The 72,089-nt window shown below is 54.1% G+C and overlaps 1 protein-coding gene across 1 annotated transcript; it reads right to left on the bottom strand.

Moving 5' to 3' along the window:
* Positions 1–50,487: 50,487 nt before the first annotated feature.
* Positions 50,488–51,426, bottom strand: GPR35 (G protein-coupled receptor 35). The gene has a single exon (XM_063087019.1). The coding sequence runs from the start codon at positions 51,424–51,426 to the stop codon at positions 50,488–50,490; it is 939 nt and encodes a 312-aa protein (XP_062943089.1).
* Positions 51,427–72,089: the final 20,663 nt, after the last annotated feature.

Here is a 72,089-nt window from a genome sequence, read left to right as displayed (position 1 = left end):
TCTAGAAAGGATGCAGTTGGTCCCATGTGAACAACACTTGTCCCCAACCCTAATCTAGAAAGGTTGCACTTGGTCCCATGTGAACGACACTTGTCCCCAACCCTAACCTAGAAAGGTTGCACTTGGTCCCATGTGAACAACACTTGTCCCCAACCCTAATCTAGAAAGGTTGCACTTGGTCCCATGTGAACGACACTTGTCCCCAACCCTAATCTAGAAAGGTTGCACTTGGTCCCATGTGAACAACACTTGTCCCCAACCCTAATCTAGAAAGGCTGCTCTTGGTCCCATGTGAACGACACTTGTCCCCAACCCTAATCTAGAAAGGCTGCACTTGGTCCCATGTGAACGACACTTGTCCCCAACCCTAATCTAGAAAGGTTGCACTTGGCCCCATGTGAACCACTTACTTGTCCCCAACCCTAATCTAGAAAGGTTGCACTTGGTCCCATGTGAACAACACTGGTCCCCAACCCTAATCTAGAAAGGCTGCTCTCGGCCCCATGTGAACAACACTTGTCCCCAACCCTAATCTAGAAAGGCTGCACTCGGCCCCATGTGAACGACACTTGTCCCCAACCCTAATCTAGAAAGGCTGATCTCGGCCCCATGTGAACAACACTTGTCCCCAACCCTAATCTAGAAAGGTTGCACTTGATCCCATGTGAACAACACTTGTCCCCAACCCTGATCTAAAAGGTTGCACTTGGCCCCATGTGAACGACACTTGTCCCCAACCCTAATCTAGAAAGGTTGCACTTGGTCCCATGTGAACAACACTTGTCCCCAACCCTAATCTAGAAAGGTTGCACTTGGTCCCATGTGAACGACACTTGTCCCCAACCCTAATCTAGAAAGGCTGCTCTCGGCACCATGTGAACGACACTTGTCCCCAACCCTAATCTAGAAAGGTTGCACTTGGTCCCATGTGAACAACACTTGTCCCCAACCCTAATCTAGAAAGGTTGCACTTGGCCCCATGTGAACGACATTTGTCCCCAACCCTAATCTAGAAAGGCTGCACTTGGTCCCATGTGAACGACACTTGTCCCCAACCCTAATCTAGAAAGGTTGCACTTGGTCCCACGTGAACAACACTTGTCCCCAACCCTAATCTAGAAAGGTTGCACTTGGTCCCACGTGAACAACACTTGTCCCCAACCCTAATCTAGAAAGGCTGCTCTCGGCCCCATGTGAACCACACACTTGTCCCCAACCCTAATCAAGAAAGGTTGCACTTGGTCCCATGTGAACAACACTTGTCCCCAACCCTAATCTAGAAAGGTTGCACTTGGTCCCACGTGAACAACACTTGTCCCCAACCCTAATCTAGAAAGGCTGCACTTGGTCCCATGTGAAGAACACTTGTCCCCAACCCTAATCTAGAAAGGTTGCACTTGGCCCCATGTGAACGACACTTGTCCCCAACCCTAATCTAGAAAGGTTGCACTTGGTCCCATGTGAACGACACTTGTCCCCAACCCTAATCTAGAAAGGTTGCACTTGGTCCCACGTGAACGACACTTGTCCCCAACCCTAATCTAGAAAGGTTGCACTTGGTCCCAGGTGAACGACACTTGTCCCCAACCCTAATCTAGAAAGGTTGCACTTGGCCCCAGGTGAACGACACTTGTCCCCAACCCTAATCTAGAAAGGTTGCACTTGGCCCCATGTGAACGACACTTGTCCCCAACCCTAATCTATAAAGGCTGCACTTGGTCCCATGTGAACGACACTTGTCCCCAACCCTAATCTAGAAAGGTTGCACTTGGCCCCATGTGAACCACTTACTTGTCCCCAACCCTAATCTAGAAAGGTTGCACTTGGTCCCATGTGAACAACACTGGTCCCCAACCCTAATCTAGAAAGGCTGCTCTCGGCCCCATGTGAACAACACTTGTCCCCCACCCTAATCTAGAAAGGTTGCACTTGGTCCCATGTGAACGACACTTGCCCCCAACGCTAATCTAGAAAGGCTGCACTTGGTCCCATGTGAACGACACTTGTCAGCAACCCTAATCTAGAAAGGTTGCACTTGGTCCCATGTGAACGACACTTGTCCCCAACCCTAATCTAGAAAGGTTGCACTTGGTCCCATGTGAACAACACTTGTCCCCAACCCTAATCTAGAAAGGTTGCACTTGGTCCCATGTGAACGACACTTGTCCCCAACCCTAATCTAGAAAGGTTGCACTTGGTCCCATGTGAACAACACTTGTCCCCAACCCTAATCTAGAAAGGCTGCTCTTGGTCCCATGTGAACAACACTTGTCCCCAACCCTAATCTAGAAAGGCTGCTCTCGGCCCCATGTGAACAACACTTGTCCCCAACCCTAATCTAGAAAGGCTGCACTCGGCCCCATGTGAACGACACTTGTCCCCAACCCTAATCTAGAAAGCCTGCGCTCGGCCCCATGTGAACAACACTTGTCCCCAACCCTAATCTAGAAAGGTTGCACTTGGTCCCATGTGAACAACACTTGTCCCCAACCCTAATCTAGAAAGGTTGCACTTGGTCCCATGTGAACAACACTTGTCCACAACCCTAATCTAGAAAGGTTGCACTTGGCCCCATGTGAACAACACTTGTCCCCAACCCTAATCTAGAAAGGTTGCACTTGGTCCCATGTGAACGACACTTGTCCCCAACCCTAATCTAGAAAGGCTGCTCTCGGCCCCATGTGAACGACACTTGTCCCCAACCCTAATCTAGAAAGGTTGCACTTGGTCCCATTTGAACAACACTTGTCCCCAACCCTAATCTAGAAAGGTTGCACTTGGTCCCATGTGAACAACACTTGTCCCCAACCCTAATCTAGAAAGGCTGCACTTGGTCCCATGTGAAGGACACTTGTCCCCAACCCTAATCTAGAAAGGTTGCACTTGGTCCCATGTGAACAACACTTGCCCCCAACCCTAATCTAGAAAGGTTGCACTTGGTCCCATGTGAACAACACTTGTCCCCAACCCTAATCTAGAAAGGTTGCACTTGGTCCCATGTGAACAACACTTGTCCCCAACCCTAATCTAGAAAGGCTGCACTTGGTCCCATGTGAACGACACTTGTCCCCAACCCTAATCTAGAAAGGTTGCACTTGGTCCCATGTGAACAACACTTGTCCCCAACCCTAATCTAGAAAGGTTGCACTTGGTCCCATGTGAACAACACTTGTCCCCAACCCTAATCTAGAAAGGCTGCACTTGGTCCCATGTGAACGACACTTGTCCCCAACCCTAATCTAGAAAGGTTGCACTCGGCCCCATGTGAACCACATACTTGCCCCCAACCCTAATCTAGAAAGGTTGCACTTGGTCCCATGTGAACAACACTTGTCCCCAACCCTAATCGAGAAAGGTTGCACTTGTCCCCATGTGAACCACATACTTGTCCCCAACCCTAATCTAGAAAGGTTGCACTTGGTCCCATGTGAACGACACTTGTCCCCAACCCTAATCTAGAAAGGTTGCACTTGGCCCCATGTGAATGACACTTGTCCCCAACCCTAATCTAGAAAGGCTGCACTTGGTCCCTTGTGAACAACACTTGTCCCCAACCCTAATCTAGAAAGGTTGCACTTGGTCCCATGTGAACGACACTTGTCCCCAACCCTAATCTAGAAAGGCTGCACTTGGTCCCATGTGAACGACATACTTGTCCCCAACCCTAATCTAGAAAGGCTGCACTTGGTCCCATGTGAACGACACTTGTCCCCAACCCTAATCTAGAAAGGCTGCTCTTGGCCCCATGTGAACAACACTTGTCCCCAACCCTAATCTAGAAAGGTTGCACTTGGTCCCATGTGAACAACACTTGTCCCCAACCCTAATCTAGAAAGGTTGCACTTGGTCCCATGTGAACAACACTTGTCCCCAACCGTAATCTAGAAAGGCTGCTCTCGGCCCCATGTGAACCACATACTTGTCCCCAACCCTAATCTAGAAAGGCTGCAGTTGGTCCCATGTGAACAACACTTGTCCCCAACCCTAATCTAGAAAGGTTGCACTTGGTCCCATGTGAACGACACTTGTCCCCAACCCTAACCTAGAAAGGTTGCACTTGGTCCCATGTGAACAACACTTTTCCCCAACCCTAATCTAGAAAGGTTGCACTTGGTCCCATGTGAACGACACTTGTCCCCAACCCTAATCTAGAAAGGCTGCTCTTGGTCCCATGTGAACGACACTTGTCCCCAACCCTAATCTAGAAAGGTTGCACTTGGTCCCATGTGAACGACACTTGCCCCCAACGCTAATCTAGAAAGGCTGCACTTGGTCCCATGTGAACGACACTTGTCCCCAACCCTAATCTAGAAAGGTTGCACTTGGTCCCATGTGAACGACACTTGTCCCCAACCCTAATCTAGAAAGGTTGCACTTGGTCCCATGTGAACGACACTTGTCCCCAACCCTAATCTAGAAAGGTTGCACTTGGTCCCATGTGAACGACACTTGCCCCCAACGCTAATCTAGAAAGGCTGCACTTGGTCCCATGTGAACGACACTTGTCACCAACCCTAATCTAGAAAGGTTGCACTTGGTCCCATGTGAACGACACTTGTCCCCAACCTTAATCTAGAAAGGTTGCACTTGGTCCATGTGAACAACACTTGTCCCCAACCCTAATCTAGAAAGGTTGCACTTGGTCCCATGTGAACGACACTTGTCCCCAACCCTAATCTAGAAAGGTTGCACTTGTTCCCATGTGAACAACACTTGTCCCCAACCCTAATCTAGAAAGGCTGCTCTTGGTCCCATGCGAACAACACTTGTCCCCAACCCTAATCTAGAAAGGCTGCTCTCGGCCCCATGTGAACAACACTTGTCCCCAACCCTAATCTAGAAAGGCTGCACTCGGCCCCATGTGAACGACACTTGTCCCCAACCCTAATGTAGAAAGCCTGCTCTCGGCCCCATGTGAACAACACTTGTCCCCAACCCTAATCTAGAAATGTTGCACTTGGTCCCATGTGAACAACACTTGTCCCCAACCCTAATCTAGAAAGGTTGCACTTGGCCCCACAGGAACGACACTTGTCCCCAACCCTAATCTAGAAAGGTTGCACTTGGTCCCATGTGAACAACACTTGTCCCCAACCCTAATCTAGAAAGGTTGCACTTGGTCCCATGTGAACGACACTTGTCCCCAACCCTAATCTAGAAAGGCTGCTCTCGGCCCCATGTGAACGACACTTGTCCCCAACCCTAATCTAGAAAGGTTGCACTTGGTCCCATGTGAACAACACTTGTCCCCAACCCTAATCTAGAAAGGTTGCACTTAGTCCCATGTGAACAACACTTGTCCCCAACCCTAATCTAGAAAGGCTGCACTTGGTCCCATGTGAAGGACACGTGTCCCCAACCCTAATCTAGAAAGGTTGCACCCGGCCCCATGTGAACCACATACTTGTCCCCAACCCTAATCTAGAAAGGCTGCAGTTGGTCCCATGTGAACAACACTTGTCCCCAACCCTAATCTAGAAAGGTTGCACTTGGTCCCATGTGAACGACACTTGTCCCCAACCCTAACCTAGAAAGGTTGCACTTGGTCCCATGTGAACAACACTTGTCCGCAACCCTAATCTAGAAAGGTTGCACTTGGTCCCATGTGAACGACACTTGTCCCCAACCCTAATCTAGAAAGGCTGCACTTGGTCCCATGTGAACGACACTTGTCCCCAACCCTAATCTAGAAAGGTTGCACTCGGCCCCATGTGAACCACATACTTGCCCCCAACCCTAATCTAGAAAGGTTGCACTTGGTCCCATGTGAACAACACTTGTCCCCAACCCTAATCGAGAAAGGTTGCACTTGTCCCCATGTGAACCACATACTTGTCCCCAACCCTAATCTAGAAAGGTTGCACTTGGTCCCATGTGAACGACACTTGTCCCCAACCCTAATCTAAAAAGGTTGCACTTGGCCCCATGTGAATGACACTTGTCCCCAACCCTAATCTAGAAAGGCTGCACTTGGTCCCTTGTGAACAACACTTGTCCCCAACCCTAATCTAGAAAGGTTGCACTTGGTCCCATGTGAACGACACTTGTCCCCAACCCTAATCTAGAAAGGCTGCACTTGGTCCCATGTGAACGACATACTTGTCCCCAACCCTAATCTAGAAAGGCTGCACTTGGTCCCATGTGAACGACACTTGTCCCCAACCCTAATCTAGAAAGGCTGCTCTTGGCCCCATGTGAACAACACTTGTCCCCAACCCTAATCTAGAAAGGTTGCACTTGGTCCCATGTGAACAACACTTGTCCCCAACCCTAATCTAGAAAGGTTGCACTTGGTCCCATGTGAACAACACTTGTCCCCAACCGTAATCTAGAAAGGCTGCTCTCGGCCCCATGTGAACCACATACTTGTCCCCAACCCTAATCTAGAAAGGCTGCAGTTGGTCCCATGTGAACAACACTTGTCCCCAACCCTAATCTAGAAAGGTTGCACTTGGTCCCATGTGAACGACACTTGTCCCCAACCCTAACCTAGAAAGGTTGCACTTGGTCCCATGTGAACAACACTTTTCCCCAACCCTAATCTAGAAAGGTTGCACTTGGTCCCATGTGAACGACACTTGTCCCCAACCCTAATCTAGAAAGGCTGCTCTTGGTCCCATGTGAACGACACTTGTCCCCAACCCTAATCTAGAAAGGTTGCACTTGGTCCCATGTGAACGACACTTGCCCCCAACGCTAATCTAGAAAGGCTGCACTTGGTCCCATGTGAACGACACTTGTCCCCAACCCTAATCTAGAAAGGTTGCACTTGGTCCCATGTGAACGACACTTGTCCCCAACCCTAATCTAGAAAGGTTGCACTTGGTCCCATGTGAACGACACTTGTCCCCAACCCTAATCTAGAAAGGTTGCACTTGGTCCCATGTGAACGACACTTGCCCCCAACGCTAATCTAGAAAGGCTGCACTTGGTCCCATGTGAACGACACTTGTCACCAACCCTAATCTAGAAAGGTTGCACTTGGTCCCATGTGAACGACACTTGTCCCCAACCTTAATCTAGAAAGGTTGCACTTGGTCCATGTGAACAACACTTGTCCCCAACCCTAATCTAGAAAGGTTGCACTTGGTCCCATGTGAACGACACTTGTCCCCAACCCTAATCTAGAAAGGTTGCACTTGTTCCCATGTGAACAACACTTGTCCCCAACCCTAATCTAGAAAGGCTGCTCTTGGTCCCATGCGAACAACACTTGTCCCCAACCCTAATCTAGAAAGGCTGCTCTCGGCCCCATGTGAACAACACTTGTCCCCAACCCTAATCTAGAAAGGCTGCACTCGGCCCCATGTGAACGACACTTGTCCCCAACCCTAATGTAGAAAGCCTGCTCTCGGCCCCATGTGAACAACACTTGTCCCCAACCCTAATCTAGAAATGTTGCACTTGGTCCCATGTGAACAACACTTGTCCCCAACCCTAATCTAGAAAGGTTGCACTTGGCCCCACAGGAACGACACTTGTCCCCAACCCTAATCTAGAAAGGTTGCACTTGGTCCCATGTGAACAACACTTGTCCCCAACCCTAATCTAGAAAGGTTGCACTTGGTCCCATGTGAACGACACTTGTCCCCAACCCTAATCTAGAAAGGCTGCTCTCGGCCCCATGTGAACGACACTTGTCCCCAACCCTAATCTAGAAAGGTTGCACTTGGTCCCATGTGAACAACACTTGTCCCCAACCCTAATCTAGAAAGGTTGCACTTAGTCCCATGTGAACAACACTTGTCCCCAACCCTAATCTAGAAAGGCTGCACTTGGTCCCATGTGAAGGACACGTGTCCCCAACCCTAATCTAGAAAGGTTGCACCCGGCCCCATGTGAACCACATACTTGTCCCCAACCCTAATCTAGAAAGGCTGCAGTTGGTCCCATGTGAACAACACTTGTCCCCAACCCTAATCTAGAAAGGTTGCACTTGGTCCCATGTGAACGACACTTGTCCCCAACCCTAACCTAGAAAGGTTGCACTTGGTCCCATGTGAACAACACTTGTCCGCAACCCTAATCTAGAAAGGTTGCACTTGGTCCCATGTGAACGACACTTGTCCCCAACCCTAATCTAGAAAGGTTGCACTTGGTCCCATGTGAACAACACTTGTCCCCAACCCTAATCTAGAAAGGCTGCTCTTGGTCCCATGTGAACGACACTTGTCCCCAACCCTAATCTAGAAAGGCTGCACTTGGTCCCATGTGAACGACACTTGTCCCCAACCCTAATCTAGAAAGGTTGCACTTGGCCCCATGTGAACCACTTACTTGTCCCCAACCCTAATCTAGAAAGGTTGCACTTGGTCCCATGTGAACAACACTGGTCCCCAACCCTAATCTAGAAAGGCTGCTCTCGGCCCCATGTGAACAACACTTGTCCCCCACCCTAATCTAGAAAGGTTGCACTTGGTCCCATGTGAACGACACTTGCCCCCAACGCTAATCTAGAAAGGCTGCACTTGGTCCCATGTGAACGACACTTGTCAGCAACCCTAATCTAGAAAGGTTGCACTTGGTCCCATGTGAACGACACTTGTCCCCAACCCTAATCTAGAAAGGTTGCACTTGGTCCCATGTGAACAACACTTGTCCCCAACCCTAATCTAGAAAGGTTGCACTTGGTCCCATGTGAACGACACTTGTCCCCAACCCTAATCTAGAAAGGTTGCACTTGGTCCCATGTGAACAACACTTGTCCCCAACCCTAATCTAGAAAGGCTGCTCTTGGTCCCATGTGAACAACACTTGTCCCCAACCCTAATCTAGAAAGGCTGCTCTCGGCCCCATGTGAACAACACTTGTCCCCAACCCTAATCTAGAAAGGCTGCACTCGGCCCCATGTGAACGACACTTGTCCCCAACCCTAATCTAGAAAGCCTGCGCTCGGCCCCATGTGAACAACACTTGTCCCCAACCCTAATCTAGAAAGGTTGCACTTGGTCCCATGTGAACAACACTTGTCCCCAACCCTAATCTAGAAAGGTTGCACTTGGTCCCATGTGAACAACACTTGTCCCCAACCCTAATCTAGAAAGGTTGCACTTGGCCCCATGTGAACAACACTTGTCCCCAACCCTAATCTAGAAAGGTTGCACTTGGTCCCATGTGAACGACACTTGTCCCCAACCCTAATCTAGAAAGGCTGCTCTCGGCCCCATGTGAACGACACTTGTCCCCAACCCTAATCTAGAAAGGTTGCACTTGGTCCCATTTGAACAACACTTGTCCCCAACCCTAATCTAGAAAGGTTGCACTTGGTCCCATGTGAACAACACTTGTCCCCAACCCTAATCTAGAAAGGCTGCACTTGGTCCCATGTGAAGGACACTTGTCCCCAACCCTAATCTAGAAAGGTTGCACTTGGTCCCATGTGAACAACACTTGCCCCCAACCCTAATCTAGAAAGGTTGCACTTGGTCCCATGTGAACAACACTTGTCCCCAACCCTAATCTAGAAAGGTTGCACTTGGTCCCATGTGAACAACACTTGTCCCCAACCCTAATCTAGAAAGGCTGCACTTGGTCCCATGTGAACGACACTTGTCCCCAACCCTAATCTAGAAAGGTTGCACTTGGTCCCATGTGAACAACACTTGTCCCCAACCCTAATCTAGAAAGGTTGCACTTGGTCCCATGTGAACAACACTTGTCCCCAACCCTAATCTAGAAAGGCTGCACTTGGTCCCATGTGAACGACACTTGTCCCCAACCCTAATCTAGAAAGGTTGCACTCGGCCCCATGTGAACCACATACTTGCCCCCAACCCTAATCTAGAAAGGTTGCACTTGATCCCATGTGAACAACACTTGTCCCCAACCCTAATCGAGAAAGGTTGCACTTGTCCCCATGTGAACCACATACTTGTCCCCAACCCTAATCTAGAAAGGTTGCACTTGGTCCCATGTGAACGACACTTGTCCCCAACCCTAATCTAGAAAGGTTGCACTTGGCCCCATGTGAATGACACTTGTCCCCAACCCTAATCTAGAAAGGCTGCACTTGGTCCCATGTGAACAACACTTGTCCCCAACCCTAATCTAGAAAGGCTGCACTTGGTCCCATGTGAACAACACTTGTCCCCAACCCTAATCTGGAAAGGTTGCACTTGGTCCCATGTGAATGACACTTGTCCCCAACCCTAATCTAGAAAGGCTGCACTTGGTCCCATGTGAACGACATACTTGTCCCCAACCCTAATCTAGAAAGGCTGCACTTGGTCCCATGTGAACGACACTTGTCCCCAACCCTAATCTAGAAAGGCTGCACTTGGTCCCATGTGAACAACACTTGTCCCCAACCCTAATCTAGAAAGGTTGCACTTGGCCCCATGTGAATGACACTTGTCCCCAACCCTAATCTAGAAAGGCTGCACTTGGTCCGATGTGAACAACACTTGTCCCCAACCCTAATCTAGAAAGGTTGCACTTGGTCCCATGTGAACAACACTTGTCCCCAACCCTAATCTAGAAAGGCTGCACTTGGTCCCTTGTGAACAACACTTGTCCCCAACCCTAATCTAGAAAGGTTGCACTTGGTCCCATGTGAACGACACTTGTCCCCAACCCTAATCTAGAAAGGCTGCACTTGGTCCCATGTGAACGACATACTTGTCCCCAACCCTAATCTAGAAAGGCTGCACTTGGTCCCATGTGAACGACACTTGTCCCCAACCCTAATCTAGAAAGGCTGCTCTTGGCCCCATGTGAACAACACTTGTCCCCAACCCTAATCTAGAAAGGTTGCACTTGGTCCCATGTGAACAACACTTGTCCCCAACCCTAATCTAGAAAGGTTGCACTTGGTCCCATGTGAACAACACTTGTCCCCAACCCTAATCTAGAAAGGCTGCTCTCGGCCCCATGTGAACCACATACTTGTCCCCAACCCTAATCTAGAAAGGCTGCAGTTGGTCCCATGTGAACAACACTTGTCCCCAACCCTAATCTAGAAAGGTTGCACTTGGTCCCATGTGAACGACACTTGTCCCCAACCCTAACCTAGAAAGGTTGCACTTGGTCCCATGTGAACAACACTTTTCCCCAACCCTAATCTAGAAAGGTTGCACTTGGTCCCATGTGAACGACACTTGTCCCCAACCCTAATCTGGAAAGGTTGCACTTGGTCCCATGTGAACAACACTTGTCCCCAACCCTAATCTAGAAAGGCTGCTCTTGGTCCCATGTGAACGACACTTGTCCCCAACCCTAATCTAGAAAGGTTGCACTTGGTCCCATGTGAACGACACTTGCCCCCAACGCTAATCTAGAAAGGCTGCACTTGGTCCCATGTGAACGACACTTGTCCCCAACGCTAATCTAGAAAGGTTGCACTTGGTCCCATGTGAACGACACTTGTCCCCAACCCTAATCTAGAAAGGTTGCACTTGGTCCCATGTGAACGACACTTGTCCCCAACCCTAATCTAGAAAGGTTGCACTTGGTCCCATGTGAACGACACTTGCCCCCAACGCTAATCTAGAAAGGCTGCACTTGGTCCCATGTGAACGACACTTGTCACCAACCCTAATCTAGAAAGGTTGCACTTGGTCCCATGTGAACGACACTTGTCCCCAACCCTAATCTAGAAAGGTTGCACTTGGTCCCATGTGAACAACACTTGTCCCCAACCCTAATCTAGAAAGGTTGCACTTGGTCCCATGTGAACGACACTTGTCCCCAACCCTAATCTAGAAAGGTTGCACTTGTTCCCATGTGAACAACACTTGTCCCCAACCCTAATCTAGAAAGGCTGCTCTTGGTCCCATGCGAACAACACTTGTCCCCAACCCTAATCTAGAAAGGCTGCTCTCGGCCCCATGTGAACAACACTTGTCCCCAACCCTAATCTAGAAAGGCTGCACTCGGCCCCATGTGAACGACACTTGTCCCCAACCCTAATGTAGAAAGCCTGCTCTCGGCCCCATGTGAACAACACTTGTCCCCAACCCTAATCTAGAAATGTTGCACTTGGTCCCATGTGAACAACACTTGTCCCCAACCCTAATCTAGAAAGGTTGCACTTGGCCCCACAGGAACGACACTTGTCCCCAACCCTAATCTAGAAAGGTTGCACTTGGTCCCATGTGAACAACACTTGTCCCCAACCCTAATCTAGAAAGGTTGCACTTGGTCCCATGTGAACGACACTTGTCCCCAACCCTAATCTAGAAAGGCTGCTCTCGGCCCCATGTGAACGACACTTGTCCCCAACCCTAATCTAGAAAGGTTGCACTTGGTCCCATGTGAACAACACTTGTCCCCAACCCTAATCTAGAAAGGTTGCACTTAGTCCCATGTGAACAACACTTGTCCCCAACCCTAATCTAGAAAGGCTGCACTTGGTCCCATGTGAAGGACACGTGTCCCCAACCCTAATCTAGAAAGGTTGCACCCGGCCCCATGTGAACCACATACTTGCCCCCAACCCTAATCTAGAAAGGTTGCACTTGGTACCATGTGAACAACACTTGTCCCCAACCCTAATCGAGAAAGGTTACACTTGGCCCCATGTGAACCACATACTTGTCCCCAACCCTAATCTAGAAAGGTTGCACTTGGTCCCATGTGAACGACACTTGTCCCCAACCCAAATCTAGAAAGGTTGCACTTGGTCCCATGTGAACGACACTTGTCCCCAACCCAAATCTAGAAAGGTTGCACTTGGCCCCATGTGAATGACACTTGTCCCCAACCCTAATCTAGAAAGGCTGCACTTGGTCCCATGTGAACAACACTTGTCCCCAACCCTAATCTAGAAGGTTGCACTTGGTCCCATGTGAACAACACTTGTCCCCAACCCTAATCTAGAAAGGCTGCACTTGGTCCCATGTGAACAACACTTGTCCCCAACCCTAATCTAGAAAGGTTGCACTTGGTCCCATGTGAATGACACTTGTCCCCAACCCTAATCTAGAAAGGCTGCACTTGGTCCCATGTGAACGACATACTTGTCCCCAACCCTAATCTAGAAAGGCTACACTTGGTCCCATGTGAACGACACTTGTCCCCAACCCTAATCTAGAAAGGCTGCTCTTGGTCCCATGTGAACAACACTTGTCCCCAACCCTAATCTAGAAAGGTTGCACTTGGCCCCATGGGAATGACACTTGTCCCCAACCCTAATCTAGAAAGGCTGCACTTGGTCCGATGTGAACAACACTTGTCCCCAACCCTAATCTAGAAAGGTTGCACTTGGTCCCATGTGAACAACACATGTCCCCAACCCTAATCTAGAAAGGCTGCACTTGGTCCCTTGTGAACAACACTTGTCCCCAACCCTAATCTAGAAAGGTTGCACTTGGTCCCATGTGAACGACACTTGTCCCCAACCCTAATCTAGAAAGGCTGCACTTGGTCCCATGTGAAAGACATACTTGTCCCCAACCCTAATCTAGAAAGGCTGCACTTGGTCCCATGTGAACGACACTTGTCCCCAACCCTAATCTAGAAAGGCTGCTCTTGGCCCCATGTGAACAACACTTGTCCCCAACCCTAATCTAGAAAGGTTGCACTTGGTCCAATGTGAACAACACTTGTCCCCAACCCTAATCTAGAAAGGTTGCACTTGGTCCCATGTGAACAACACTTGTCCCCAACCCTAATCTAGAAAGGCTGCTCTCGGCCCCATGTGAACCACATACTTGTCCCCAACCCTAATCTAGAAAGGATGCAGTTGGTCCCATGTGAACAACACTTGTCCCCAACCCTAATCTAGAAAGGTTGCACTTGGTCCCATGTGAACGACACTTGTCCCCAACCCTAACCTAGAAAGGTTGCACTTGGTCCCATGTGAACAACACTTGTCCCCAACCCTAATCTAGAAAGGTTGCACTTGGTCCCATGTGAACGACACTTGTCCCCAACCCTAATCTAGAAAGGTTGCACTTGGTCCCATGTGAACAACACTTGTCCCCAACCCTAATCTAGAAAGGCTGCTCTTGGTCCCATGTGAACGACACTTGTCCCCAACCCTAATCTAGAAAGGCTGCACTTGGTCCCATGTGAACGACACTTGTCCCCAACCCTAATCTAGAAAGGTTGCACTTGGCCCCATGTGAACCACTTACTTGTCCCCAACCCTAATCTAGAAAGGTTGCACTTGGTCCCATGTGAACAACACTGGTCCCCAACCCTAATCTAGAAAGGCTGCTCTCGGCCCCATGTGAACAACACTTGTCCCCAACCCTAATCTAGAAAGGCTGCACTCGGCCCCATGTGAACGACACTTGTCCCCAACCCTAATCTAGAAAGGCTGATCTCGGCCCCATGTGAACAACACTTGTCCCCAACCCTAATCTAGAAAGGTTGCACTTGATCCCATGTGAACAACACTTGTCCCCAACCCTAATCTAAAAGGTTGCACTTGGCCCCATGTGAACGACACTTGTCCCCAACCCTAATCTAGAAAGGTTGCACTTGGTCCCATGTGAACAACACTTGTCCCCAACCCTAATCTAGAAAGGTTGCACTTGGTCCCATGTGAACGACACTTGTCCCCAACCCTAATCTAGAAAGGCTGCTCTCGGCACCATGTGAACGACACTTGTCCCCAACCCTAATCTAGAAAGGTTGCACTTGGTCCCATGTGAACAACACTTGTCCCCAACCCTAATCTAGAAAGGTTGCACTTGGCCCCATGTGAACGACATTTGTCCCCAACCCTAATCTAGAAAGGCTGCACTTGGTCCCATGTGAACGACACTTGTCCCCAACCCTAATCTAGAAAGGTTGCACTTGGTCCCACGTGAACAACACTTGTCCCCAACCCTAATCTAGAAAGGTTGCACTTGGTCCCACGTGAACAACACTTGTCCCCAACCCTAATCTAGAAAGGCTGCTCTCGGCCCCATGTGAACCACACACTTGTCCCCAACCCTAATCAAGAAAGGTTGCACTTGGTCCCATGTGAACAACACTTGTCCCCAACCCTAATCTAGAAAGGTTGCACTTGGTCCCACGTGAACAACACTTGTCCCCAACCCTAATCTAGAAAGGCTGCACTTGGTCCCATGTGAAGAACACTTGTCCCCAACCCTAATCTAGAAAGGTTGCACTTGGCCCCATGTGAACGACACTTGTCCCCAACCCTAATCTAGAAAGGTTGCACTTGGTCCCATGTGAACGACACTTGTCCCCAACCCTAATCTAGAAAGGTTGCACTTGGTCCCACGTGAACGACACTTGTCCCCAACCCTAATCTAGAAAGGTTGCACTTGGTCCCAGGTGAACGACACTTGTCCCCAACCCTAATCTAGAAAGGTTGCACTTGGCCCCAGGTGAACGACACTTGTCCCCAACCCTAATCTAGAAAGGTTGCACTTGGCCCCATGTGAACGACACTTGTCCCCAACCCTAATCTATAAAGGCTGCACTTGGTCCCAGGTGAACGACACTTGTCCCCAACCCTAATCTAGAAAGGTTGCACTTGGTCCCATGTGAACGACACTTGCCCCCAAAGCTAATCTAGAAAGGCTGCACTTGGTCCCATGTGAACGACACTTGTCCCGAACCCTAATCTAGAATGGTTGCACTTGGTCCCATGTGAACGACACTTGTCCCCAACCCTAATCTAGAAAGGTTGCACTTGGTCCCATGTGAACGACACTTGTCCCCAACCCTAATCTAGAAAGGTTGCACTTGGTCCCATGGGAACGACACTTGTCCCCAACCCTAATCTAGAAAGGTTGCACTTGGTCCCATGTGAACGACACTTGTCCCCAACCCTAATCTAGAAAGGCTGCACTTGGTCCCACGTGAACGACACTTGTCCCCAACCCTAATCTAGAAAGGTTGCACTTGGTCCCACGTGAACGACACTTGTCCGCAACCCTAATCTAGAAAGGTTGCACTTGGTCCCATGTGAACGACACTTGTCCCCAACCCTAATCTAGAAAGGCTGCACTTGGTCCCATGTGAACAACACTTGTCCCCAACCCTAATCTAGAAAGGCTGCACTTGGTCCCATGTGAAGGACACGTGTCCCCAACCCTAATCTAGAAAGGTTGCACCCGGCCCCATGTGAACCACATACTTGCCCCCAACCCTAATCTAGAAAGGTTGCACTTGGTACCATGTGAACAACACTTGTCCCCAACCCTAATCGAGAAAGGTTACACTTGGCCCCATGTGAACCACATACTTGTCCCCAACCCTAATCTAGAAAGGTTGCACTTGGTCCCATGTGAACGACACTTGTCCCCAACCCAAATCTAGAAACGTTGCACTTGGTCCCATGTGAACGACACTTGTCCCCAACCCAAATCTAGAAAGGTTGCACTTGGCCCCATGTGAATGACACTTGTCCCCAACCCTAATCTAGAAAGGCTGCACTTGGTCCCATGTGAACAACACTTGTCCCCAACCCTAATCTAGAAGGTTGCACTTGGTCCCATGTGAACAACACTTGTCCCCAACCCTAATCTAGAAAGGCTGCACTTGGTCCCATGTGAACAACACTTGTCCCCAACCCTAATCTAGAAAGGTTGCACTTGGTCCCATGTGAATGACACTTGTCCCCAACCCTAATCTAGAAAGGCTGCACTTGGTCCCATGTGAACGACATACTTGTCCCCAACCCTAATCTAGAAAGGCTACACTTGGTCCCATGTGAACGACACTTGTCCCCAACCCTAATCTAGAAAGGCTGCTCTTGGTCCCATGTGAACAACACTTGTCCCCAACCCTAATCTAGAAAGGTTGCACTTGGCCCCATGGGAATGACACTTGTCCCCAACCCTAATCTAGAAAGGCTGCACTTGGTCCGATGTGAACAACACTTGTCCCCAACCCTAATCTAGAAAGGTTGCACTTGGTCCCATGTGAACAACACATGTCCCCAACCCTAATCTAGAAAGGCTGCACTTGGTCCCTTGTGAACAACACTTGTCCCCAACCCTAATCTAGAAAGGTTGCACTTGGTCCCATGTGAACGACACTTGTCCCCAACCCTAATCTAGAAAGGCTGCACTTGGTCCCATGTGAAAGACATACTTGTCCCCAACCCTAATCTAGAAAGGCTGCACTTGGTCCCATGTGAACGACACTTGTCCCCAACCCTAATCTAGAAAGGCTGCTCTTGGCCCCATGTGAACAACACTTGTCCCCAACCCTAATCTAGAAAGGTTGCACTTGGTCCAATGTGAACAACACTTGTCCCCAACCCTAATCTAGAAAGGTTGCACTTGGTCCCATGTGAACAACACTTGTCCCCAACCCTAATCTAGAAAGGCTGCTCTCGGCCCCATGTGAACCACATACTTGTCCCCAACCCTAATCTAGAAAGGATGCAGTTGGTCCCATGTGAACAACACTTGTCCCCAACCCTAATCTAGAAAGGTTGCACTTGGTCCCATGTGAACGACACTTGTCCCCAACCCTAACCTAGAAAGGTTGCACTTGGTCCCATGTGAACAACACTTGTCCCCAACCCTAATCTAGAAAGGTTGCACTTGGTCCCATGTGAACGACACTTGTCCCCAACCCTAATCTAGAAAGGTTGCACTTGGTCCCATGTGAACAACACTTGTCCCCAACCCTAATCTAGAAAGGCTGCTCTTGGTCCCATGTGAACGACACTTGTCCCCAACCCTAATCTAGAAAGGCTGCACTTGGTCCCATGTGAACGACACTTGTCCCCAACCCTAATCTAGAAAGGTTGCACTTGGCCCCATGTGAACCACTTACTTGTCCCCAACCCTAATCTAGAAAGGTTGCACTTGGTCCCATGTGAACAACACTGGTCCCCAACCCTAATCTAGAAAGGCTGCTCTCGGCCCCATGTGAACAACACTTGTCCCCAACCCTAATCTAGAAAGGCTGCACTCGGCCCCATGTGAACGACACTTGTCCCCAACCCTAATCTAGAAAGGCTGATCTCGGCCCCATGTGAACAACACTTGTCCCCAACCCTAATCTAGAAAGGTTGCACTTGATCCCATGTGAACAACACTTGTCCCCAACCCTAATCTAAAAGGTTGCACTTGGCCCCATGTGAACGACACTTGTCCCCAACCCTAATCTAGAAAGGTTGCACTTGGTCCCATGTGAACAACACTTGTCCCCAACCCTAATCTAGAAAGGTTGCACTTGGTCCCATGTGAACGACACTTGTCCCCAACCCTAATCTAGAAAGGCTGCTCTCGGCACCATGTGAACGACACTTGTCCCCAACCCTAATCTAGAAAGGTTGCACTTGGTCCCATGTGAACAACACTTGTCCCCAACCCTAATCTAGAAAGGTTGCACTTGGCCCCATGTGAACGACATTTGTCCCCAACCCTAATCTAGAAAGGCTGCACTTGGTCCCATGTGAACGACACTTGTCCCCAACCCTAATCTAGAAAGGTTGCACTTGGTCCCACGTGAACAACACTTGTCCCCAACCCTAATCTAGAAAGGTTGCACTTGGTCCCACGTGAACAACACTTGTCCCCAACCCTAATCTAGAAAGGCTGCTCTCGGCCCCATGTGAACCACACACTTGTCCCCAACCCTAATCAAGAAAGGTTGCACTTGGTCCCATGTGAACAACACTTGTCCCCAACCCTAATCTAGAAAGGTTGCACTTGGTCCCACGTGAACAACACTTGTCCCCAACCCTAATCTAGAAAGGCTGCACTTGGTCCCATGTGAAGAACACTTGTCCCCAACCCTAATCTAGAAAGGTTGCACTTGGCCCCATGTGAACGACACTTGTCCCCAACCCTAATCTAGAAAGGTTGCACTTGGTCCCATGTGAACGACACTTGTCCCCAACCCTAATCTAGAAAGGTTGCACTTGGTCCCACGTGAACGACACTTGTCCCCAACCCTAATCTAGAAAGGTTGCACTTGGTCCCAGGTGAACGACACTTGTCCCCAACCCTAATCTAGAAAGGTTGCACTTGGCCCCAGGTGAACGACACTTGTCCCCAACCCTAATCTAGAAAGGTTGCACTTGGCCCCATGTGAACGACACTTGTCCCCAACCCTAATCTATAAAGGCTGCACTTGGTCCCAGGTGAACGACACTTGTCCCCAACCCTAATCTAGAAAGGTTGCACTTGGTCCCATGTGAACGACACTTGCCCCCAAAGCTAATCTAGAAAGGCTGCACTTGGTCCCATGTGAACGACACTTGTCCCCAACCCTAATCTAGAATGGTTGCACTTGGTCCCATGTGAACGACACTTGTCCCCAACCCTAATCTAGAAAGGTTGCACTTGGTCCCATGTGAACGACACTTGTCCCCAACCCTAATCTAGAAAGGTTGCACTTGGTCCCATGGGAACGACACTTGTCCCCAACCCTAATCTAGAAAGGTTGCACTTGGTCCCATGTGAACGACACTTGTCCCCAACCCTAATCTAGAAAGGCTGCACTTGGTCCCACGTGAACGACACTTGTCCCCAACCCTAATCTAGAAAGGTTGCACTTGGTCCCACGTGAACGACACTTGTCCGCAACCCTAATCTAGAAAGGTTGCACTTGGTCCCATGTGAACGACACTTGTCCCCAACCCTAATCTAGAAAGGCTGCTCTCGGCCCCATGTGAACGACACTTGTCCCCAACCCTAATCTAGAAAGGTTGCACTTGGCCCCATGTGAACAACACTTGTCCCCAACCCTAATCTAGAAAGGCTGCTCTTGGTCCCATGTGAACGACACTTGTCCCCAACCCTAATCTAGAAAGGCTGCACTTGGTCCCATGTGAACGACACTTGTCCCCAACCCTAATCTAGAAAGGTTGCATTTGCCCCATGTAAACCACATACTTGTCCCCAACCCTAATCTGGAAAGGTTGCACTTGGTCCGATGTGAACAACACTGGTCCCCAACCCTAATCTAGAAAGGCTTCTCTCGGCCCCATGTGAACAACACTTGTCCCCAACCCTAATCTAGAAAGGCTGCACTCGGCCCCACGTGAACGACACTTGTCCCCAACCCTAATCTAGAAAGGCTGCTCTCGGCCCCATGTGAACAACACTTGTCCCCAACCCTAATCTAGAAAATTTGCACTTGGTCCCATGTGAACAACACTTGTCCCCAACCCTAATCTAGAAAGGTTGCACTTGGCCCCATGTGAACGACACTTGTCCCCAACCCTAATCTAGAAAGGTTGCACTTGGTCCCATGTGAACAACACTTGTCCCCAACCCTAATCTAGAAAGGTTGCACTTGGTCCCATGTGAACGACACTTGTCCCCAACCCTAATCTAGAAAGGCTGCTCTCGGCCCCATGTGAACGACACTTGTCCCCAACCCTAATCTAGAAAGGTTGCACTTGGTCCCATGTGAACAACACTTGTCCCCAACCCTAATCTAGAAAGGTTGCACTTGGCCCCATGTGAACGACACTTGTCCCCAACCATAATCTAGAAAGGCTGCACTTGGTCCCATGTGAACGACACTTGTCCCCAACCCTAATCTAGAAAGGTTGCACTTGGTCCCACGTGAACAACACTTGTCCCCAACCCTAATCTAGAAAGGTTGCACTTGGTCCCATGTGAACAACACTTGTCCCCAACCCTAATCTAGAAAGGCTGCTCTCGGCCCCATGTGAACCACACACTTGTCCCCAACCCTAATCTAGAAAGGTTGCACTTGGTCCAATGTGAACAACACTTGTCCCCAACCGTAATCTAGAAAGGCTGCACTTGGTCCCATGTGAACGACACTTGTCCCCAACCCTAATCTAGAAAGGTTGCACTTGGTCCCACGTGAACAACACTTGTCCCCAACCCTAATCTAGAAAGGTTGCACTTGGTCCCATGTGAACGACACTTGTCCCCAACCCTAATCTAGAAAGGTTGCACTTGGCCCCATGTGAACGACACTTGTCCCCAACCCTAATCTAGAAAGGCTGCACTTGGTCCCATGTGAACGACACTTGTCCCCAACCCTAATCTAGAAAGGCTGCTCTCGGCCCCATGTGAACGACACTTGTCCCCAACCCTAATCTAGAAAGGCTGCACTCGGCCCCATTGGAACGACACTTGTCCCCAACCCTAATCTAGAAAGGTTGCACTTGGTCCCATGTGAACGACACCTGTCCCCAACCCTAATCTAGAAAGGTTGCACTTGGCCCCATGTGAACAACACTTGTCCCCAACCCTAATCTAGAAAGGTTGCACTTGGCCCCACATGAACGACACTTGTCCCCAACCCTAATCTAGAAAGGTTGCACTTGGTCCCATGTGAACAACACTTGTCCCCAACCCTAATCTAGAAAGGTTGCACTTGGTCCCATGTGAACGACACTTGTCCCCAACCCTAATCTAGAAAGGCTGCTCTCGGCCCCATGTGAACGACACTTGTCCCCAACCCTAATCTAGAACTGTTGCACTTGGTCCCATGTGAACAACACTTGTCCCCAACCCTAATCTAGAAAGGTTGCACTTGGCCCCATGTGAACGACACTTGTCCCCAACCCTAATCTAGAAAGGCTGCACTTGGTCCCATGTGAACGACACTTGTCCCCAACCCTAATCTAGAAAGGTTGCACTTGGTCCCACGTGAACAACACTTGTCCCCAACCCTAATCTAGAAAGGTTGCACTTGGTCCCATGTGAACAACACTTGTCCCCAACCCTAATCTAGAAAGGCTGCTCTCGGCCCCATGTGAACCACACACTTGTCCCCAACCCTAATCTAGAAAGGTTGCACTTGGTCCCATGTGAACAACACTTGTCCCCAACCCTAATCTAGAAAGGTTGCACTTGGCCCCATGTGAACGACACTTGTCCCCAACCCTAATCTGGAAAGGCTCTACTTGGTCCCATGTGAACGACACTTGTCCCCAACCCTAATCTAGAAAGGTTGCACTTGGCCCCATGTGAACGACACTTGTCCCCAACCCTAATCTAGAAAGGTTGCACTTGGTCCCATGTGAACAACACTTGTCCCCAACCCTAATCTAGAAAGGCTGCTCTCGGCCCCATGTGAACCACACTTGTCCCCAACCCTAATCTAGAAAGGCTGCTCTCGGCCCCATGTAAACCACACTTGTCCCCAACCCTAATCTAGAAAGGCTGCTCTCGGCCCCATGTGAACCACACTTGTCCCCAACCCTAATCTAGAAAGGCTGCTCTCGGCCCCATGTGAACCACACTTGTCCCCAACCCTAATCTAGAAAGGTTGCACTTGGCCCCATGTGAACGACACTTGTCCCCAACCCTAATCTAGAAAGGTTGCACTTGGTCCCATGTGAACAACACTTGTCCCCAACCCTAATCTAGAAAGGCTGCTCTCGGCCCCATGTGAACCACACTTGTCCCCAACCCTAATCTAGAAAGGTTGCACTTGGTCCCATGTGAACAACACTTGTCCCCAACCCTAATCTAGAAAGGCTGCTCTCGGCCCCATGTGAACCACACTTGTCCCCAACCCTAATCTAGAAAGGTTGCTCTTGGCCCCATGTGAACAACACTTGTCCCCAACCCTAATCTAGAAAGGCTGCTCTCGGCCCCATGCGAACGACACTTGTCCCCAACCCTAATCTAGAAAGGCTGCTCTCGGCCCCATGTGAACAACACTTGTCTCCAACCCTAATCTAGAAAGGCTGCTCTTGGTCCCATGTGAACGACACTTGTCCCCAACCCTAATGTAGAAAGGTTGCTCTTGGCCCCATGTGAACGACACTTCTCCCCAACCCTAATCTAGAAAGGCTGCTCTCGGCCCCATGTGAACGACACTTGTCCCCAACCCTAATCTAGAAAGGCTGCTCTCGGCCCCATGTGAACGACACTTGTCCCCAACCCTAATCTAGAAAGGTTGCACTTGGTCCCATGTGAACGACACTTGTCCCCAACCCTAATCTAGAAAGGCTGTACTTGGTCCCATGTGAACGACACTTGTCCCCAACCCTAATCTAGAAAGGTTGCATTTGGTCCCATGTGAACCACATACTTGTCCCCAACCCTAATCTAGAAAGGTTGCACTTGGTCCCATGTGAACAACACTTCTCCCCAACCCTAATCTAGAAAGGCTGCACTTGGTCCCATGTGAACGACACTTGTCCCCAACCCTAATCTAGAAAGGTTGCACTTGGTCCCATGTGAACGACACTTGTCCCCAACCCTAATCTAGAAAGGTTGCACTTGGTCCCATGTGAACGACACTTGTCCCCAACCCTAATATAGAAAGGCTGCACTTGGTCCCATGTGAACGACATACTTGTCCCCAACCCTAATCTAGAAAGGCTGCACTTGGTCCCATGTGAACGACACTTGTCCCCAACCCTAATTTAGAAAGGCTGCACTTGGTCCCATGTGAACGACACTTGTCCCCAACCCTAATCTAGAAAGGTTGCACTCGGCCCCATGTGAACCACATACTTGCCCCCAACCCTAATCTAGAAAGGTTGCACTTGGTCCCATGTGAACAACACTTGTCCCCAACCCTAATCGAGAAAGGTTGCACTTGGCCCCATGTGAACCACATACTTGTCCCCAACCCTAATCTAGAAAGTTTGCACTTGGTCCCATGTGAACGACACTTGTCCCCAACCCTAATCTAGAAAGGTTGCACTTGGCCCCATGTGAATGACACTTGTCCCCAACCCTAATCTAGAAAGGCTGCACTTGGTCCCATGTGAACAACACTTGTCCCCAACCCTAATCTAGAAAGGCTGCACTTGGTCCCATGTGAACAACACTTGTCCCCAACCCTAATCTAGAAGGTTGCACTTGGTCCCATGTGAACAACACTTGTCCCCAACCCTAATCTAGAAAGGCTGCACTTGGTCCCATGTGAACAACACTTGTCCCCAACCCTAATCTAGAAAGGTTGCACTTGGTCCCATGTGAATGACACTTGTCCCCAACCCTAATCTAGAAAGGCTGCACTTGGTCCCATGTGAACGACATACTTGTCCCCAACCCTAATCTAGAAAGGCTACACTTGGTCCCATGTGAACGACACTTGTCCCCAACCCTAATCTAGAAAGGCTGCTCTTGGTCCCATGTGAACAACACTTGTCCCCAACCCTAATCTAGAAAGGTTGCACTTGGCCCCATGGGAATGACACTTGTCCCCAACCCTAATCTAGAAAGGCTGCACTTGGTCCGATGTGAACAACACTTGTCCCCAACCCTAATCTAGAAAGGTTGCACTTGGTCCCATGTGAACAACACATGTCCCCAACCCTAATCTAGAAAGGCTGCACTTGGTCCCTTGTGAACAACACTTGTCCCCAACCCTAATCTAGAAAGGTTGCACTTGGTCCCATGTGAACGACACTTGTCCCCAACCCTAATCTAGAAAGGCTGCACTTGGTCCCATGTGAAAGACATACTTGTCCCCAACCCTAATCTAGAAAGGCTGCACTTGGTCCCATGTGAACGACACTTGTCCCCAACCCTAATCTAGAAAGGCTGCTCTTGGCCCCATGTGAACAACACTTGTCCCCAACCCTAATCTAGAAAGGTTGCACTTGGTCCAATGTGAACAACACTTGTCCCCAACCCTAATCTAGAAAGGTTGCACTTGGTCCCATGTGAACAACACTTGTCCCCAACCCTAATCTAGAAAGGCTGCTCTCGGCCCCATGTGAACCACATACTTGTCCCCAACCCTAATCTAGAAAGGATGCAGTTGGTCCCATGTGAACAACACTTGTCCCCAACCCTAATCTAGAAAGGTTGCACTTGGTCCCATGTGAACGACACTTGTCCCCAACCCTAACCTAGAAAGGTTGCACTTGGTCCCATGTGAACAACACTTGTCCCCAACCCCAATCTAGAAAGGTTGCACTTGGTCCCATGTGAACGACACTTGTCCCCAACCCTAATCTAGAAAGGTTGCACTTGGTCCCATGTGAACAACACTTGTCCCCAACCCTAATCTAGAAAGGCTGCTCTTGGTCCCATGTGAACGACACTTGTCCCCAACCCTAATCTAGAAAGGCTGCACTTGGTCCCATGTGAACGACACTTGTCCCCAACCCTAATCTAGAAAGGTTGCACTTGGCCCCATGTGAACCACTTACTTGTCCCCAACCCTAATCTAGAAAGGTTGCACTTGGTCCCATGTGAACAACACTGGTCCCCAACCCTAATCTAGAAAGGCTGCTCTCGGCCCCATGTGAACAACACTTGTCCCCAACCCTAATCTAGAAAGGCTGCACTCGGCCCCATGTGAACGACACTTGTCCCCAACCCTAATCTAGAAAGGCTGATCTCGGCCCCATGTGAACAACACTTGTCCCCAACCCTAATCTAGAAAGGTTGCACTTGATCCCATGTGAACAACACTTGTCCCCAACCCTAATCTAAAAGGTTGCACTTGGCCCCATGTGAACGACACTTGTCCCCAACCCTAATCTAGAAAGGTTGCACTTGGTCCCATGTGAACAACACTTGTCCCCAACCCTAATCTAGAAAGGTTGCACTTGGTCCCATGTGAACGACACTTGTCCCCAACCCTAATCTAGAAAGGCTGCTCTCGGCACCATGTGAACGACACTTGTCCCCAACCCTAATCTAGAAAGGTTGCACTTGGTCCCATGTGAACAACACTTGTCCCCAACCCTAATCTAGAAAGGTTGCACTTGGCCCCATGTGAACGACATTTGTCCCCAACCCTAATCTAGAAAGGCTGCACTTGGTCCCATGTGAACGACACTTGTCCCCAACCCTAATCTAGAAAGGTTGCACTTGGTCCCACGTGAACAACACTTGTCCCCAACCCTAATCTAGAAAGGTTGCACTTGGTCCCACGTGAACAACACTTGTCCCCAACCCTAATCTAGAAAGGCTGCTCTCGGCCCCATGTGAACCACACACTTGTCCCCAACCCTAATCAAGAAAGGTTGCACTTGGTCCCATGTGAACAACACTTGTCCCCAACCCTAATCTAGAAAGGTTGCACTTGGTCCCACGTGAACAACACTTGTCCCCAACCCTAATCTAGAAAGGCTGCACTTGGTCCCATGTGAAGAACACTTGTCCCCAACCCTAATCTAGAAAGGTTGCACTTGGCCCCATGTGAACGACACTTGTCCCCAACCCTAATCTAGAAAGGTTGCACTTGGTCCCATGTGAACGACACTTGTCCCCAACCCTAATCTAGAAAGGTTGCACTTGGTCCCACGTGAACGACACTTGTCCCCAACCCTAATCTAGAAAGGTTGCACTTGGTCCCAGGTGAACGACACTTGTCCCCAACCCTAATCTAGAAAGGTTGCACTTGGCCCCAGGTGAACGACACTTGTCCCCAACCCTAATCTAGAAAGGTTGCACTTGGCCCCATGTGAACGACACTTGTCCCCAACCCTAATCTATAAAGGCTGCACTTGGTCCCAGGTGAACGACACTTGTCCCCAACCCTAATCTAGAAAGGTTGCACTTGGTCCCATGTGAACGACACTTGCCCCCAAAGCTAATCTAGAAAGGCTGCACTTGGTCCCATGTGAACGACACTTGTCCCCAACCCTAATCTAGAATGGTTGCACTTGGTCCCATGTGAACGACACTTGTCCCCAACCCTAATCTAGAAAGGTTGCACTTGGTCCCATGTGAACGACACTTGTCCCCAACCCTAATCTAGAAAGGTTGCACTTGGTCCCATGGGAACGACACTTGTCCCCAACCCTAATCTAGAAAGGTTGCACTTGGTCCCATGTGAACGACACTTGTCCCCAACCCTAATCTAGAAAGGCTGCACTTGGTCCCACGTGAACGACACTTGTCCCCAACCCTAATCTAGAAAGGTTGCACTTGGTCCCACGTGAACGACACTTGTCCGCAACCCTAATCTAGAAAGGTTGCACTTGGTCCCATGTGAACGACACTTGTCCCCAACCCTAATCTAGAAAGGCTGCTCTCGGCCCCATGTGAACGACACTTGTCCCCAACCCTAATCTAGAAAGGTTGCACTTGGCCCCATGTGAACAACACTTGTCCCCAACCCTAATCTAGAAAGGCTGCTCTTGGTCCCATGTGAACGACACTTGTCCCCAACCCTAATCTAGAAAGGCTGCACTTGGTCCCATGTGAACGACACTTGTCCCCAACCCTAATCTAGAAAGGTTGCATTTGCCCCATGTAAACCACATACTTGTCCCCAACCCTAATCTGGAAAGGTTGCACTTGGTCCGATGTGAACAACACTGGTCCCCAACCCTAATCTAGAAAGGCTTCTCTCGGCCCCATGTGAACAACACTTGTCCCCAACCCTAATCTAGAAAGGCTGCACTCGGCCCCACGTGAACGACACTTGTCCCCAACCCTAATCTAGAAAGGCTGCTCTCGGCCCCATGTGAACAACACTTGTCCCCAACCCTAATCTAGAAAATTTGCACTTGGTCCCATGTGAACAACACTTGTCCCCAACCCTAATCTAGAAAGGTTGCACTTGGCCCCATGTGAACGACACTTGTCCCCAACCCTAATCTAGAAAGGTTGCACTTGGTCCCATGTGAACAACACTTGTCCCCAACCCTAATCTAGAAAGGTTGCACTTGGTCCCATGTGAACGACACTTGTCCCCAACCCTAATCTAGAAAGGCTGCTCTCGGCCCCATGTGAACGACACTTGTCCCCAACCCTAATCTAGAAAGGTTGCACTTGGTCCCATGTGAACAACACTTGTCCCCAACCCTAATCTAGAAAGGTTGCACTTGGCCCCATGTGAACGACACTTGTCCCCAACCATAATCTAGAAAGGCTGCACTTGGTCCCATGTGAACGACACTTGTCCCCAACCCTAATCTAGAAAGGTTGCACTTGGTCCCACGTGAACAACACTTGTCCCCAACCCTAATCTAGAAAGGTTGCACTTGGTCCCATGTGAACAACACTTGTCCCCAACCCTAATCTAGAAAGGCTGCTCTCGGCCCCATGTGAACCACACACTTGTCCCCAACCCTAATCTAGAAAGGTTGCACTTGGTCCAATGTGAACAACACTTGTCCCCAACCGTAATCTAGAAAGGCTGCACTTGGTCCCATGTGAACGACACTTGTCCCCAACCCTAATCTAGAAAGGTTGCACTTGGTCCCACGTGAACAACACTTGTCCCCAACCCTAATCTAGAAAGGTTGCACTTGGTCCCATGTGAACGACACTTGTCCCCAACCCTAATCTAGAAAGGTTGCACTTGGCCCCATGTGAACGACACTTGTCCCCAACCCTAATCTAGAAAGGCTGCACTTGGTCCCATGTGAACGACACTTGTCCCCAACCCTAATCTAGAAAGGCTGCTCTCGGCCCCATGTGAACGACACTTGTCCCCAACCCTAATCTAGAAAGGCTGCACTCGGCCCCATTGGAACGACACTTGTCCCCAACCCTAATCTAGAAAGGTTGCACTTGGTCCCATGTGAACGACACCTGTCCCCAACCCTAATCTAGAAAGGTTGCACTTGGCCCCATGTGAACAACACTTGTCCCCAACCCTAATCTAGAAAGGTTGCACTTGGCCCCACATGAACGACACTTGTCCCCAACCCTAATCTAGAAAGGTTGCACTTGGTCCCATGTGAACAACACTTGTCCCCAACCCTAATCTAGAAAGGTTGCACTTGGTCCCATGTGAACGACACTTGTCCCCAACCCTAATCTAGAAAGGCTGCTCTCGGCCCCATGTGAACGACACTTGTCCCCAACCCTAATCTAGAACTGTTGCACTTGGTCCCATGTGAACAACACTTGTCCCCAACCCTAATCTAGAAAGGTTGCACTTGGCCCCATGTGAACGACACTTGTCCCCAACCCTAATCTAGAAAGGCTGCACTTGGTCCCATGTGAACGACACTTGTCCCCAACCCTAATCTAGAAAGGTTGCACTTGGTCCCACGTGAACAACACTTGTCCCCAACCCTAATCTAGAAAGGTTGCACTTGGTCCCATGTGAACAACACTTGTCCCCAACCCTAATCTAGAAAGGCTGCTCTCGGCCCCATGTGAACCACACACTTGTCCCCAACCCTAATCTAGAAAGGTTGCACTTGGTCCCATGTGAACAACACTTGTCCCCAACCCTAATCTAGAAAGGTTGCACTTGGCCCCATGTGAACGACACTTGTCCCCAACCCTAATCTGGAAAGGCTCTACTTGGTCCCATGTGAACGACACTTGTCCCCAACCCTAATCTAGAAAGGTTGCACTTGGCCCCATGTGAACGACACTTGTCCCCAACCCTAATCTAGAAAGGTTGCACTTGGTCCCATGTGAACAACACTTGTCCCCAACCCTAATCTAGAAAGGCTGCTCTCGGCCCCATGTGAACCACACTTGTCCCCAACCCTAATCTAGAAAGGCTGCTCTCGGCCCCATGTGAACCACACTTGTCCCCAACCCTAATCTAGAAAGGCTGCTCTCGGCCCCATGTGAACCACACTTGTCCCCAACCCTAATCTAGAAAGGCTGCTCTCGGCCCCATGTGAACCACACTTGTCCCCAACCCTAATCTAGAAAGGTTGCACTTGGCCCCATGTGAACGACACTTGTCCCCAACCCTAATCTAGAAAGGTTGCACTTGGTCCCATGTGAACAACACTTGTCCCCAACCCTAATCTAGAAAGGCTGCTCTCGGCCCCATGTGAACCACACTTGTCCCCAACCCTAATCTAGAAAGGTTGCACTTGGTCCCATGTGAACAACACTTGTCCCCAACCCTAATCTAGAAAGGCTGCTCTCGGCCCCATGTGAACCACACTTGTCCCCAACCCTAATCTAGAAAGGTTGCTCTTGGCCCCATGTGAACAACACTTGTCCCCAACCCTAATCTAGAAAGGCTGCTCTCGGCCCCATGCGAACGACACTTGTCCCCAACCCTAATCTAGAAAGGCTGCTCTCGGCCCCATGTGAACAACACTTGTCTCCAACCCTAATCTAGAAAGGCTGCTCTTGGTCCCATGTGAACGACACTTGTCCCCAACCCTAATGTAGAAAGGTTGCTCTTGGCCCCATGTGAACGACACTTCTCCCCAACCCTAATCTAGAAAGGCTGCTCTCGGCCCCATGTGAACGACACTTGTCCCCAACCCTAATCTAGAAAGGCTGCTCTCGGCCCCATGTGAACGACACTTGTCCCCAACCCTAATCTAGAAAGGTTGCACTTGGTCCCATGTGAACGACACTTGTCCCCAACCCTAATCTAGAAAGGCTGTACTTGGTCCCATGTGAACGACACTTGTCCCCAACCCTAATCTAGAAAGGTTGCATTTGGTCCCATGTGAACCACATACTTGTCCCCAACCCTAATCTAGAAAGGTTGCACTTGGTCCCATGTGAACAACACTTCTCCCCAACCCTAATCTAGAAAGGCTGCACTTGGTCCCATGTGAACGACACTTGTCCCCAACCCTAATCTAGAAAGGTTGCACTTGGTCCCATGTGAACGACACTTGTCCCCAACCCTAATCTAGAAAGGTTGCACTTGGTCCCATGTGAACGACACTTGTCCCCAACCCTAATATAGAAAGGCTGCACTTGGTCCCATGTGAACGACATACTTGTCCCCAACCCTAATCTAGAAAGGCTGCACTTGGTCCCATGTGAACGACACTTGTCCCCAACCCTAATTTAGAAAGGCTGCACTTGGTCCCATGTGAACGACACTTGTCCCCAACCCTAATCTAGAAAGGTTGCACTCGGCCCCATGTGAACCACATACTTGCCCCCAACCCTAATCTAGAAAGGTTGCACTTGGTCCCATGTGAACAACACTTGTCCCCAACCCTAATCGAGAAAGGTTGCACTTGGCCCCATGTGAACCACATACTTGTCCCCAACCCTAATCTAGAAAGTTTGCACTTGGTCCCATGTGAACGACACTTGTCCCCAACCCTAATCTAGAAAGGTTGCACTTGGCCCCATGTGAATGACACTTGTCCCCAACCCTAATCTAGAAAGGCTGCACTTGGTCCCATGTGAACAACACTTGTCCCCAACCCTAATCTAGAAAGGCTGCACTTGGTCCCATGTGAACAACACTTGTCCCCAACCCTAATCTAGAAAGGTTGCACTTGGTCCCATGTGAATGACACTTGTCCCCAACCCTAATCTAGAAAGGCTGCACTTGGTCCCATGTGAACGACATACTTGTCCCCAACCCTAATCTAGAAAGGCTGCACTTGGTCCCATGTGAACGACACTTGTCCCCAACCCTAATCTAGAAAGGCTGCACTTGGTCCCATGTGAACAACACTTGTCCCCAACCCTAATCTAGAAAGGTTGCACTTGGCCCCATGTGAATGACACTTGTCCCCAACCCTAATCTAGAAAGGCTGCACTTGGTCCGATGTGAACAACACTTGTCCCCAACCCTAATCTAGAAAGGTTGCACTTGGTCCCATGTGAACAACACTTGTCCCCAACCCTAATCTAGAAAGGCTGCACTTGGTCCCTTGTGAACAACACTTGTCCCCAACCCTAATCTAGAAAGGTTGCACTTGGTCCCATGTGAACGACACTTGTCCCCAACCCTAATCTAGAAAGGCTGCACTTGGTCCCATGTGAACGACATACTTGTCCCCAACCCTAATCTAGAAAGGCTGCACTTGGTCCCATGTGAACGACACTTGTCCCCAACCCTAATCTAGAAAGGCTGCTCTTGGCCCCATGTGAACAACACTTGTCCCCAACCCTAATCTAGAAAGGTTGCACTTGGTCCCATGTGAACAACACTTGTCCCCAACCCTAATCTAGAAAGGTTGCACTTGGTCCCATGTGAACAACACTTGTCCCCAACCCTAATCTAGAAAGGCTGCTCTCGGCCCCATGTGAACCACATACTTGTCCCCAACCCTAATCTAGAAAGGCTGCAGTTGGTCCCATGTGAACAACACTTGTCCCCAACCCTAATCTAGAAAGGTTGCACTTGGTCCCATGTGAACGACACTTGTCCCCAACCCTAACCTAGAAAGGTTGCACTTGGTCCCATGTGAACAACACTTTTCCCCAACCCTAATCTAGAAAGGTTGCACTTGGTCCCATGTGAACGACACTTGTCCCCAACCCTAATCTGGAAAGGTTGCACTTGGTCCCATGTGAACAACACTTGTCCCCAACCCTAATCTAGAAAGGCTGCTCTCGGCCCCATGTGAACCACACACTTGTCCCCAACCCTAATCTAGAAAGGTTGCACTTGGTCCCATGTGAACGACACTTGTCCCGAACCATAATCTAGAAAGGCTGCACTTGGTCCCATGTGAACGACACTTGTCCCCAACCCTAATCTAGAAAGGTTGCACTTGGTCCCATGTGAACGACACTTGTCCCCAACCCTAATCAAGAAAGGTTGCACTTGGTCCCATGTGAACGACACTTGTCCCCAACCCTAATCTAGAAAGGTTGCACTTGGTCCCATGTGAACGACACTTGCCCCCAACGCTAATCTAGAAAGGCTGCACTTGGTCCCATGTGAACGACACTTGTCACCAACCCTAATCTAGAAAGGTTGCACTTGGTCCCATGTGAACGACACTTGTCCCCAACCCTAATCTAGAAAGGTTGCACTTGGTCCCATGTGAACAACACTTGTCCCCAACCCTAATCTAGAAAGGTTGCACTTGGTCCCATGTGAACGACACTTGTCCCCAACCCTAATCTAGAAAGGTTGCACTTGTTCCCATGTGAACAACACTTGTCCCCAACCCTAATCTAGAAAGGCTGCTCTTGGTCCCATGCGAACAACACTTGTCCCCAACCCTAATCTAGAAAGGCTGCTCTCGGCCCCATGTGAACAACACTTGTCCCCAACCCTAATCTAGAAAGGCTGCACTCGGCCCCATGTGAACGACACTTGTCCCCAACCCTAATGTAGAAAGCCTGCTCTGGGCCCCATGTGAACAACACTTGTCCCCAACCCTAATCTAGAAATGTTGTACTTGGTCCCATGTGAACAACACTTGTCCCCAACCCTAATCTAGAAAGGTTGCACTTGGCCTCACAGGAACGACACTTGTCCCCAACCCTAATCTAGAAAGGTTGCACTTGGTCCCATGTGAACGACACTTGCCCCCAACGCTAATCTAGAAAGGCTGCACTTGGTCCCATGTGAACGACACTTGTCACCAACCCTAATCTAGAAAGGTTGCACTTGGTCCCATGTGAACGACACTTGTCCCCAACCCTAATCTAGAAAGGTTGCACTTGGTCCCATGTGAACAACACTTGTCCCCAACCCTAATCTAGAAAGGTTGCACTTGGTCCCATGTGAACGACACTTGTCCCCAACCCTAATCTAGAAAGGTTGCACTTGTTCCCATGTGAACAACACTTGTCCCCAACCCTAATCTAGAAAGGCTGCTCTTGGTCCCATGCGAACAACACTTGTCCCCAACCCTAATCTAGAAAGGCTGCTCTCGGCCCCATGTGAACAACACTTGTCCCCAACCCTAATCTAGAAAGGCTGCACTCGGCCCCATGTGAACGACACTTGTCCCCAACCCTAATGTAGAAAGCCTGCTCTCGGCCCCATGTGAACAACACTTGTCCCCAACCCTAATCTAGAAATGTTGTACTTGGTCCCATGTGAACAACACTTGTCCCCAACCCTAATCTAGAAAGGTTGCACTTGGCCCCACAGGAACGACACTTGTCCCCAACCCTAATCTAGAAAGGTTGCACTTGGTCCCATGTGAACAACACTTGTCCCCAACCCTAATCTAGAAAGGTTGCACTTGGTCCCATGTGAACGACACTTGTCCCCAACCCTAATCTAGAAAGGCTGCTCTCGGCCCCATGTGAACGACACTTGTCCCCAACCCTAATCTAGAAAGGTTGCACTTGGTCCCATGTGAACAACACTTGTCCCCAACCCTAATCTAGAAAGGTTGCACTTAGTCCCATGTGAACAACACTTGTCCCCAACCCTAATCTAGAAAGGCTGCACTTGGTCCCATGTGAAGGACACGTGTCCCCAACCCTAATCTAGAAAGGTTGCACCCGGCCCCATGTGAACCACATACTTGCCCCCAACCCTAATCTAGAAAGGTTGCACTTGGTCCCATGTGAACAACACTTGCCCCCAACCCTAATCTAGAAAGGTTGCACTTGGTCCCATGTGAAGAACACTTGTCCCCAACCCTAATCTAGAAAGGTTGCACTTGGTCCCATGTGAACAACACTTGTCCCCAACCCTAATCTAGAAAGGCTGCACTTGGTCCCATGTGAACGACACTTGTCCCCAACCCTAATCTAGAAAGTTTGCACTCGGCCCCATGTGAACCACATACTTGCCCCCAACCCTAATCTAGAAAGGTTGCACTTGGTACCATGTGAACAACACTTGCCCCCAACCCTAATCTAGAAAGGTTGCACTTGGTCCCATGTGAACAACACTTGTCCCCAACCCTAATCGAGAAAGGTTACACTTGGCCCCATGTGAACCACATACATGTCCCCAACCCTAATCTAGAAAGGTTGCACTTGGTCCCATGTGAACGACACTTGTCCCCAACCCTAATCTAGAAAGGTTGCACTTGGCCCCATGTGAATGACACTTGTCCCCAACCCTAATCTAGAAAGGCTGCACTTGGTCCCATGTGAACAACACTTGTCCCCAACCCTAATCTAGAAGGTTGCACTTGGTCCCATGTGAACAACACTTGTCCCCAACCCTAATCTAGAAAGGCTGCACTTGGTCCCATGTGAACAACACTTGTCCCCAACCCTAATCTAGAAAGGTTGCACTTGGTCCCATGTGAATGACACTTGTCCCCAACCCTAATCTAGAAAGGCTGCACTTGGTCCCATGTGAACAACACTTGTCCCCAACCCTAATCTAGAAAGGCTGCTCTCGGCCCCATGTGAACCACACTTGTCCCCAACCCTAATCTAGAAAGGCTGCTCTCGGCCCCATGTGAACCACACTTGTCCCCAACCCTAATCTAGAAAGGCTGCTCTCGGCCCCATGTGAACCACACTTGTCCCCAACCCTAATCTAGAAAGGCTGCTCTCGGCCCCATGTGAACCACACTTGTCCCCAACCCTAATCTAGAAAGGCTGCTCTCGGCCCCATGTGAACCACACTTGTCCCCAACCCTAATCTAGAAAGGTTGCACTTGGTCCCATGTGAACAACACTTGTCCCCAACCCTAATCTAGAAAGGCTGCTCTCGGCCCCATGTGAACCACACTTGTCCCCAACCCTAATCTAGAAAGGTTGCTCTTGGTCCCATGTGAACAACACTTGTCCCCAACCCTAATCTAGAAAGGCTGCTCTCGGCCCCATGTGAACCACACTTGTCCCCAACCCTAATCTAGAAAGGTTGCTCTTGGCCCCATGTGAACAACACTTGTCCCCAACCCTAATCTAGAAAGGCTGCTCTCGGCCCCATGCGAACGACACTTGTCCCCAACCCTAATCTAGAAAGGCTGCTCTCGGCCCCATGTGAACAACACTTGTCTCCAACCCTAATCTAGAAAGGCTGCTCTTGGTCCCATGTGAACGACACTTGTCCCCAACCCTAATGTAGAAAGGTTGCTCTTGGCCCCATGTGAACGACACTTGTCCCCAACCCTAATCTAGAAAGGCTGCTCTCGGCCCCATGTGAACGACACTTGTCCCCAACCCTAATCTAGAAAGGCTGCTCTCGGCCCCATGTGAACGACACTTGTCCCCAACCCTAATCTAGAAAGGTTGCACTTGGTCCCATGTGAACGACACTTGTCCCCAACCCTAATCTAGAAAGGCTGTACTTGGTCCCATGTGAACGACACTTGTCCCCAACCCTAATCTAGAAAGGTTGCATTTGGTCCCATGTGAACCACATACTTGTCCCCAACCCTAATCTAGAAAGGTTGCACTTGGTCCCATGTGAACAACACTTCTCCCCAACCCTAATCTAGAAAGGCTGCACTTGGTCCCATGTGAACGACACTTGTCCCCAACCCTAATCTAGAAAGGTTGCACTTGGTCCCATGTGAACGACACTTGTCCCCAACCCTAATCTAGAAAGGTTGCACTTGGTCCCATGTGAACAACACTTGTCCCCAACCCTAATCTAGAAAGGCTGCACTTGGTCCCATGTGAACAACTCTTGTCCCCAACCCTAATCTAGAAAGGTTGCACTTGGTCCCATGTGAACGACACTTGTCCCCAACCCTAATCTAGAAAGGTTGCACTTGGTCCCATGTGAACGACACTTGTCCCCAACCCTAATCTAGAAAGGTTGCACTTGGTCCCATGTGAACAACACTTGTCCCCAACCCTAATCTAGAAAGGCTGCTCTCGGCCCCATGTGAACCACACACTTGTCCCCAACCCTAATCTAGAAAGGTTGCACTTGGTCCCATGTGAACGACACTTGTCCCGAACCATAATCTAGAAAGGCTGCACTTGGTCCCATGTGAACGACACTTGTCCCCAACCCTAATCTAGAAAGGTTGCACTTGGTCCCACGTGAACGACACTTGTCCCCAACCCTAATCTAGAAAGGTTGCACTTGGTCCCATGTGAACAACACTTGTCCCCAACCCTAATCTAGAAAGGTTGCACTTGGCCCCATGTGAACGACACTTGTCCCCAACCCTAATCTAGAAAGGTTGCACTTGGTCCCATGTGAACGACACTTGTCCCCAACCCTAATCTAGAAAGGTTGCACTTGGCCCCATGTGAACAACACTTGTCCCCAACCCTAATCTAGAAAGGCTGCTCTTGGTCCCATGTGAACGACACTTGTCCCCAACCCTAATCTAGAAAGGCTGCACTTGGTCCCATGTGAACGACACTTGTCCCCAACCCTAATCTAGAAAGGTTGCACTTTGCCCCATGTAAACCACATACTTGTCCCCAACCCTAATCTGGAAAGGTTGCACTTGGTCCCATGTGAACAACACTGGTCCCCAACCCTAATCTAGAAAGGCTTCTCTCGGCCCCATGTGAACAACACTTGTCCCCAACCCTAATCTAGAAAGGCTGCACTCGGCCCCATGTGAACGACACTTGTCCCCAACCCTAATCTAGAAAGGCTGCTCTCGGCCCCATGTGAACAACACTTGTCCCCAACCCTAATCTAGAAAGGTTGCACTTGGTCCCATGTGAACAACACTTGTCCCCAACCCTAATCTAGAAAGGTTGCACTTGGCCCCATGTGAACGACACTTGTCCCCAACCCTAATCTAGAAAGGTTGCACTTGGTCCCATGTGAACAACACTTGTCCCCAACCCTAATCTAGAAAGGTTGCACTTGGTCCCATGTGAACGACACTTGTCCCCAACCCTAATCTAGAAAGGCTGCTCTCGGCCCCATGTGAACGACACTTGTCCCCAACCCTAATCTAGAAAGGTTGCACTTGGTCCCATGTGAACAACACTTGTCCCCAACCCTAATCTAGAAAGGTTGCACTTGGCCCCATGTGAACGACACTTGTCCCCAACCCTAATCTAGAAAGGCTGCACTTGGTCCCATGTGAACGACACTTGTCCCCAACCCTAATCTAGAAAGGTTGCACTTGGTCCCACGTGAACAACACTTGTCCCCAACCCTAATCTAGAAAGGTTGCACTTGGTCCCATGTGAACAACACTTGTCCCCAACCCTAATCTAGAAAGGCTGCTCTCGGCCCCATGTGAACCACACACTTGTCCCCAACCCTAATCTAGAAAGGTTGCACTTGGTCCAATGTGAACAACACTTGTCCCCAACCGTAATCTAGAAAGGCTGCACTTGGTCCCATGTGAACGACACTTGTCCCCAACCCTAATCTAGAAAGGTTGCACTTGGTCCCACGTGAACGACACTTGTCCCCAACCCTAATCTAGAAAGGTTGCACTTGGTCCCAGGTGAACGACACTTGTCCCCAACCCTAATCTAGAAAGGTTGCACTTGGCCCCAGGTGAACGACACTTGTCCCCAACCCTAATCTAGAAAGGTTGCACTTGGCCCCAGGTGAACGACACTTGTCCCCAACCCTAATCTAGAAAGGCTGCACTTGGTCCCACGTGAACGACACTTGTCCCCAACCCTAATCTAGAAAGGTTGCACTTGGTCCCAGGTGAACGACACTTGTCCCCAACCCTAATCTAGAAAGGTTGCACTTGGTCCCATGTGAACGACACTTGTCCCCAACCCTAATCTAGAAAGGTTGCACTTGGTCCCATGTGAACGACACTTGTCCCCAACCCTAATCTAGAAAGGTTGCACTTGGTCCCATGTGAACGACACTTGTCCCCAACCCTAATCTAGAAAGGCTGCACTTGGTCCCACGTGAACGACACTTGTCCCCAACCCTAATCTAGAAAGGTTGCACTTGGTCCCAGGTGAACGACACTTGTCCCCAACCCTAATCTAGAAAGGTTGCACTTGGTCCCAGGTGAACGACACTTGTCCCCAACCCTAATCTAGAAAGGTTGCACTTGGCCCCAGGTGAACGACACTTGTCCCCAACCCTAATCTAGAAAGGATGCACTTGGTCCCAGGTGAACGACACTTGTCCCCAACCCTAATCTAGAAAGGTTGCACTTGGTCCCAGGTGAACGACACTTGTCCCCAACCCTAATCTAGAAAGGTTGCACTTGGTCCCATGTGAACGACACTTGCCCCCAACGCTAATCTAGAAAGGCTGCACTTGGTCCCATGTGAACGACACTTGTCCCCAACCCTAATCTAGAAAGGTTGCACTTGGTCCCATGTGAACGACACTTGTCCCCAACCCTAATCTAGAAAGGTTGCACTTGGCCCCATGTGAACCACATACTTGTCCCCAACCCTAATCTAGAAAGGTTGCACTTGGTCCCATGTGAACAACACTTGTCCCCAACCCTAATCTAGAAAGGCTGCTCTCGGCCCCATGTGAACAACACTTGTCCCCAACCCTAATCTAGAAAGGCTGCACTCGGCCCCATGTGAACGACACTTGTCCCCAACCCTAATCTAGAAAGGCTGCTCTCGGCCCCATGTGAACAACACTTGTCCCCAACCCTAATCTAGAAAGGCTGCACTCGGCCCCATTGGAACGACACTTGTCCCCAACCCTAATCTAGAAAGGTTGCACTTGGTCCCATGTGAACCACATACTTGTCCCCAACCCTAATCTAGAAAGGCTCCACTTGGTCCCATGTGAACAACACTTGTCCCCAACCCTAATCTAGAAAGGTTGCACTTGGCCCCATGTGAACGACACTTGTCCCCAACCCTAATCTAGAAAGGTTGCACTTGGTCCCATGTGAACAACACTTGTCCCCAACCCTAATCTAGAAAGGCTGCTCTCGGCCCCATGTGAACCACACTTGTCCCCAACCCTAATCTAGAAAGGCTGCTCTCGGCCCCATGTGAACCACACTTGTCCCCAACCCTAATCTAGAAAGGCTGCTCTCGGCCCCATGTGAACCACACTTGTCCCCAACCCTAATCTAGAAAGGCTGCTCTCGGCCCCATGTGAACCACACTTGTCCCCAACCCTAATCTCGAAAGGTTGCACTTGGCCCCATGTGAACGACACTTGTCCCCAACCCTAATCTAGAAAGGTTGCACTTGGTCCCATGTGAACAACACTTGTCCCCAACCCTAATCTAGAAAGGCTGCTCTCGGCCCCATGTGAACCACACTTGTCCCCAACCCTAATCTAGAAAGGTTGCACTTGGTCCCATGTGAACAACACTTGTCCCCAACCCTAATCTAGAAAGGCTGCTCTCGGCCCCATGTGAACCACACTTGTCCCCAACCCTAATCTAGAAAGGTTGCTCTTGGCCCCATGTGAACAACACTTGTCCCCAACCCTAATCTAGAAAGGCTGCTCTCGGCCCCATGCGAACGACACTTGTCCCCAACCCTAATCTAGAAAGGCTGCTCTCGGCCCCATGTGAACAACACTTGTCTCCAACCCTAATCTAGAAAGGCTGCTCTTGGTCCCATGTGAACGACACTTGTCCCCAACCCTAATGTAGAAAGGTTGCTCTTGGCCCCATGTGAACGACACTTGTCCCCAACCCTAATCTAGAAAGGCTGCTCTCGGCCCCATGTGAACGACACTTGTCCCCAACCCTAATCTAGAAAGGCTGCTCTCGGCCCCATGTGAACGACACTTGTCCCCAACCCTAATCTAGAAAGGTTGCACTTGGTCCCATGTGAACGACACTTGTCCCCAACCCTAATCTAGAAAGGCTGTACTTGGTCCCATGTGAACGACACTTGTCCCCAACCCTAATCTAGAAAGGTTGCACTTGGTCCCATGTGAACCACATACTTGTCCCCAACCCTAATCTAGAAAGGTTGCACTTGGTCCCATGTGAACAACACTTGTCCCCAACCCTAATCTAGAAAGGCTGCACTTGGTCCCATGTGAACGACACTTGTCCCCAACCCTAATCTAGAAAGGTTGCACTTGGTCCCATGTGAACGACACTTGTCCCCAACCCTAATCTAGAAAGGTTGCACTTGGTCCCATGTGAACAACACTTGTCCCCAACCCTAATCTAGAAAGGCTGCACTTGGTCCCATGTGAACAACACTTGTCCCCAACCCTAATCTAGAAAGGTTGCACTTGGTCCCATGTGAACGACACTTGTCCCCAACCCTAATCTAGAAAGGTTGCACTTGGTCCCATGTGAACCACATACTTGTCCTGAGGGGCTTCAGCAAAACCACGGTCACCAGGTGTGCATGTCATCAAGTGGGCTCCGCGCTGCCAGGGTCAGTGTGCTCTGTTCAGAGCAGAGCTGGCTGAGGGTGTCGCCGTGAGCTGAGCACAGGGGCTGTCACCTCCCCTCATGGAATGTGCTGCCTCGGTGACCGGGCCACTTGCTGCTCAGATGACTGGCGCTCACTCCCAAAGGCCTCGGTGCCCCCGCGGGTCCGCCTCTTCAGGGGCTGCTGCTCCTGCACTGGAAGCCCCACAGCCTCACTCAGTTCCCTGTCCCGGGTGTCCTGACACACGCAGGCTCTGGCCTTGCCAAGGGGGAGTTTTTCTACTGCAAAAAATGCACTTCCATAAAGGCTGCAGCTCGAGTAGAAGAGTCCACGCACAGGCTGGAAGAAAAGAGCCAGTAGGGCCTCCAAGACAGACCCTCCTGGTTTGGACGAGCCCACCAGGGTCCCCCAGCTACGGCCACGTGCAGCCCCTGCCTCTGTGCAAATGGAGGCTGTCAGGGCTCAGCCGTGTCCGTCTGTCCAGACTCTCTGTGCTGCTCTCACGCCTCAGTGGCAGCTGGACTAGCGGCAAAGGGGACTGAAAATATTTACCATCTGCCCTTTATAGAAAATGCTTGCTGACCACTGACCTAGACCCTGGCCCCACAGCCTGCTGCCTACAGGGACTGACCGTCACTTTGTTTCTGTCACTGCCTGTCCCAGAGACTCTGGTTAAGTGACTCCACAGCTCACCCCTGACAAGAGGAGCAGAATGCACCAGCTCTAGTCCAACTGCGGCAACTTTCTGCAGACGCCCTTGAGAAAAAGCAGAATCCCAACAAGGCAACTCTGATGTCACAGACGTGTCCCTGTCTGCCTAAAACTGCCCTTAGCAGAAGGGCAGTGAGAGAGAAAGCAGCTTTCACCTCACGGAGGGCCCCGGTGCATGGCCTGGCTCCACCACCTAGGCTGGGGTGTCCCCTGTGAGCCACGAGCACTTTCACAGAATGTCTGTAGCAGAGGAGGGTCTCTGCCTGTGGAAAAGCAAGGCAGCAGACAATATCATGCACCTGCTTATGGGGCCCTCCTGGCCCAGGTGACAGGCTGTGCCTCGTCACCCAGTGACAGCTCTCGCTGGGCTGCATCCCACCCCTGCAGGCCACAGGTGACGAGCACCATCCTCTAACTGCCCCCCTTCTGACACAGCCAATCCATGCCTGCTCCTCTGGGCCCCTCCCTAGATCCCCTACACAAGCCCAAACCTTGCAGTGAGTCCCCCCGACTCCTGTCTGTGCAGAGCAGCCCTTACTCCGCCGGTGACGACCCAGGCGCTGGCCGTTCATCACAGGAGCCTTCCCAGCAGTCACTGGCTGGTGGGCATTAATATCTTACATGGCACGGGTGGCCGTTTTTCCTGTCCCCTCAATACTTTTCTCACTTCCGGGTCCTGAAGCCAACGCCACCTGATTCAGATATCTGTTTAAGCAGCAGGGCATTCCCGGGACCCTGCAGACCCTTATCGCCCTCAACTGAAATGCGAGGCAGAGCTGCCACAACACCTTGGCAGTGAAATAGTGGCCAGTTGGGACAATATTGGTCCAATATTTGGGCTGACAGCGTCACAAAGACAGAAGGACGAAGGCCGTGGTTCCTGTGTTCCCACAAAGCTGAGACTGGAGAAGCGTTTAAAGCTGTTCTCAGATCACTCAGGGGGGCCCAGGCAGACCAGTCCCCCCCCCCCCTCAGCTCAAATTGGTTGTTTGGGGGAGTCCTGGGTATCCCTAACTGAAAGAACATGCCTGAGCATGCCCACCCCATCCCGGTCATCCCCAGCATGGGAGTCACCCCAGGAGGTCAAGCTGAGAGGACCTGGGGAGTCACCACCCGCTCTGTGCACCACGCTGCTCCTCTCAGCAGGGACTCTGCCCCCGACCCATGTTAGGAGGGATTGAAACCCATCCCCCCCACAGCAGAGACCCATCTCCAGGACTGACCCTGGCCTGGGAGCCTCAGTGCTTAGAGACTAGTGTTTGGGCCCCAAATGTGAGGTGAGCCCCAGTGGCGGGTCCAGGTTATGGCTCCTCCCTATGGAGTCAAAGCCTGGAATTGTCCCGCAGCAATACCCAAGGTGAGCTGAGCCAGGGGAACTGGGGGACACCCCCTCTTCCCCTGCATGTGAGCAGCAGGCAGGAGGGTGAGGCAGAAGGGGACACTGGGTCTGACACAGAGGAGTGACTCCCCATGGCCTGGGGACCACGCACCTGGCTGACGGCCAGGCCCTGGGCAGGATGTGGATTTGGGAGGCAAGAACAGCCCAGCCGACCAGCTTCTGCCCTGATCCTCGCCCCACGCTGCTGAAGCCCAGCCAGGGGCTGGCTTCCCCAGTGTCAGGGCTCTGGGGTCGCCCCTGCTGTCTGAGGCCAGAGTAGAGGCTCCATGGGCACAGAGCCACAGAGACAAGCTGTTCTAAGGGTGAGAGAACGTCCACACAACCCACACAGACGGGTAGCCTCAGGCTCCCATGTCTCCAGGGCCACAGCTGGGATGAGGGTTGCAGAGGCCAGAGGGACCTGCCCTCCAGAATCTCTCTCTCAGCTGGGAGGCCGAGGGTGGCCCACAGCTGTCTGCAGAAAGGCAGGCTGCTAGCCAATGCTGTGGGCAGGGTCGTGCGGGACGGGCGGAGGGGAGAGGCGAGGAGAGGCTCAGACAGGCCGGGGCTGGGCAGCCTGGGGACGGGGGAACGGGGCAGGGGCTGGGCTGTGAGCCTGGCTCGCTCCCTACTGCTTCCTCCCCTCACCCAGGCTCACCCCATGCTGTCGGAGCACCCACCTCTGCTCCCCAGCCCCACACATCCCCAGCCCATTTGGGGGCTCCAGCCTCCAGCAAGAGCTCCTCAGGACTGTCTCCTGCCTGGGCTTCCTTCTAGAACCCACTGCCCAGTTGCTAGCAGAAGTGCTTGTGCTAATCCTTGACTCGACTCCAGGCCAGACCCTCTGGCTCAGGTGGAATCGGGGAGAGGCAGGGTACCCCAGCTGTTCACTCTGAGCCCCTCCCTAGCCCTCCATCTGAGGGACCAAGATACGGGGGCACAGACATGTCATCGGGCCACTGGGCTCAGCCAGTGACAAACATGAGGACCTTGGGAGCCTGAGCAGGGCTTCCCAAAGGAGGTGTCTCTGGTGAGACCTTGAAGGTGGAGCTGGTCTGTCTACGGCCAAACCACCCTGAACGCGCCCGATCTCGTCTGAAGGTGGAGCTGGTCCAGTAAGGGGACAGACAGCCCTTCTATCTGTACCCAGGGCTGTGCTGAGCACTGGAAATGCTCACCCCTGTCAGTCCAGCAACGCCCCCTTGAACAGATGAAGACATCAAGGCACGGAGATAAATGACTTTTCCAAGGCCAGGGATTCGGGATGCACGTCCCCCCGGTGTGCTGCCCTCCTGGGACGGCTCCTGCCACGCTGCGACCTGCGGCGGGGGTGTCAGGGCCTTCCTCGCCACGCGGGCTTCCCAGCAGGAGGGATGTTTGCTTGCTGGGCCAGTTCCCAGACTTTCATTTCTTAAGGAGAATCCAGGTGACCAGCCAAGTGCGGAGAAGACTGAAGGAAGCCGGAAAGACTGAGCCAACGGACGTGGGGAGGACCCGAGAGGTTGTAGAGGGTGTCCCCTGCAACTGGGCGCCTTTGTGGCAGTCCCGGGAGACGTGGGGTGGGAGGGAGAGGGGTGCCAAGAAGAGCCCCACAGGTTAGGGAGCAGACTCCTTGAGGCTCTTTAGGAACCCAAGTTTCTAACCAGAAAGGAGTTTCTTCAGCATGACTTTGGTGGCCGTTTCTCTTTAAGTGTGACACTGCGGAAGACTGAGCACCCTGCAGCTCTGGGGCCTGTGAAGAGAGACCCTGAAGCTTCCAGTGGATCTTGGTGTCTACAGTATATTCCACAGATTACAGGAAAAACGTGTGTTTCCTTGACATGTCCCCACTACCTGCCAAGGGGTGGCGCCCTGGCACCCAGAGGGTCCTCCCTGCCCTGAGCATTTGAACAGGTGGGGACAGAAGTCGGAGGTGAAACCTGGCACGGATCAGGTCCCTCTGCATCACGAGCCTGGGGACCAGGGTGGGGTGGACAAGCTGTGCAGAGAGGCCGCTGTGCCTGAACACAGGCCAAGAGAGCCCTGCGGTCGCAGCCCGTTAATTTTCCAGTTTAATTCTACTTGCTGAGGGCAGCCCCTGGCCCCAGGGCCCATAAATAGTCAACATGCACCAAGATCACAGAGCGCTCAGGGAGACTGTTTCTCACGGCTCCTGGAGGAAGGGAGTGGGTTCGCACCAGCGGAGGCCGGGCTCCCGGGCAGGGCAGCGGCCAAGATCACGCCTGGGCCCCTCCCGTGCTCTCCTTGGCTGCCTGCCCCTGGGCATTGAGGTCGTGGTGGTCACACTCAGGAGCACCCTGGATCCGTCCCCAGAAGGGCCAGGCCGTGGCAAGAATGCCCCTGCCCCCTCCTGGGACCCCCTGGCCACCGAATAGTAGCCTCTGCATCCAGGCAGCACTTCATGTTGGCAACCTGCAACCTGGGAGGCCACCTGCCCGGAGGCCGGCACCCCCTGGACATTGGGGCAGGCCGCCCCCATGCACTGGGCCAAGGGCTCGGCCAGCAAGGCCACCTGCAGCAGGAGCAAGCAGAGCAAAGTGTTGCCACATGGCCACCACCACAGAGGGCCCTGAGGATGCCGGTGACGGTGGGGGCAGCATCTGTGTCCACTCATGGAGGGGCCAGCGCCTGCGTGCAGCAGCAGTTCAGGACAAGCAGCAGGAGGAAGGAGAGGAGCTGGGAAGACAGGAGTCTTGGTGCCACCGCAGGTGAGGCCCTGGCCAAAGCAGAAGCATCCCCAGCACACAGCCAGGACACCGCAGGGCAACAGCCCTGAAGACCAGCAGCCAGAGGGCCACACAGGGGAGGGTGCCCTGGCAGAGGGGGCACTGGGTTGGCACCTGGGTGGGCAGGCAAAGGCGTGATGCAGTGCACACTCACGTGGGTGCAGGTGTGCAGGAGCCCTGCAGGACCCTGCCCAGCCCCAGCCCCTTGCCACCCGGCCCAGCCTGTGCAGGACCCTAGGCAGGCTCAGCAGCAGCAGGCAGTGGGCCACCACAGCTCAACGGTGTAGACGGGTCCCCGTCCACCTGCATGTGCAGAACATCCAGGGCACCAGGCCACCGAGCAGCAGGCCCAGCACCAGGACGAGGCAGGTGGAGACGCTGGTAGCCGCCTGTGACAGGACGCACCTGTCCATGCTGCAGCTCTTCCCGGGATGCAGGAGATGGTGCGAGAAGGCGGTGAGGGCCACAGGGAGCCAGGTCAGAGGCCGAAGCCCACCCGCCCCACCTGAGCATGCAGAGACTCAGCTGGTGGATGTGAGCCTGGGTGCTGACCCCGCCCAGGCCTCACCTGGACCTGCAGCCCCTCTCTGCCTCTGTCTCTCTGTGTCTCTGTCTCTATCTCTATTGCTGTCCCTCTATCTGTCTGTCCCTCTGTCTCTGTCTTCCTCTGTTTCTCTGTCTCTCTCTCTGTTTCTGTCTGTCTCTATTCTTCTGTCCTTCTCCTGTCCCAGCCACAGGTCTCCTGCACAGCTGGGCCAGGCTATCCCCTCCCCTGACCCACCAAGGCCCTCTCTAGACTATGTATGGGCCGTGGACCCCAGCACCTCCTTTGCCCTGGTGGGTAAACAACGGGCCCTACCCCCTGGCCTTGTACCCTAGGCCGGGACTGGTGATGTGCCAGGCAGGGGGCTCCGTGGGGGTTCAGCTCGGCCTGAGAGTCTCAGCCTCAGGGCTCTGCACCTCTCTGCCCAGTTGTCCTGCCTGCTCTGGCAGTGTGGCCTGGGAGCAGGGCCCTCAGACTCCTGGCAGGTCAGCCCACTGTCCTTCCCCAAGACCCTAGGACCCCCACCCACCCTCGGGGCCCTTCTGAGGAACCAAAAGGGGTGCCCAGCTATGCTCTGGGGCTCTTGTTCTGCAGGAGAACAGGAGGGGCTGGCAGCCGGGGCCCCTTAGGCTGACACCCCGTCCGTCTCTCCATGGGTGTGTCTGTCTCCACGGCCCCCGGCCTTGGCCCTCCACCCCAGGCCCTCCACCCCACTCCGTGATGTCATCTCACCTCGTCTCTGTGTCCCTCCCCTGGCTGCTTCTCCCATTCACTTCCCCTCCCCAGCTCTCTCTATGCCAGAGACTCTGTGTACAGCAATTCCTGAAGCGCCCCCTCCCGACCCCTCCAGAAACTCATCCCATATGCTCAAAACAGAAACTCACTGTCCCCTCCCACCCCACACTTGGCTGCAGAGCCGAGGACAGCTGCCCCACTCAGGCCAGGCCCTGCCCTGGGAAGGACAAGGCCAGATGAGGACCAGCCCCACACCCTGTTCCTGGAAGACCCCCCTGGCTGCCAATGGGGGGAGGGCCGGTGCTGCTGGCCCGGCTTGGGGTCGACACACCGGTCTGGGACAGTGAGGACCGCCACCTCTGTGCTCTGTGTGAGTGAGGGCTTTCAGCCAGGTCAGACCTTGTGCACAAAGATGGTCACCTGGGGGGAAGAGGCAGCCACATTGGCAGCAGCTCCTGACATGCCGACCTTCAGGCTGGCTGGACGCTACCTTCTGCCACCCCTCCCTCAGAACAGGGGCAGCCCTGACACGGTGCCCCGCACAGCAGCCGCACTGGGCTGACCTGGAGGGTGGGCAGTGCCCCTACCACCACCCTGGCACCCACGTTGCCAGAGCTTGCAGTAATTTCCCAAGCAACTAATGTCCCGGTCCCATTCTGCTTGAGGACGTTCCTTTTTCCCCGCACTGATCCCTGACTGACACGCCTCCTGCACAGAAGACTGGAGATGTGCTCTCAGGAGAAACTCCACGGAGCCTGCAGACCGCGGGGACACCAGGCACAGAGGCAGGTGCTGTTGGGTCCCAGCTGAGAACAGGAGACTCCATGAAGCTGCCTGTAATGACCAGCATGGTGGCTCCTTCCTCCCCAGACCCCTTCTCCCTCAGTCCCCCTGCACAGGGCTCAAACCCCCAGCTGGGGACACGAGGAGCATCACGGAGAAGCCGAGCCGTCTGCAGACACTGACCACAGCTCTCGCCCGCACCGTCAGAGCCTGGACGGCCAGAGATGGCAGAAGCTTCCTGAGAACAGAAGGAAGGAAGGAGAGAGGAGCAAGGGAGGAGGGGTCAGGACACAGGAGGAGGAAATCAGAGGTGACAGACAGCGAAGGCAGCAGGGGCGCACTTGGCAACAGCTGTGGGGGGCCCCCACTCAGCGAAGAAAACCAAAACCGGGGCGACTGATGCCACAGCGTGAGCGGACTTCAAAGGGACTGCGCTGAGGCAGGTCGCTGGACGAGCTGGTGCCGCTGCGGGCTCCACTCACGCGGAGCTCCAGGAGATGCGAGCCCGTGGGCAAGGCCCGTCGGGGGCTGGGGGCAGGAGGGAACTCTGGGGTGATGACCGTGGTGGTGGCTTCACAGGCGCACACATATGTCAAGATGTGCCACGGTGCACCCTGTAACTAACACAGCTGCTGTGTATCAGCTCTACCTCAGTAAAGTTGTTTTTAAAAATAAAAATAACCAAAAGTGATATCCTCAGAGACCCGAGAAGATGCATCCATCAAGTGAGAACAGGATGGTATTTTTAAAAAACAATATCGCAAACCAGGAAAAGCTCTTGAGCAATCACTGAAATAAAACTTCAGTAAGAGAGTTGGGGAATAAAGGTGAGGGGGTATCCCCACAAGGCAGAGCAGAAGATCAAAGTGACGGACAATAGAAAAAAATCAGACAGACAGAAGGTCAGTCCCCGAGCTCCACCCCCTGGCTCGTGGGAGTCCGGGTGGCCGGAAGTCACCCAAAGAGAGAAGGCCCCCCCAGAACTGGGGCTCCGGTCCTCACACAGGAAGGGCATGCCACGCTCCCAGCACAGTGGCCAGGGCACAGCATCGTGAAACTCTAGTGCTACGTATAGAGAAACATCCTAAAAGCTTCCAGAGGGGGAATATGAAGCAGATAAAACATAGGATTTGGGGAGTCAGATGGCACAGAACTTCCCAACAACACCGTGAGCATCTGTCTGAAAATTATCAGCCACCTAGATTCTACATCAAACCCAGCTCCCTGAGCAGTAGCAGCTTGGCTCTGGGCAGTCCTCTAGGTCCCTCCCAGTCCTGGGTCTGTCCTCTGCAGCCACCTCTGCAGTCCTCTGTCTGCTCCTCATGGCTGCAGAGGCCAGCACTCCCTGGGAGGCATGTCACCTGTAGCTGACAGCCCACAGGTCCCTGGCTGTTCCCAAGTCATTTGGGTTGCCGAGCTCTCACCAGCCCACCCCTCCTCCACACCCTCCCCAGGGTGCCCTGGGCCCGTGACCCGAGCCAGATAAAATACCCCAGGAATACCCCTAGCAGAGGAGGATGAGCTTGTGTGCCCCACGCTCCTGCTGATGTGGCCTCACCATGAACCACTTCTCCTTCGGGTGCCTGCTCCTTGCTCACTAATGGAGACTCTGATCGTAATGAGTGTGCCGGCCCCCCAAGCCCTCCAGGGGGTCTGTGTCTGTTCTCATACTGGGCAGATGCTCAGCCCAGCCCGGAGGCTGACTCGGGGGCAGGACGCTGAGAGCGTGTGGTCGCGGTCAGGCTGGGCAGTCAGCTCTCGGGACACTGTGCTGCTACCTCTGTTTTCTCTCTCTGCGTTCCTTCAGGAACCTTGTGGAAGTCCAGCTGCCTCCGCCATGCTGGGAACCAGGAGGGGCAGGAGAGAGAGGGAGTGTGCACCCTGTTCCTGCCGTGCATGGGGGGCTCTGCGCCTCTGCCGGGGCCGGTGCGGTGCACGCGGCGGGAGGCCCTGTAGAGGCTCTGGCAGGGCCACTTCTCCCTCCTGCAGCTTTTGCTTCCTCCACCCCGGTGAGGACAGCCCCAATGGGCACATGTGGGCAGTCAGGTGGGGATCAGCCCAGACCCGTGTGCTGTGCCTCGGAGCCCAGAAGTCCTCCTCCAAGCCGAGGTTTGAGTCCAGGCTCACCCTGGTCCAGCACCCACAGGAAGCCTCTGGAAAGCTCTGATCATTCCAACTCGAGTTTGGGTGCCCGGCCCCAAGCAGCAAGGCACAGGAGAGTTGCAAACCAGCTGGGACGTCCCTGCTTCTGCCTGGGTGGGTGCCTGGACCCTGCCTCTGCCAGACACGGCTCCCGGCCTTTCCCTGAAGGAGGGACCAAGGGACCAAGGGACCATGCTCCCCCATGAGACCCTGGCCACCTCCTTATCTGCCAACCTCCCAGCACCCCCAGTCTGCTTGACCCGTGTCACCCACCCTAGCACAGCTGTGCAGCCCCAGCCCTGCCTTGACTAGAGAACTGGGCTGCGGGCTTCTAGCGAGGTCCTTCCAGGAGATGCAGACAGACCCCGCCAGCTCTCCAGATGGGTGGGGAGTGGGGCAGGGAGGTGGGAAGGGGTGACAGGGCCCAAGGAGAAGAGCACCAAAGTGAGAGCCCCAGAGTCCTCTGGGAAGATGTCCCCTTGGCCCTCCCAGCCACAAGCTCCTTCCCCGCCTCCTGCCCATCATGTGAGGGCAGCATAGAGGCCCTGACAGGATGACTCCTGGGGGAGAGCTTTATTCCAGCCCTGGGGGCAGCAGCAGAAAGCCTGCAGCAAGGCCCCACCCTGCCTGGCAGTATGCCCGGCTCTGGGGTGGTGGGTGTGTGGCTCCATCTCAGGGTCCCTGGGTTGGCCTTGGTCCGGCCTCAGATTCTGCCCTTGTCTCTGACCCCAAGGGAGCAGAGAAGCCCTCCAGGCTCCATGCCTGGGTCATCCCTGCCCACCTGGGCCACCTGGCGTGTGCCCACAGCCCACTGTGACCTCAGGGCTGATCTTGGGGCTCCTTCAGCAGCAGGCAGCACCTCCAGGAAACCCAGAGCCCTGGTCCACGTCACCTGTGGCATGTTTCCTAGGCGACGGTCACACACAGAGAGTCCTGGCCCCTGCGGGCCTTGGCACTGGGGTCTGCAGCCACAGCGTATGCCTCCTGGAACTCCTTGGCCATGTAGTAGTAGCAGACAGCGTCCAGGCAGCAGTTGGCATCTGAGAGCTTGCTGGTGACCAAAAGGGCACTGCGGAGAGCAGCCGGGATGCCACAGCCAGGATGAACGTGCAACCCCACAGGGACTTGCACCGTCAACACTACGTGCAGGGGCAGGAAGCAGACCACAAACACAACCAGGTTGGCCCAGACCATGCGGGTGGCCTTGAGGGTGGCCTTTGCCTGCGCCGGGCCGGAGGCCGGCCTCCGGGCCAGGGCGGTCACCACCTGCAGAGAGCAGAAGACCAGCACGGCCAGCGGCAGGTAGAAGCCCAGCAGCGAGAACACCGCCGTGCTGAAGTTGCGGGAGCGGCTCGTGAAGCAGAAGCCGCCCTCCTGCACCCCCAGGAACCAGCGCAGCCCCAGGAAGACGGTCACCAGGACCCAGAGGACCGCACACACGGCTGCAGCCTGCTGCGGGGAGCGGAGCCTGCGAGCACACAGTGGGTGCTTCACTGCCACGTAGCGGTCCACGGCAATGGCCATGACCAGGCTGATGCTCAGGTACCTGTTGGTCAGGTAGACGGCCTGTGAGAGCTGGCAGAACAGCGTGTCCACCCCTGAGGGGTGCTGCAGCGTGTACAGCATGAAGGGCAGGCTGCAGACCAGGCAGAGGTCGGCCACCGCCAGGTTGGTCATGTAGACGCGGGTCTCCGTCCACCGCTGCATGCGGCAGCAGAAGACCCAGAGCGCCAGGCCATTGAGCAGCAGGCCCAGCACCAGCAGCGCACCCGTGTAGCTGTAGAGGATGTGCGTGACTGCCGGGGACCAGACGGGGGCACCGGAGGGGCTGCAGGTGTCGTTCATGGTCCTAAGACTGCTGGAGGGGAGCAGGAGGTCAGCAGAGAGCAGATGGGGGAGGAGTCTGGGACAGGCCCTGCCCTCCCCGAAGCCCCACCCACCTCTGGCCAGGGATGCTGGAGGAGGTGAGCCCCCACCCACATCCCCCAGCCCCAAAGTCCCCTTTCCAGAGAAATCATAGGAACCAGGAAGAGCTCCAAGTTACTCTCAAGGTCTAACTCCTGCCCACTGGACTGGTGGGGAAACCAAGGCTGCCAAGAGAGGCTGGTGGGTACAGTGAGGCAGGTCCCTCTTCCCCATCTCCTGACGCTCCTCTCCTGGGATCTGCCTACTGCTGGGAGGTGGAAGGGAGGCGAGAGGCCTGCACGTCCACTTCAGCCCCAGCCTTGCCCCAGTGTGCAGCTCTCAGCAGGGAGAGCAGAGGTGGCGCCACCAGCCAGCCAGCGGATCCGAAGACCCCGCCCCAGGACAAAGCCGAGGGTGGCCTGCTGCCCCTCCACACCCTCCTGGTCTTGGGCAGAGGTCTGATGTCCAGGTCACAGCAGACTGTGGATTCACCCTGATCTGGCCTCCCCACAGCTGGACCACCTTGATTTCCCCACTGTAAGGGGACACTGGTGGCACAGGTGTGGCATTGCCTGGGATCCAGTAGGAAGGAGAGGCCAGCGAACGGGCTCCCTGGGACACAGGCCACTTCCTCACGCTTTTCCTTCTGTCTGAGCTCTAGGAAGCGCGGGTGGCAGGGGATGGGGGGTGGCTGGGAGTGGCCTCTCCCTCACAAGCACCGGCTCCTCCGGGGTGTCCTGCGGGGGCTCTCTGGGCCCTTGAAGGCGGGGGATGGAAGGGGAGCGCTCAGTCCACGGGGGTGGGCAGTGGGCCCAGACCCAGGCTGCTGCCTCTGTTGCCCGATCCCTCCCTCTGGCCTGGAGACGGAGAGCCCCCAGCCCTGGACTGCAGTCGCTCAGGGTCATTGGTGCTGGGGCTGGCTGGGGCTTGTTTTCTCCACTCAGTCCCTGGGGAAGCCCCAGGCCCACAGTCTATTAGGAAAGCAGGGCATACTCGCCAGCCACTGCAGCGTGGTGAGCCCTCCGCCCTGTGTGAGGCTGCGGGCCCTGGCCGTCCTCTCTCCTAGCTTTGGAGGGATTCTACTCGCTTTCTCTCTCTGACTCACAAGTACACCTCATGCCAGCCTAGTTCTGAGGCTCCTTGGAGGGACCCTGAACCAGGCCAGGCTCTGAGGACCCCCCCAAACCCGCTGGAACCAACTGCTGGACCCTCCTTTCCTGTCTGTCCTGTGTTCCCCACCGGAGCCCACCCAGAAACCCTCTGCGGGCCTCCCACCCACCCAGAGTGCTGGGAACCCGCTCTGTTTGGGAGGAGCTGCTGACTCCTCCAAGCTGGGCAGGACAGCGCCCGGGCCTGGCGTAGCAGCCGTGGGCTGGGGGTGGGGGGCTAAATGCGACCAGCACCCCGCACTTCCCACCTGAAGTCCCCCCCATCCCGAGAGTCCAGGGTCAGCCCCCCACCACTCTTGCCCCGGGCTGGCTGGGGAGGGGCGAGGACATGGTGGGAGACCAGTGTGCCTTCTTCCCCACCAGCGGGGCCCTGGGCGGTGAGGACAGTGGGGCTCTTGGGCCTGGCCCCCTCCCCGATGTCCACCTCCCCCGATGGCTGCATAGGGGCCACACACACCCAGGGCTGTAACTTTCAGGTTAGCCTCAGTGTGGCCCAATATTTTGTGAGGGAAAATTTTAAAAATCTACCTGCAGTCTTTAAAATTTCTCACTTATAACAAACACTGAACGACTCGGGAGAAGAGTGCACAGAGCGACGCCTTGAGGAAACGCCTGCTCACGCGCCCCTCGCCCCTGTCCTTTGGGGAGCCTCCAGAGAAGTTCAGCAAGTCAAGTTCCCCGGTCCAGCCCAGAGAGCATGGGGTCCTGGACGCCACCACAGGGGGCACATGCCCCGGCTGGCTCCTGCCTCAGGTATCCAGGCCGGTCACCCTGGCGACCAGCAGCCCCCTCCACATGCACCCCTGCTCAGGGAGCTCATGGCGGAGTTTGGAGAAGCTGCCGGGGCCCGCTGGGTTGGGGAAATGGTGACTTCGGGCCCTACCACTTCCTGCGGAGGCTGTCACGGGAGAGAAGCCAGCGGCACCCCTCCAGGGCCTGCTACCTACTCCCACGGCAAGACCACACCCCACCCAGCCACACCCAGCCTCCTTCCCAGCCCCCCTGCTGTCTGGACAGCGGATCCCATGGTGCTTGGGTGACCTGGGATCTGTTCTAGAGACCCCATCCTTGGGCTAAGACCTGGGTGGGGGCAGGGAGTGGGCACAGACCCCTGTTGCCCGGGCACTGTCAAGACCATCCACCCGGTGGGTACTCTGGAGCTGGGCCCCCATGGAAATACCCCAGCACCCAGGATGGGTGTGAGTGAAACTGAATCACAAAACTTCCTGCTCACATACGGTTGCAGCCCTCAGACGCTTTCCATTCTAGTTTTTAAATACCAGACACTACACACAGAAGAGATTTCAGAGTCCCAGTGAGATGGGAGTCCTGACCCTGGAGACCCCTGAGTTACTGTGCACTTGCTCCCACGCTTGGTGACCCCATGCTTACAAAGCATGTCACCCTTGTCCAAATCTTCAGCCCCTGCACTGAGCTCCTGGCAAAAGATGTACCCTTGAGACTCCAACCCACCATCAAAGCCTCACCCTGCTCTGAGGCACCCCAACACAGCCACACCCTAATCTGAGACCCCCCAGCACAGCCTCACCCCACTGAGACCCCCCATCACAGCCTCACCCTGCCCTGAGACACCAATCACAGCCTCACCCTGCCCTGAGACCCCCATCACAGCCTCACCCTGCCCTGAGACACCAATCACAGCCTCACCCTGCCCTGAGACCCCTCATCACAGCCACACCCCACTGAGACCCCCCATCACAGCCTCTCCCTGCCCTGAGATCCCCCATCACAGCCTCACCCTGCCCTGAGACCCCCCATCACAGCCTCTCCCTGCCCTGAGACCCCTCATCACAGCCACACCCTAATCTGAGACCACCCAGCACAGCCTCACCCCACTGAGACCCCCCATCACAGCCTCTCCCTGCCCTGAGAACCCCCATCACAGCCTCTCCCTGCCCTGAGACCTCCCGTCACAGCCTCTCCCTGCCCTGAGACCTCCCGTCACAGCCTCTCCCAGCCCTGCGACCCCCCGTCACAGCCTCAACCTGCCCTGCGACCCCCCGTCACAGCCTCACCCTGCCCTGCGACCCCCCGTCACAGCCTCTCCCTGCCCTGAGACCCCCCGTCACACCCTCACCCTGCCCTGAGACCCCCCGTCACACCCTCACCCTGCCCTGAGACCCCCCGTCACAGCCTCTCCCTGCCCTGAGACCCCCCGTCACAGCCCCACCCTGCCCTGAGACCCCCCGTCACAGCCCCACCCTGCCCTGAGACCCCCCGTCACACCCCCGCCCTGCCCTGAGACCCCCCGTCACAGCCTCACCCTGCCCTGAGACCCCCCGTCACAGCCTCACCCTGCCCTGAGACCCCCCGTCACAGCCTCTCCCTGCCCTGAGACCCCCCGTCACAGCCTCACCCTGCCCTGAGAACCCCCGTCACAGCCTCACCCTGCCCTGAGACCCCCCGTCACAGCCTCACCCTGTCCTGAGACCCCCCGTCACAGCCTCACCCTGCCCTGAGACCCCCCGTCACAGCCTCTCCCTGCCCTGAGACCCCCCGTCACAGCCTCTCCCTGCCCTGAGATCCCCCGTCACACCCCCGCCCTGCCCTGAGACCCCCCGTCACAGCCTCACCCTGCCCTGAGACCCCCCGTCACAGCCTCTCCCTGCCCTGAGACCCCTCGTCACACCCCCGCCCTGCCCTGAGACCCCTCGTCACACCCCCGCCCTGCCCTGAGACCCCCATCACAGCCCCACCCTGCCCTGAGACCCCCCGTCACAGCCTCTCCCTGCCCTGAGACCCCCCGTCACACCCCCGCCCTGCCCTGAGACCCCCCGTCACAGCCTCACCCTGCCCTGAGACCCCCCGTCACAGCCTCACCCTGCCCTGAGACCCCCATCACAGCCTCACCCTGCCCTGAGACCCCCCGTCACAGCCTCTCCCTGCCCTGAGACCCCCCGTCACACCCCCGCCCTGCCCTGAGACCCCCCGTCACAGCCTCACCCTGCCCTGAGACCCCCCGTCACAGCCTCACCCTGCCCTGAGACCCCCCGTCACAGCCTCTCCCTGCCCTGAGACCCCCCGTCACAGCCTCACCCTGCCCTGAGACCCCCCGTCACAGCCTCTCCCTGCCCTGAGACCCCCCGTCACAGCCTCACCCTGCCCTGAGACCCCCCGTCACAGCCTCACCCTGCCCTGAGACCCCCCGTCACAGCCTCTCCCTGCCCTGAGACCCCCCGTCACAGCCTCACCCTGTCCTGAGACCCCCCGTCACAGCCTCTCCCTGCCCTGAGACCCCCCGTCACAGCCTCACCCTGTCCTGAGACCCCCCGTCACAGCCTCTCCCTGCCCTGAGACCCCCCGTCACAGCCTCTCCCTGTCCTGAGACCCCCCGTCACAGCCTCTCCCTGTCCTGAGACCCCCCGTCACAGCCTCTCCCTGTCCTGAGACCCCCCGTCACAGCCTCACCCTGTCCTGAGACCCCCCGTCACAGCCTCACCCTGCCCTGAGACCCCCCGTCACAGCCTCTCCCTGCCCTGAGACCCCCCATCACAGCCTCACCCTGCCCTGAGACCCCCCGTCACACCCCCGCCCTGCCCTGAGACCCCCCATCACACCCCCGCCCTGCCCTGAGACCCCCCATCACACCCCCGCCCGCCGGCCGCTGAGGCCCCTGTGCCGGGCAGGCACTGACCTGCGGGGACCCGTCCCTGCCGCGGCTGTGACCCGCACTGTGAGCCGTGCGGGGCGGGCGGAGCGCGGCCGGGCCCTGCCCTCCCGGGGGCGGCGGTGGAGACGGCAGAGAGGCGCGGCGGGGCTCCCCACAGCCCTGCCTGGCAGCCGCCCTCTGGGCGGGACGTGGGCGCCGCGGCCGGGGAGACAGGCGGGCGAGGGCCGCAGCCGCCCGGCTTCCTCTTCCCCGCCCGCCTCTGCCCTTCCCGGGACCCCGCCTTCCCGCCGCCCCGCCGGCGCCCGTGCGCGCTGCGCTTGGCCGCGACGCCCTCCGTGCCCACCCTCCCGCCGCTGGAGCCCCCGCCACGGGCGTCCCCGGGCCCTCTGCGGGGCTGGCGTCCTCGGCCCCGCTCAGGCTGCACGCCGCCCTGCCGCGGTCCACCGGGAGGCGCGTCTCCTCCGCTCCTCTTTGCAGACTGGTGGCGGCTGGGGAGGCCCAGAGAAGGGGAGGGGTTGCCAGCGTCACATCGCCGGAGCAGGTCTGAGGCCAGCACCCAGGCCTTCTTGCCCTCAGACCAGGGCCCCCTGCCCAGCGGCCCCTGAGGAAGGCCCTGGCTGGGCCTCAACCCTTCTCCGCTGTCATCCCAGGCCCAGTCCCCCAGCTGCCGCAAGACCCCGCTGTGGCCACTAAGCCCAGTAGCAGTTGGGGTGGCTCCTCCTTCCCACCAGGGTGCCCAGACTTGGATTTTCATCCGCCCTGCCTCTCCACCCAGCTCGATCTCTGGCCACAGCCACTGTCCTCTGCAGTCTGCAGAAGGTGCTGCCACCCAGTCTGGATCTGTACCCCGCCAGGGCCGCAGGAGTCTCCCTGGTGTGTTCCTTCCACATCTGGCAGGGCCCTTGAGAGAGCATGTCCCACAGAGCCCCTGCCCAGCCAGCCTCTCCTGCTCCACACCTGCTGGGCCCGTGTGTGGGTCTGATGAGGACTCCGAGCTGGGCTGGGCAAGTGACAGGTGCCGGGGCTGTCAGATGTTATACCATGCCCTATCTAGACAATATTGCCCCGGCCCCTGGAGATCCTGCCTCCCAAACCTCCTTACCTGGAAATGGGAGCCACACCCTGGCCAGGTGGCCTAGAAAACAAAGCTTGAGTGTGGGGGATTGACAACTGAGGACACTGGGAAGAGAGTAAAGGACCCCTCAGGCTGCCCCCTCCAGAGCCCGAGGCTGGGGTGGGATGGACCCCTGACTTCAACACACACCCAGGCCTTACTGCAGCCTGAGGCAGAAGGAACACAGTGATGGGGCCCTGCCTTTGTCTAAAATGTTGCCGCTGATCACGGTGGGTTTCTGCGTTAGTTTTGATCTGTTAAAATATAGTAATGCATTAAGTATTGTTTTATCCTGATGAATGTTTTTGTGCCCCTGTTAAGTGCCCAGCCTGAGTGCCTTCCCTGCCCGCCTAAGAGTGGCCCTGCCCCAGGAGTGGGGGCCAGGGACGAGTGGGGTCCTTGGCACTCCGGGCTGGGGGACCAGCCGTGGCTCCCCTCGCTGCATGGCTGAGAGAAGGCGAATAGAGAGGACAGGAGCCCCCCGCCCAGTTTCCACGTCGCTGCCGACTTCAGCACGTGCTGTTTCCCCCAGGGCAGAAGCAGGTCTGCTGCAGGCACCCTGCTGGGAAACACCTCCCGACTGGCCTAGAGGGGCTGGCCCTGCGCACTGCGGGTGTGGAGAAACCATGAGGGGGTGGGCTTGGGGGACGAGGACACCATGGGGGGCTGCAGTGCAGGGGAGACATGGTGTCCCCCCACTGCCTTCACTGGGCCTTCCCCGGCGGGCCAGCCGCTGCCCGGGCCTTTCTCCACCTGCCTCTCCTGCTCTTTCTCCAATTCCTTCCCACCTCTGCAAGCCCCCCCAGGCACACCTCCCACCCCTGGACGGAACACCCTGGACCTGCACCACCACAGCCCACCCACCAGCTTCCCACCCTCCGCGCCATGCCCACGAGGAGCCTCTTCTCTGCCCCCCTTGCCTGCCCCTGGTTCCAGTCCACTCCTTCCCTGCCCCAGCCCAGCCCCTCAGGAGTCCTCTGTCCCCAGTGACCCCTTCCTGGCCTCTGGGCCTACCCTGTCACCCCAGCACACCAGTTCCCAGAGCCGGCTGGGGCCAGCTGGGGCATATTACAGGCCGGATGAAACGCTCACTAGCTTCGCGGTCTCCTTGCTGGTTCCCTCTGCCTCTGTGTCCCTCCACAGGGTTGTCCCTGCCTCCGTGGAACCCAGCCTGTGGGATCTCTGCCTGCCCTCAGCGCATGGAGCAAAGAAGCGGCCACAGACAGACCTGGAGGGCCTAGTGCTGACTGCAGCAAGCTGCTTGGGAAAGAGGCAACGGGAAGACCGGACAGCCAGGGTTAAAGCGTTAGCACTATTTCCTGGGGGGCGGTGATGGCGCTGGGGTCGGACTCCTATGAAGCCCTTGTCTGCCAGAAATACACACTGAGTGTCTGCGGCTGAAATGAAGGTGTCTGGTAGGGGTGGGACTCTGGATGAAGCTGGTGTGGCGGGCATAGCAGGAGGTGATTGTGTGGCAATGGAGGACGGGGACATGGGGTTCTCTGCCCTAGATTCCCTACTTTTCTATATATTTGACATTTTCCTCTAGGTTTTCCTTTAGTAGTTTTATAGTTTCAGGTCTAATGTTTGAGTCTTTAATCCATCTCGAGTTGATTTTGGTATATGACAACAGGCCTGGATCTAGTTTCATTCTTCTATGTATAGATGTCCAGTTTTCCCAGCACCACTTATTGAAGAGACATCTTTTCCACAATGTATGTTCTTGTTGCCTTTGTCAAAGATCAGTTGGCTGTAAGTCTGTGGGATGAATTCTGGGTTCTCTGTTGTGTTTCATGGGCCTGAGTGTCTGTTTTTATGCCAGTACCATGCTGTTTGGGTCACTACAGCTTTGTTATAATTTGAGGTCAGGTAGTGTAATGCCTCCAGCTTCATTTTTTTTTTGCTCAGGAGTGCTTTGGCTATTCAGTCTTTCGTTGTTCCATATGAATGTTAGGATTGCTTTTTCTATTCTGTGAAGAATGTCATTGGTATTTTGATGGGGATTGTGTTGAATCTGTAGATGGCTTTGGGTAGTATGGACATTTTCACAATGTTGATTCTTCCAATTCAAGAGCATGGAATGTCTTTCCACCTTTTTTGTCCTCTTTAATTTCTTTCAGCACTAATTTGTAGTTCTCATTGAAGAGATCTTCCACTTCCTTGGTTAAATTGGTTCCTAGGTATTTTATTTTTTTGGTGACTATTATAAATGGGCTTACTTTCTTGATTTCTTTTTCTGCTAGTTTGTTGTTGGAGAACATTACTAATTTGGGGGTGTTGATTTTGTATCCTGCAACATTACTGAAATTGTTAGTCAGCTCTAAGAGGTTTTTGGTAGAGTCTTTATGTTTTTCTAAATAGGATGAGGCAAAGACTTTATGAATAAGACCCCAAAAGTACAAGCAACAAAAGAAAAAATAAATAAATGGGATTTTATCAAACTGAAAATCTTCTGCACAGGAAAGGAAACAATCAACCAAGTGAAAAGACCAACAGGTACTTGATAAAATGCTCAACATTACTAATCATCAGGGAAATGCAAATCAAAACCACACTGAAATATCATCTCACCCCAGTTAGACTGGCTAGAACCAAAAAGGCAGAGAATAACAAATGGTGGCAAGGATGCGGGGAAGGGGAGCCCTTCCGTGTTACACTTCCCTCTGTGTAACCAAGACGGAAAAAAGAGAAAGAAAGAAAATTCACTCAAGGTAACATGGATGAGGCCTGGAGCGACTGCTGCCCATCAGGGTAGCAGCAGCCCCGATTCAAAATCAGCCTTTCTTTTTACTGACAAGACATGTAAGTTTCACATTAAAAATCAGTCGATTTGGGCCGAGCCCGTGGCGCACTCGGTAGAGTGCTGCGCTGGGAGTGCGGTGACGCTCCCGCCGCGGGTTCGGATCCTATATAGGAATGACCGGTGCACTCACTGGCTGAGTGCCGGTCACGAAAAAACGACAAAAAAAAAAAAAAAAATCAGTCGATTCAATCATCAAAGAAGGACATAAAAACAGGCAGTGTTACAAAAGGGAATTAAAGCTAAGTATAGCTTTAAACAACTAAAACTAGTAATAGCAGTAAAATTAACACTGTGACATTCCAGAATGCAATTTGTAAAAAGCTAAGTCGATCCACTAGCAAACAGCTTGCCCTGAGTAAACATTTTCTTTTCTACATACTTCGCACAGCAATTTCTTTAGCATATTTAAACCGCATTCAAGCAGTTTTCTTAACATATCTAAAGAATAATCAGTAGGTTAAACAGTCAATAGTCATTCAAGCCAGAATCAAACCAGCAACCTAAAACAGTCAAAGTACACAATCCCATCCCTAAATAGTGATTAGAATTGATTAGATGGCTTTTGCCAAACTTATCTGTGGACTTTCATTCCCTACTCAAGAGCCTTTTGGCTCATTCATGCATTACCTAAAAATCCTATTCTAAGTTCAAAGGAGAATCAAGATTTCTAACCCACTGCACTTCTGCACTGTTGGTAAATTAGCACAGCCACTATGGAAACAGTATGGAGGTTTCTCAAACAACTACAGATATATCAGATCTTCCATACAATCTAGCAATCCCACTTCTGGGTATATGCCCAGAGGAATGGAAATCATCATGTCAAAGGGACACCTGCACTCCCATGTTCATCACAGCTGTGTTCACAATAGCCAAGATATGGAAGCAACTAAATGTCCATTGATGGGTGACTGGATAAGGAAAATGTGGTATATCTACACCATGGAATACTACTCTGCCATAAAAAAGAATGAAATTCTCCCATCTGCAACAACATGGATGAGCTTGGAGAAACTTAGGTTGAGTGAAATAAGCAAAGCACAGAGGGGTAAATATCACATGTGCTCACTCATAAGTGGGAGCTAAGAGAGAAAGAAGGAAGGAAAGACAGAACACAGTGGTGCATTGGACTTGCAGAGGGAGAGAACAGACGCAGGGTTGCCAGGGTGGCAGGTGGTAGAGGGAGAGGGGCACTGGGGAGAGGCTGGGTGGGGGACACGGGGAGTAACTGCAATTTGAGGTGGGCCTGCTGATAGCATTGATGTGCTCGCCACATCTTGGGCACAGGTGCCGATGGTCAGCTCTGTGCCCCATGAATATGAATAATCAGTAAAAATGTTTTACAAAAAGGAAAGAAAAAAGGAGATAAAAATTTTTTTTAAAAAGTTTTCATAATAAAAACTATAAAAACAGAGAAGGATTCTGTGGCCGTGAAAGAGCTGTGGAGGTCAAAGCCCATCAGCCGCACGGGCAGACGAGGTCGCTGGTTCGAGAGGCCGAGGGGACGAGGGCTGGCTGTCACAAGACCAGCAGCTTTGGCCTGGGATTCCCTCAACCCGTGCCCCAGTGGGGCCTTCTCACATGACCTGGGGCTTTTCCTGCACAAAGTAGGCCCTGTGGTGCCCCCCACCCTCGCCCCAGGGCTGTGGCAGTGGCAGGAGAGGCCATGGGAAGTGGTTCCGGTTGGAGGTGGCAGTCCAGTGTGGGGGTGGGAGGGCTGGGCGGGCAGCAGCCAGTGTCTGCCACCTCCGAGGAGGCAGCCTAGAGACAGGAGGGGCAGAGTCCAGACGCGCCGGCTGAGCCCCCTGTGAGAAACACCCCCAGCCCAGGCTGTGGGAGACGTCCTCCTGGCTGCCACCTGCCTGGCACAGCTCCAAATCACCACGGCCCCCACTTCCCTCCTCTAAGGCCACCATGGGCCTCTTCTGGGAAGTCTTCAGGAAGTCTCCCAGCCTCTGCCCTTGCAGATGCTACTTCCCGCTCTCTTGGAAACCCCCCACCCCACTGTGGGGCTCCTTCATGCCTCCCCCACACAGGAGTGGCCCTGCGGCTCGGAGACCCCGCTTCTCTCTCCTGCATCCACGTGTGCGGCTGACGGGGAGGATGTGGCCGGGGACAAGAGTGGGGGCAGGGAGTTGAGGAGCCCCTGCAGGGCATCCGCAGGCCTGGCTGTGCCTGGGGAGGGGTGTGGGAGACCTAGTCTCACCAGCCCCTCTTGGTACCTATCAGGTCCCACGCATGTGCCCGTGTTTCCCATCCAAACTGATTTGAAATGATCGATTCAATGGACCAGGGTGAAAGGCGAGAGAAAGGATCCAGCCTGGAAGTACCACAGGACGCCGAGGCCACATCTGCCTCCTCCCGACCCGGGCCCCTCGCCAGCCCCAGGGGCTGAGGGGACATGGCTGCCCTGTTCCCAGAGAGCCAGGGCAAGTCTGGGCCGGTGGAGCCCTGTGGTCCTCTGGTCAGGCACCAGCACGCAGGACCCTCCCCAGCTCCCCAGAGCTGAGGGCAGGAGCCCGCCCAGCTGAGAAGGCTCACTTGCCCTGGGACAGCTACTGCTTCTTGCTCCTGGACAGGCCTCCCCAGGGCACTTGCCCTGCTCCAGCCTTCACTGCTGCCAGAAGCCCCTCTGGGATCCCCTCCCAGGCAGTGGGAACTCTTGCACCATCTGTGACTGGTCAGAACACACCAGGGGCCCGATGGATGGAGCCCTGGGGCCCTGGGGCAGGTGGGGGGCAGTGCCCAGCCTCCAGGCCCACTCTTCTATCTGGTCACCCCAGCAGCTGGCAGCCCTGGCCTCTACCCTGGCCTCTGCCCTGGCCTCTCTGTCCTGGCCTCTCTGTCCTGGCCTCCGCCCTGGCCTCTGTCCTGGGCTCTGTCCTGGCCTCTCTGTCCTGGGCTCTGTCCTGGCCTCTCTGTCCTGGCTTCTGCCCTGGGCTCTGCCTTGGCCTCCGTCCTGGCCCCTGGTGGTGCTGCCTGCTCTTGCTCTTCACCTGCTCCTCCCCAGCATCCTCCTTGCAAACCCCTCTGAGCCCCCAGACAGGCCAGGCCTTTAGCCACACTTGCCCCCAAGTCCTTTCCTGGGACCCTTCACTCTGGCCCTGGAGGTGCTTCCACTTGGTCTCTCTGTCTGGATCCCACAACTCTGGCAGAGGGTCTCTGAGCTGGGTGCTCAGGAAGGGTCTCCACAGCCCTTTCCAGATGGAGCTTCAGTCTGAGCAAGGGGGCTTTGGCAGGAGAAAAAACCCACCACAGGACGGCCAAGGGACAGTGTGGGGCCCCAGGAGGTCCTGAGTGGGTTGCCAGTAGCACCCAGTGCCCTCTCCCACCCCTCCCAGTGTCCACATCCATCCCCCAAATAGGAGCCCCACATGGGGTCAGTTTTCCAGCCTGCACTCACTCCCGTAGTGAAGGCCAGGCTGCTGGGGCACTCAGGAGTGGCCTCACCCAACTCCACCTCGGAGCCCCCCGCCCATCTGTCCTGCCCGTGCCCTGCCCATGCCCGGCAGCTCCCTTCACCACCTGCTTGCAGGTGCCTTGGGACGCCTGGTCACCCGTGGCTGATGGAAGTGGCCACTGCAGCAGCCCCACATACAAGATGGGACCCTGCCCATGGAGACCACAGCAGAAGCAGGAGGAGGCTCCTGCGGGGGGAGGGCAGATGCTGCCCAGACGCTGACCCCGAGCCCTTCCGCTGCTGTCAGGAGCTCCTTTGTGACCCCTCCCTGGCAGTGGGGCGGGCCTCGGGAGCTGCTCCGGGCAGGCTCCTGTCTCCTCCCGGCCTGTTCCTCCTTCGCTGGGCCCTGAACTGCTTGTCCAGCCTCCCAGGTCTCCTTCCCCTTTCTCTGATGGGAAGGCTGTGGCTGGCCCCACACCAGGCCCACTCCTGGGGATGCTGCCTTCCTCCACGGCCCTCCCATCGCCAGGCGCCTGACCTTGGTCTCCGGGGCCTTCCATTCCCAGCAGACAAAGCCTAGACCCTGGACCCTGCCTGGGGACCCCTCCCCACTCACCCCACCCACTGTTCCGTCCAAGAGCTCCCCTCCCAGGTGCCACTCCCCTGATCAAGGACCTTCAGGGGCTCCCTACCGCCCAGCAAAAGCTCAAAGGCACTGCTTCCTGGCAGGGCCCTCAGGCTGAAGGAGTCTGGTGGGAAGACAGTGGCAGACCGTGAGAGGCCGAGTGTGTGCGTCGGGAACGCCCAGCAGCTGGACTGGGACAGGGGAAGGCGAGTCTCCCCCGGGAGGGTGGCCAGTCCTCCAGATGGCTGGGTCGAGGCCGACTGCGCAGGGTGGGCCCAGGCAGTACCAAGTTCGCCAGCACACAGGAGCCCTCTCAACCCGCTTGAGAGATCCGCGCTGAGCGGTCACATCTGTTCTCGAGGTCTAAGAACTATGACTAATCCTAATCCAGCAGCAACAAGAGCTGACATCCAGACTGTGGCCTCCTGAGAGGACGAGGGGCTCCTCAGAGAACTGGATGCTGTCAGGTCTGGGTTAGGAAATGCGTAAGATGAGCCCAGAATGCCCCTTCTTGCTAGAGAACAAAGTCGCCATCAAAGACCATCGGGCGGTGTGGAAGGGACTCGGGAGTCAGTCAAGTGGGCTGCCCCTGGACCGGGATGGGATGACCTGCACATCCGCAAGGATAATAATTTTAACTAGTTGGAACGTAAAAAACGTTCAAATCCATTAATTCATAATTATACTTTTGAGATGTATGAAAACAGCTCATTATTTTAAAAACTAGTAAACAAAGGGAAAGAATCAAGTATTTATCTTGCCTTTCCTATACAAATCATACCTCAACAGGACCAAAGAGCGAGGGAAGCTTCTCTTTGTAGATATATCTCAGCTAATAGTGACGAAGGAAGAGAGAATTTGAACGTCTCTACTTTACAAACCCTCATGAACTAATAAAGCCAGCATTGCTGCTGCTGTCCCGCTGCCTGTGCGTTGTCTGTTCATCTACTGCTGCACCAAAAATTGCCTCTAAGATGGCAGCTCAAAACATCAAAGCGGTGTTAACTCCCGGGGTTCCTGGGTCAGGCCTCTCGTCAAGCTCAGCTGGGAGAGGAGTCTCTTCGCACGTGCTCGCGTGGCCACGTGGCCCTCAGCAGGACTGCGTTCCTCATGGGCTGTGGGACTGAGGGCCCCAAGTCTTCCCTGGTTCTTGTCCAAGGTCACTTCAGTCTGTCTCTTCTAGGGCAGCTGACAAATTGGCAAGTGGCTTCCTGCAGAGCAAGTGAGCAAGACAGAACGCTCTTAAGATGAATGCCATGACCTCTCTGCAACCTCATCTTGGAAGTGATGACGCATCACTGTTATTGCTGTGTTGCTTGTTGCTCATTGTAAGTGAGTTGGTAAGTCCAGCCCACCCTTGGGGGGGACTGCATGAATACTAGGGGGATCATTGGGGTCCCTCTTAGAGGCCACTTACCACGTTAATGACCATCAGAGGCTTCTGGCATCACAAAAAAAGACAACCAGACGTTACCTACCTCCTGGTAGAAATGCACGCCCTACTTCTGAGTGGTCCTGCCAAGAAACGCATCACACCTGAATCTGGCCAAGCCTCTAGGGCTAACTACCAAGTGACAGGAGACTGGCTGGGCGTGGGAACAGATTGAGGACACTCCAGGAATGCAAGCAGCAAGGTCCAGCCAGTGAGAAACTGCACAGGGAGAGAGACCCCCCAAAAAGAAAAAAAAAAAATCGCCCAGGGGGTAGTGAAGAGACGGAGGCGCGCAGGTCAGCGGGACACGTGCGCTTTATTTGGACTGTGTTGAGCTGCTGGTGTCGAGGCAGTGGGTGAAGCCACGGGCACGCCTCCACTCGCTCACCGCAGCAGCGCAGGTGACAGGCGAAGGCAGAAGGAAAAGGTGTCCGTGTCTTAGAGTCCCACTTTTCCCAGGGGATGTCACCAGCAAGAGGTGGGTGGCAGTCGACAGGAGTCAGCTCACAACCCAGGAGCCTGGACAAAAGGCTCCGGCCTGTCCATGGACCTGGGGGATTGGGGGAGGTAGGGGAGAGGCCAGGAGAGGAAGATCCCGAGCCAGGGTGTGGAGGAGGGACTCGGCCACCGCCCCTCAACAAGGAGGCCCCAGGTGGGTGCGGCACCCGGGCTAGGAGGCAGCAGATCCGTGCGGGTGGGCAGGCCGGCTGGCCCCAGGGGCTGCGACATCCTGGCCATGCACCAGTTGGATGCAGGAGGGCGGCTTCCCCCTCCGGCCTTCCTGCAAAGCCTATCATAGCCTGCGGCGGGCCTGAAAGGTCACACAGAGGATCCTGGCCTGAAGCCAGACTCCTCAGATCTCAATTTAATCAAATAATCTTTTTTTCTAACATACAAGATGAACTTTGAGCCGACTTCTCCCCTACTGCAAAACCACACGGTGGTAGCCTCCCTAGAATAAAACCTGCCTTACTGTCTTTCAAAACTGTACAAAACCGGGCCGAGCCCGTGGTGCACTCGGGAGAGTGCGGCGCTGGTCGCACAGCGACGCTCCCGCTGTGGGTTCGGATCCTATATAGGAATGGCCGGTGCACTCACTGGCTGAGTGCCGGTCACGAAAAAGACAAAAAAAAAAAAAAAAAACTGTACAAGACCAAGGGGGAAGTGTGAAGATTGACTGCATATTTGCTGAAATTAAGGAAGTGTTCATTTTTTGGCTAGGCGTGGTAATGGTTACTGTTGTTATGTTATTCGATCTTATCTTTTCTTTCTGATGAAATTTTGTAGATAAAATGGTACGAAATCTGCATTTGTTCCAGAGCACTCTGGGCTAGCAGGTGGAGGGTGGAAAAGCGACACAGGTCATGACCTGACCATCACAAAGACGGGTGCGCGTGCTCACTGGGCTTTTGCTTCTGTATCGAAATTTTCCGAAATACAGGGTTAAAGACAAGGACAGCCAAACACCCCACTGTAAATCCGTAGAAAGGGGGAAGTATGATGAGACATTTTCTTTAGACCCATAGCAGTGTAGGAGGAGATGAGGTCTTAGTGGTCCTGAAAAGATTCGAGATCTCTAAGTGTGAGCGGCAGGAGGGGCAGATACAGAAGGGACCGTGGGCCAAAGTGAACCTGAAAGAGGACTCAGGCAAATAGGGCCCCCGGCGCTGGCCGAGCAGGGGAGCAGGTGCCGGGCCAGAGGGAGCCCTGGGTGATGGAAATGGGGCTGGTCTGGTGTGGTGGGGTGGGTGCAATACAGGTTCCTCCCCATACACACGTGTGCGTACACGTACACATATACATACACACATAAACATTCATACATATATGCGTATATACACCATGTACACGCATACACATGTATGTACACACATACACACATATTTACTTATACATACACACACATATGCACATATACACGTTGAGTATATGAAAAAACAAAATGAGTGCTTTTCTATACTCTTACTCAGCAATAATCAGCAACACAGAAGACCGACTTCTGTGACCATGCGTGGGGTTTCTCCCCCCAGCCAGCAAGCCAGCAGTTCCGCAGCAGACACCAGAGGGGTGTCCTCCAATTTAATACCGATGCTGTCTACCCGGAGATAGTGTCAAGTCCCACAGGGTGAGGGCTCAGCCCCCCGGACTGCCCCCACTTCAGAGGCCAGTCGCAAGTCCAGGCCTCTGGAACTTCTGACCAGCCAGCCATAAATCAGGGTCTCCACAGCCCACTCGTCAGGTTCAATTAGTTTGCTGGATGGCTTACAGAACACAGGGAAACACATACTTACGTTTACTGGTTATTATGAAGGACATTACGAAGCGTACAGAGGAAGAAACACACAGGTATGGGGGCAGGCGGGTCTCCCCTGCTCTACCTACCAGCACGGCACCCTCCAGGAAGCTCCATGTGGTCAGCTGTCCAGCTCTCCAAACCCTGGCCTCTTGGGCTTTTATGGAGGCTTCATGACACAGGCATGATGGATGAAATCACTGGACAATAGCGGTCAACCTCCCTGGAGGTTGGGGGTGGGACTGAAAGTCCTGCCTTGGCCTTTCCTGTGACCAGCCCCCATCCTGAAGCTACCTAGGGATGCCAGCCTTAACTAGCATGCGAAACGACTCATCACTTTGGAGATTCTAAGGGTTTTAGGAGTTGTATGGGGGTGAAAACCAAATATATATTTTCACAATGTCACAGAAACACATATATACACACATGCACATACATACACATGTGCACATACACACAACCACACACACACACATATTCATGTGTGTACATGTATATACGCAGACACAAGTGCATACATGCAACATGCACACACATAAACACATGCATATACACACATGCATATATACATGTATACACATGCATGTATGTGTGTGCACACATAATACGTGCACATATACATATGTGCATGCATGCATATACAGGTACACACATACACACACACACACATGCCAATCTATTTCCATGGGAAGGCCTGTGTGAACTTCAGCCAAGAGTATGGAGGGGCTATGTTGGCTGCTCCTGCCTGGTCCTGCCCCATGGGGGTTCTCACACGCAGAGACAAACACCGGCCAGGAAGCATCCAGCTCTTGGGAGATAAAACCCATTCCATATGGAGTGGGAGGAGCCTGGAGAGCAGAGGGCCCCTCAGAACTGGGGGCTGGGCTGCCTCCACCTGCTCATTTGGGCACCAGCCTCTGCACCCCCAGCCCCAAGCCCTGCTACACAGGCAGGGAAACCAAGGTGCTAGAGGGGTAGGTACTGGCTCCAGTCCCTCAGAGTCTGTAGAGGAGAGAACTGGAATGGCCAGCCCCGGCTTTTTCCTGGGACAGCTTTTGAGCTGGGATTCCCCCACACAATACACCCGGGACCCAAGGCTGGGGAAGGAGAGGCAAGGCCATGAGACTGAGCCCCCAGTGATGGGGCTGCAGAGGCTGGGAGGGCCATGGGGTGGCACAGGAAGATGACAAGCTGGATTGTGGGTGATGGGAACTGGGGGAGGGCAGTGAGTGAGGGGCTGGGAGAGAGCACAGCGGGCATGTCAAAGTTGGAGTTAGGGATGAGGCTGGAGTCAGGGTCAGGGTCAGGTTCAGGGTTAGGGATGGGGATAGGGTGAGGGGTATGGTTAAGGTTAAGGTGAGGTCTGGAGTACAGTTAGGGTTAAGACTGGACCAGAGTCAGAGCTAGGGTTAGGGTTCAGGTTGGGATTCATGTTAGGGTTAGGGTTAAGGTTAAGTGAGGGATAGGGCTGGGGTCAGTGTCAGGGTTAGAGCCAGGTCAGGGTCAGCATGAGGCATCAGCAGACAGGGCTCGTGGCTTTTACTTTGGGCTCACTCCCGCTAACAGTCTGAGCAGAGGCTAAGCCCCTGTCCAGGAGCTCACGCATACACCCCACAGCACACGAGTAATGCAGCCGATGTGCGTGGGCGTGGGCCTCTCTCACATCTGGTCACCCCCTCCCTGACTCCCGAGCCCTGCCTCGCCTTCCCCAAACCTGCACGTCCCGCTTGCCAGCTGCACCCTCGTCCCTCCACCCAACAGTTCTTTTCCTCAAGAGCTGTCTACTGGGCACCCCAGCCAGTCCTCTGAGGTCCACGGTGGGCTGTGAAGCCACACTGGGGCTGGGGCTGTGCCGGGAGGCCGGCATGTGGGAGGCTGACTGGTCGGAGCCATTGTTGCCCAGCGTGCCTGGGCGAGGCAGGCCAGTGGCCACCTGATGCAGTTCCCAGAGCAGAGCCTGCCGGTGGGGTGTGGAGCCCACCCGTGGCCCAGCCCCTTCCACGCCATGCTCTGGAGAAGCCCAGCTCTGGCCAGCTGTTTGGCCTGCAGCGGGCCTTGTGATGGCGCAGGCAGGTCTTGCAAATTCCCCTGAGAGGGACGTCCTCACTCAGAGCCCATTTCCTCGGACCCCGCAGTGCTCACCCCTCTGGAGTTTGGATACCCCCACAGTCAGCCCACTGCATGTCTCTCACTGAGGCCCCGGCTCCTGCGTCACCAGACCCCAGCAGGCCCCTGATGTAATCCACCTGCCAGCAGCATTTGGTCAAACGGGCCAGTCCCTAGTTCTTTTTTTTTTAATTGTTATAATAAAATGTTGAATAGATACCAATCAACACCCATTTACCCACCACAAAGACGAAGGACAAGAGCTTAAGATGGTCTTTAAGGCCCCCTCCCACCCAGCCTTGGAACTCTCTCCTGCCAGAGCCGCTGAGAGATTTCAGATGTTCGCACATTGGTCCGGCCACTCCTCGCTGCCCTGAGATGAGATCTGAGCGCCTCAAACAGCTCCCAAGGCCCCTGCCTGCCTCCATGGTGTCGGCTCCACGTCCGCCCAGCCCACCCCCTGCTCCACAGGCACAGAAAGCTCCGCTCCATTCCGAGGGTGCCCAGCCCTGCCCTGTCCCCGGCTGACCCCCCGTGGGCCGAGAAGCACCCCCACTGTCACCTTACTGCCAGACTCTGGATTACCTATGCACAGACGTCCTCCCTACTGCGTGCTGTGCGCTGCAGGGGCAGGGGCACTGGGGGTCTCAGCCATATTCGCTGGCAGCAGAGGGTCTTCAAAATGGAGGTCTTCAGAAGGAGGGTTTTCAGAATGGAGGGTCAGCGGGCAGTGAGACAGTGGGAAGGGATGTGTCTGCACTGCTCCGTGTCCCCCCTGGGCTTGCAGGACAGGGACGCACCCAGTTCGGCTGGAAAGAGACACGGGCACACAGTGAGGCCGGGTAGCACCCCAACATCACACTGCCCAGTCCCTGGGAGCCCAAAGGGCACAAGGACTGGCCCAGCCTGAGCCTTGCCCAGGTTGGGAAGAACTGCTTATACCCAGATCTAAACCTCGTGCCAGCGTTCCCTGGGACCCCTGAACGGGCAGGGCTTGCGATCCCAGCCAGACGCGAGGCACTGCTGTCCTTGTGAACACCGCCTGCACTTGCTATGGATCAGAGAGGAATGGCCGGGGGTCCCAGCGCCAACCGGATGGCCCACGGGCTGCAACCAGAGCCCTCCTCTGGGTTGCTGCGGAGAGCTGAGTGCACCCGGGCAGGCAAGGCCAGCCTACCCCCACCAGAGCTCTCCCTCCTAACCAGAAAAGACCCCCTGATGAAGCAGCCATATCCAGGCTTCACGTTGGGGTCGAAAGACCCCAACATATCCCCAGGAATATAAAATGGCTCTAATCTCAAAAGGCAACAAAGCTAGCTTAAATCTGTTGACTATAAGGCGAGAAAAACCCAGTAGAACCAGTGAGGCATACGTGGGACACTGAGACGGGAAGCGCAGAGCATCTGCCCGAGGAGCCCTGCCCTGGCCAGTCCCTTCCCCCACACTGCCTGCTTTCAGGGCACCAGGATCTCAACACTCACCCCGGAAGCTCTGCTGCCCCCCGGGCTGACCCTCGGCAGTGAGAGAGAAGATGCCAGAACCAGGCTCCCACCAAGGAGGCCCTGACCGGCCACACCTGGAAAAGGAAGTGGCAGTGGGAAGGACCCCGGCACGTGGTGTGGGGCAAAGTCTGCCGGGAAAGGCCAGGGAGGCCGGGAAGAGGTGTTCTCACTGCACACACCCAGACCTGCCTGTCTGGATCTGCCAAGGCCACCCAGTGTCCCTTCCTGCCATGGGAGGGAGGTGGTCTTCACCCCACAGTCCCTTGACAGGCCCACAGTATGGTTGGGGACCCCAGTCTGGGCCTGGCCCTGGGCACAGCCCTGGACTCCATGGAAAGGCCAGACCCCACCTTCTGTGTTCTGGAGAGTTCTGGGTGCTTGCCCAGAGCAGAGGGTGCAGGAACAGTCCACAGCATCTTATTTCTCAGGGTAGCCCTGGGGACTACCTGGGGACTCTGAGGTTTGTTGAGGGGCATGTAGGATGTGCTGCAGGGGTGCTGCAATATTTGTGTCCTCTCCAAATTCATG

The sequence above is a fragment of the Cynocephalus volans genome, chromosome 1 (genome assembly GCF_027409185.1).
Source record: "Cynocephalus volans isolate mCynVol1 chromosome 1, mCynVol1.pri, whole genome shotgun sequence".
Lineage (NCBI taxonomy): Eukaryota > Metazoa > Chordata > Mammalia > Dermoptera > Cynocephalidae > Cynocephalus > Cynocephalus volans.
The sequence above is the reverse complement of the archived record's forward strand: the minus strand, read 5'-3'. Positions and strand labels throughout refer to the sequence as shown.

Coding starts and splice junctions, on each gene's coding strand:
- GPR35 (XM_063087019.1), bottom strand. CDS start 51,426: ATGAACGACACCTGCAGCCCCTCCGGTGCCCCCGTCTGGTCCCCGGCA.